Source organism: Capsicum annuum, chromosome 1 (assembly GCF_002878395.1).
Source record: "Capsicum annuum cultivar UCD-10X-F1 chromosome 1, UCD10Xv1.1, whole genome shotgun sequence".
Classification (NCBI taxonomy): Eukaryota; Viridiplantae; Streptophyta; class Magnoliopsida; order Solanales; family Solanaceae; genus Capsicum; species Capsicum annuum.
This window is the reverse complement of record NC_061111.1, coordinates 156,811,894-156,880,026: the sequence shown is the minus strand read 5'-3', so window position 1 is coordinate 156,880,026 and position 68,133 is coordinate 156,811,894. Positions and strand designations below refer to the sequence as shown.

Here is a 68,133-nt window from a genome sequence, read left to right as displayed (position 1 = left end):
TCTTTCATACATCCTGCATATTTCTTATAAATATTTATGATGATGATGTTTATACAACTGTATACACCCCCATATACTCGGTTCCTTTCCATGGTACTGACCCATATCTTCGGATGTGGGCTGTATTTTCTTAGAATGTAGGTTCAGGTGCTCAGTTCCAGGTTCGACAGTGATTCTTCGGGCATGCTGTTCTACATCCTCTGTTGTGATGAGTTCTCATGTTTCGAGGACGTGATGTCTGATGTTGGTTTCACGAAATTATTTACATTTGATAACTGAGTATGAGTCAGTTGGGGCATGTATCAATGGCTCGCTGGTTTTATTGATTTTCTTAGAGGCTTGTCAGACTAGTATAGATGTTGGGAGTTGACTAATAAGTCGTATTTTTATATCTTTCTGAAATTCTTTTTTTCTTGGATGATGATTACTCTGTTGATATTTGAGGGTTATTTATGGAAACCCCATTATTTTTGTTGAACTGAATGAAAATGGATCAGAGGGTTAGCTTGGGCTACTCATAGCCTCAAGCACCGTGTGACGCTCTGGGACCCATTTTCTGGGGCGTTACAGAAATCAAATCCTGCACAATAGCTTAACACAATATTATTATTTGATCATACTTATCCTTGAACTTTTTGCAAAAGTTGAGGTCCATTATCCTATCGATAGTGTCGCAAGCTTTCGGGTACGTTAATTGCCTTTTCCTCATGAGGCAGTGAATTTTGTCAATATGCTATGATATAAGAAGTTAATTTTTAAATACGTTAGTAATTGTAAAGATGGTCCATCTGTAGTATAGGGTTCTCTGAATCAATAATCCAACACAACTTATGCAACAGATGGATAATAAGTTGCAAAAAAACCACTACCAGTTGCACCAGAATACCCAGCTGTTGCAACGGATTTCACATTTATTGCGTAGCTTTTTCTTCATAGGGTAGATTAGAAGGCTAGGTTAGGAAAAGTAAACTTGCCTTGTTCTCGTACCGCATACGCATTTGTCATAATCTGGAAGTCTTTGGAGGGGGGGGAGGAGGCCCGGGGTGAGCTGGTGCACCTGGCTTAGCAGTCTTGCCCTATCGCAGATCCCTCTTCTCGTTGGCTCCAAGTTCTGCATATATGTCCACCTTTTTGAATGGCCCCTGAACTTCAACATCTTTTGGAGAGAGAACAGTTGATATTTTTTTTATTTTCGACCGGAGAGTACGTCGGTTATTGCTTTTTTCTTCCTCCTAACCAACACTGAAGGAGTGTATGGCTCCCTCACCTTCTTGGATGGTATGACACCCCTCTTGGATTTTAATTCCTTGACAGCTTTAGAGATAGCCTCTACTTTTTCAAAGAGTTTATCCTGGTTATCCGTGCACTCTTCGCATTAGTAACGAGAACACGAGGGTGAAGAGGGGTGGGGGTGTTTTAAAATATATTTATTTTTTCTTCAGCATCAATATGCTCATCATCATGAGTGGTAGCAGTAGCAACATGCCTGCCACCAACACCAACAACTCCACCAGAAGAAGCACCCGGATCTGCATTAGTAGGTTGGTCATGCAGGGCCTCAACATTAGGCTATTTCTCTATCCAATTTCTTCTTTATTAACTCCACCGTAGGGTCTACTAAAGTATAAACATGACCTAGAGTAATGTAAAAAGTCATCAACGACTCCTTCTCAATAGGCACGATCTATGGATGCACAACCTAGAAAAAAAAGACAGATACATTTAAATCATATAATATAATAATTTTTACAGTTGGGTTACATTTTAACAGTATCAACTTCTGCAATGGATTAACAATATGTTGCATCAGATTACCCATCTGTTGCTTAGTAGATGGTTAAAATCCGTTTGAGTCGGGTTCAGAGAACTAGAGCAACATATGGATAATCTGATGCAAAATATTAATTATTTGTCACAATAGATTACCAATCTGTTGCATCAGTTGCACAAGATGGGTAATCTGTTGGGTTACATGTTATACAACAGATGATCTATTTGTGTATTAACAATATTACATCAGATTACACATCTGTTGTATAATTTGCAGTAGATGGTTAATCTGTTAGGGGTCAGGTTTAGAGAACTAAAGCAACAGATGGGTAATCTGATGCAAGATATCAATCGCCTGTCGCAACAGATTATTCATCTGTTGCATCGGTAGGTAGAGGACGGGTATTCTGTCATAACAGATGTCCCATATGGTGCATCAGATATAACATCTGTTGCACCAGATATATCATTTGTTCAATATCTTTTATTAAATAAAATTATTTTACTTGAAGAAGACGTACTGCATCATTCGGAGGGTTAAAGAGATCAATCTCCTTAATTTTAATGTTGCTCTTTACAGCCAACCACTTAAACATCCTTGGATGAGAAAACTTATCCGGGTAATCCATTACATACTTCCGGAGGGGAGGAATGACTTCAAATGTCCAAGCCTAAAATATGTAAATAGGAAGCAAGCAAAAAAAAGTCATAATAACTATATTCAATATAAATTAATGGATTAGTTAAAATAGTGATTAATTTTACCATGAAAGCCTAAGGAAAGCCGTATAATGTGGTCTTCCCTGAGGATAGCTTTGTTAAAAAATATTGGACAGTTAAGTAAAAGTTGTCATAGCCCCAAGGATAATTGTTGAATTTATCAAAATCCTCAGCACGCGCCAACAAAACATCTTCTATGACCTTGTTGACGTCTCTTGCCAATATAACCGAATGGGCAAACCAAACTAAGCACAATTGCTCCATGTACTGCTTTGGTATGGTTTTATCTATGAGATCTGTCAACAAATCCAATGCTTTGTAGCCACGTTGAGCAATGTCAAACAACCCATCTATTTTTTTTAGTGTTTTCTTGCCTTGGATCTTTTGCGGGGTGTTCCCTTGGAGATAGATGGTTCTTCTGGATGATGGCATCTCAAGCCTGTCACTATGGCAAACTTTTGTAGGCTAAAACAAATCGGCATTCCACAGTAGTTGATTTAGATTTCATCCATCATATTGCCCCCCTCCTTTGAAGTTACATCTTCCCCTACGTACTTGATCCTGCGCTTGAGATGACCATATACCATCCTCATATGAAAATGGGCAGGGGACTCAGGCAGCTCAAGAAAGTGTCCAAAGCAGCTCTTCTTAAAAAGTCCGTCTATATTTTTATCCTTCATAATTTTCCTAAAATAAATAAATTTACTCCCCAGCTGACATTTAAGTACAATTTCACTAGTTAGTTCTTCTTCTACTTTTTGGTCATTTATCAGCATTGCAACTTGAAACTTGTCAATACTAAATTTTTTGATAGGATTAGGCTTGGATATCAGTATTAATTCACGCCCCATTGGTGATCCATTATCATCATGTTGATGATCTTCCTTTTTCTCTTTCTCGCTCTCTAATTCCTCCTCTTTCTCACTTTTATTTTCTTCATCACCATCTACAGAGCCTTGTCCACTGCCCTCAACGTTGTTTTCATATCTCTCCTCAGCTTCACTTTTCCCTGACTAAGATTGTTCAGGAAACTCCTCTGAATTCCTATGTACTGTAGCTTTTTTTGGATGGTCAGACATTGATCCACTTTTACTTTCTTTTCTTTTGGGAGACATGTTTTACCTATAAATAATAGAAAAAAAAAATATATTACAATTGATGTATGCATAAATTTTAAAAAATATATTACAAACACCACCAATAACTATACACTAACAACCACCACCACCACAATCACCACCAACTAATGCCACAAATACCACGAATATCGACAACCACCATAAACACCACTAACCAAAGCCACCACAAACGCCACCAACCATATGCCACCAATAGCCACCACCAGTGCCATCACGGCAACGACGACGACAACAACAACCACCACCACCACAAACACCATCCAACAATACCACGACAGTCAATGGAACACTATGATAGAAACTAGGGTTTTCTCGAGTTCTTCCTATGATTTTACCATCAAAACTCAAAATTGTAAACCCATTATCAAAGATGATACAACTAAAGGTTTTATTTTTCATCATTAACTTAAAAGCCCTCATTTTTTAGAAAAAAATAACAAATATAGAACTCTTCTTGAACTCTCTGTTACCTACGAAGACAGAGAAAACGACTGATACAAGTAAGAATAAAGTCAAAAAATAATACCTATGTGGTTGGAAATGAGAATAAAATCAATCTAATGTGAAGGGTAGAGAAATTTATTGAGTAGTTGTTGTCTATACTGTATAATTGAGTGAGGAAGAGAAAAGAGCGAGAACTCAAGATTTGAAATGATGAAATATTTTCCTCGCAAATGGATGATTTGTATGGGTTGATCTGTATTTTGGAAAAGAATGATAAGTTTTGAAAATGTTAATTTGGTCTGAATTGATCTTAATTTTTTTTTATAATTATAAAAGATATGCGTAATTTTTAACCCTCTCATCATGCAATTGCCAAAAGACTCAATTGAAGTTGTAGTTGACCCTATGAACTCACCCCTGGTCCTAGATTAATCAATTTAGGTATATGAACTCAATTGAAATTATATGAAAAAAATGTTCAATCTATTGAATCAGATACGCATCTTTGTAAATTATCAAATAGATTAAGGAATTTATTGCGACAGATTATCCATCTATTGTAAATTATCAAATGGATTGTCACATGTCGCAACAGATTTCCCATCTGTTATAAATTATCAAATAGGCACTGCCATCTATTGTAGTTGACCCTATAATAACTCACCCCTAGTCCTATATTAATCAATTAAGGTATTAGTTTAACATATAAGATAGTAAGAATCGGTTCACCTCAGAGTGATCGATCGACGACTCTGGTCGGAGGAACACAATACCGTCTCATTATGCAATTTTCAAAAGACTCAATTGAATTTATAGTTGACCCTATGAGAACTCACCCCTGGTCTTAGATTAATCAATTAAGGTATTAGTCAAATATATGAGGTAATAAGAATCGATTCAGCTGAGAGTGCTCGATCGACGACTCTGGTCGGGAATAACTTTCTCCTCATGCAATTTTTGAAAGACTCAATTGAAGTTATAGTTTACCCTATGATAACTAACACTTGGTCCTAGAATAATCAATTAAAATATTAGTCTAACATGTGAAATCAATTGAAATTGTATAAAAACAAATATTCAACCTGTTGCAACAGATTAACCATCTATTGTAATTTAGCAATCAGATTATGTTATCTGTTGTGATAGATTATCTACCTGTTGTAAATTATCAAATAGATTGAGTCATATGTCACACCAGATTACCCATCTATTGTAAATTATTAAATAGGCACTGTTATCTGTTGTAGTTGACACTATGAGAACTCACCCCTAGTCCTAGATTAATCAGTTAAGGTATTAGTTAAACATATAAGGTAGTAAGAATTGGCTCAGCTCAGAGTGATCGATCGATGACTCTGGTCGGGGAAATGCAATACCTTCTCATCATGCAATTTTTGAAAGACTCAATTAAAGTTGTAGTTGACCCTAAGAGAACTCACCCCTGGTCCTAGATTAATTAATTAAGGTATTAGTCTAATATATGAGGTAATAAGAATCAGTTCAGCTCAGAGTGATCAATCGATGACTCTGGTTGGGAGAAACGCATTACCGTCTCATCATGTAATTTTTGAAAGACTCAATTGAAGTTGTAGTAGAACCTATGAGAACTAACCCCTGGTCCTGTATTAATCAATTAAGGCATTAGTCTAACATGTGAAATCAATTGAAATTGTATAAAAATAAATGTTCAACCTGTTGCAACAGATTAACTATCTGTTGTAAGTTATCGATCAGATTAAGTCATTTGTTGCAACAGATTACTTATCAGTTATAAATAATCAAACATATTATGTCATCTATTGTGAAAGATTACCCAGCTATTGTAAATTATCAAATTGATTAAGTCATATGTCGCAACAGATTACCCATCTATTTTAAATTATCAAATATGTGTTGCCATCATTATAGTTGACACTATGAGAACTCACTCCTAGTCCTAGATTAATAAATTAAGGTATTAGTTGAACATATGATGTAGTAAGAATAGATTCAGTTCAGAGTGATCGATCGATGACTCTGGTCGGGAGAAACGCAATACCATCTCATATGTAATTGCCAAAAAACTCAATTGAAGTTGTAGTTGACCCTATGAGAACTCAACCCTGGTCCTAGATTAATTAATTAAGGTATTATTCTAACATATGTGATAATAAGAATCGGTTCAACTTAAAGTGATCAATCGACCACTCTAGTTGGGAGGAACGCAATACCATATCATTATACAATTTCCAAAAGACTCAATTAAAGTTGCAGTTGACCCTATGAGAACTAACACCTGCTCCTAGATTCATCAATTAAGTTATTAGTATAACATGTGAAATCAATTGAAATTGTATAAAAATAAATGTTTAACCTGTTGCAACAGATTAACCATCTATTATAAGTTATCAATCAGATTAAGTCATTTGTTGCAATAGATTACTCATATGTTGTAAATAATCAAATAGATTATGTCATCCATTGCGACAGATTACCCATCTATTGTAAATTATCAAATGGATTGAATTATATGTCGCAACAAATTACCCATATGTTGTAAATTATCAAATAAGCGTTGCCATCTGTTTTAGTTGACATTATGAGATCTCATCCCTAGTCCTAGATTAATCAATTAAGGTATTAGTTGAACATATGAGGAAGTAAGAATCGGTTGAGTTCAGAGTGATTGATCGATGACTCTGGTCGGGAGGAACGCAATATCATGTCATATGCAATTGCCAAAAGACTTAATTGAAGTTGTATTTGACCCTATGAGAACTCACCCCTAGTCCTAGATTAATCAATTAAGGTATTAGTCGAACATATGAGGTAAAAAGAATCAGTTCATCTTAGAGTAATTGATCGACGACTCTGATCGGGAGGAATGCAATACCGTTTCATCATTCAATTGACAAAAGACTCAATTAAAGTTGTAGTTGACCCTATGAGAACTCACCTCTGATCCTAGATTTATCAATTAAGGTATATGTCTAACATGTGAAATTAATTGAAATTGTATAAACATAAATGTTTAACCTATTGCAATAAATTCACCTTCTGTTGTAATTTATCAATTAGATTAAGTCATTGTTGTAATAGATTACTCATCTGTTGTAAATAATCAAACAAATTATGTCATATGTTCTGATAGATTGCCCATTTGTTGTAAATTAACAAATAAATTGTGTTACATATCACAACAGATTACCCATCTGTTGTAAATTATCAAATAGGAATTGTCATCTGTTGTAGTTGACACTATGAGAACTCACCCTTAGTCCTAGATTAATCTATTAAGGGATGATTTAAACATATGAGGTAATAAAAATTTGTTCAGTTCAAAGTGATCGATCGATGACTCTAGGCGGGAGAAATGCAATACCGTCTCATATGTAATTGCCAAAAGACTCAATTGAAGTTGTAGTTGACCCTATGATAACTTACCCCTGGTCCTAGATTAATAAATTAAGGCATTATTCTAACATATGAGGTAATAAGAATTAGTTCAACTCAGAGTGATCGATCGACGACTCTGGTCGGGAGGAACGCAATACCATCTCATATTTAATTGCTAAAAGACTCAATTAAAGTTGTAGTTGACCCTATGAGAACTCCCCCTTGGTCGTATTTATAAATTAAGGTATTATTCTAACATGTGAAATCAATTAAAATTGTATAAAAACAAATACTCAACCTGTTATAGTAGATTAACCATTTGTTGTAAGTTATCTATCAGGTTAAGTCATTTGTTATAATAGATTACTCATCTGTTGTAAATAATCAAATAAATTATGTCATTTGTTATGACAGATTACCCATCAGTTGTAAATTATCAAATGGGTGCTGCCATCTATTATAGTTGACACTATGAGAACTCACCCCTAGTCCTAGATTAATCAATTAAGGTATTAGCTGAACATATGAAGTTGTAAGAATTAGTTCAGCTCAGAGTGATCAATCGACGACTCTGGTCGGGAGGAACGCAATACCGTCTCATCATGCAATTGCCAAAAGACTCAATTAAAGTTGTAGCTGACCCTATGAGAACTCACCCCTAGTCCTAGATTAATCAATTAAGGTATTAGTCAAATATGTAAAATCAATTAAAATTGTATTAAAATAAACATTCAACCTATTGCAACAGATGTATTTTTTGTTGTATTTAATCAAACAGATTAAGTCATCTGTTGCAACATTTTATGCATTTGTTATAAATTATCAAACTGGTGCTACATCTGTTATGAAGGATGACAGAGCTTTGGAAATTTTCAAATAGAAATTGTTATCTATTGCATTTAAATATTTTAAGACCTTTTTTTTAAAGCAATTTAGGTATTTCCTATCCGAGAAAAAATTAAAATACTAAGGCGGTAAAAAGTATTACTTGGATAGCTCAATAATCTCCTGAGTGAGTAGTCTTATCTGGTTTTTTCAATGTCATCGTTTCCTCGTGATCCTCAAAATTCAAAAGTTGTTAATGAATATTTAAAACTCATATCTAGATGAATACTCTCTCCTTCAGACATAAAGTAAAGTAAGACTCAACTCATCTATCACTCTTCTTTATTCTCAATTCACTTTCTTTCCTTTTTTCCTTTTTTTTCTCTCTTCTTTCGGATGAGGATCCTTTTAGATCTCAACCAATCAATATCTTTTCCCAACTGAACTGGATGTTTTGATCCCTTTACTTTTTTCACATTACAGGTATGGTTCACTATTGCTCTTTCCATCTCGTCTTCTCCTTTGTATGTCATTTAAATTTTATATTTACATCTTTTATTATTAATGATTTACCTATTACCAGTTTTTTATTTATTGAGAAAATTGAAGGAAAGATAACTTTAAAGTCTTTAATGAACGAAGCATTGTTTTTATATCTGTTGCAAAATGCCTCATCGGTTGAACAGATAGGTAATTGTTGCATCAGATTGGTCATCTGTTGATTCACTCAATTTTGTGTTACCCTTTTGTACAGACGGAGAAACTATTTGATGAAATCAAACTATTAGCAAGACTGGTTTGATTTATTCCAATAGATGATCCATCTATTGCAACATGTCATCCATCTGTTGCAACAGATACTTCATTGGTTGACCAGATGGGTAATTTGTTGCATCAGATTGGTCATTTGTTGATTCGCTCAATTTTGTGTTACCCTTTTGTAATGTTCTTTTTATTCTTCTCTTGTTTGAAATCAAATGTATTCTCTTGTTTGTAGATAAAAGGAAGTGAAACTGGATCCATTTTTGCCTGACCAGCATTAAAGGCTAGAGTAGAGATTGGTTCGAAGGAATAAGCTGCTTGCAGATAGAACCACTTTATATGTGGGAGGTATGTCACACTGGTCAACCCATCGTGAAAACACACATCCAGTACAATGATTTTGTGAATATTTGTTCTTTACCTATTAGACATTAATTCTTCAAAAAGATATGACATTTTACAATTAAGATTGTTAGGTTCGAATTGGTAAGGCTGAGGGACCAAGTAGGTGGTATCGATACCCTGTTATAATTTAATGACCATTTATGCTCATATTTTTGTGTCAAGTTTGGGAAGGGTTCAAGTTTTTGGCGATAGTGTAAATATCTAATAGTGATTGGACCGGGCTTAATGGATCAATGGACTTCTTGAAAGGTGTCCGAAGCCTTGCACTATAGCAAATAATGATGGAACAAATAGAAATTCCCCTGGTCCAAATTTATATGGATGGGTTACTGGAGGAGACTATTATACAGCAGTAGGTGCTTGGGAGAATACCTGTGCGGGAAGGGGGAGGTTGAGACAGCCATATATCATCTCAGACCTTGTTTAGGAGAAAACACAGGGTAGGAAGGAAAGTGTAGTGAAATTGGCTGATGATATTAACATGAAAAATGAAAAAACTGGATGAGTTGTGAATGTGAAAGTGTATCCAAAAATTAAAATCCATCAGTCATTAAAGAAAATAAGAATGGTTAAGAGGACTTGAACTGGTTACTTTGCTAGAGACTGCAACTAGCGAGCGTGGCCTCGATGAAGACCCACAAAATACAGGACTAGAACTCTAAAGAAGCAGCTTCGCAAGCACGAAAGGTGGCAAGATTGTCGGTCAGAATTGAAACCTAAACCAACTACTCCTGAATTAAAAATATGGGATCAAGCAAAGGTGGCAATTTCTCAAGTTAAATTTACATCCCATGCCTCCTGTTTATCAAAGGCAATGGAAACAACAAGGCATTATACCTGCAAAACTTCAGACCTTTTTTATTTCTACTGCCATTGACCTAATTATAGCCACAAACAGAAGGCATGGCATGCAAGTTAGACTTCAGAAATTGATGCCTTGGCTTCCCTTACTTTTAATTTAGGATTTGTTAGTTCAGGTTTTAATTCTGACCGACAGCCATATCAATTTCCTATGCATGCAAAACTTCTTCCTTAGAGTTATGGTCCTGCACTTTGTGAGTCTTTATTGAGGCTACGCTCGGTAGTTGCATTCTCGAGCAAAGTGTCCATCTCCAGTCATGTTGACCATTCTTCTTTTTTTTTCAACGATTGATGTATTTTTATATTTGGATACACTTCCACATTTGAAGCTCATCTAGTTTTTCCATTTCTCATGTCAATTTTATTGGCCAGATTTGCTTAAATTTCCTTACTTGCTTCCCTGTGTTTCCTCTTAAACAAGGTCTGAGATGATATATGGCCTTCTCCACCTCCTCCTTCCCACACAGGTATTCTCCCAAGCACCTTCTGCTATATAAAATCTCCTCCAGCAATCCATCTATATAAATTTGGACCAGGGAAATTTCTATTAGTTCCATCATTATTTGCTGCAGTACGAGGCTTTGGAGGCCTTTCAAAAAGTCCATTACGCAATTAAAACTGGTCTAATCACTATTGGATATTTACACTGCCGCCAAAAACTTGAACCTTTCCCCAAATGTGACACAAAAACATGAGCATAGAATGCCATTAAATTGTAACAGGGTATTGACACCACCGTCTTGGAACCCTTCGACCTTATCAATTCGTACCTATCATTCTAGATTGTACAATGTAGGATCTTGTTTGAAGGATTAGTGTCTAATTGATAAAAAACTTCATTCACAAAATCATTACATTTTATGTGTGTCTATCGCAGTAGCCTGATTAATAATACATTACTCCCACGCATGAAAGTGGATCCATTGCATGCATCTTATTCTTTCTACCCCATCAAGATAGTGTTGTTTATTCGTCTGCACTCATGAGATGATTATTAAAAAAAAGGTGTGAAGAGTCATTAATTTTTTATCTTAACATATTTAAAATAGCTGATGAATTAAAATCTCCATCTGTTGCAACTGATGAATCAACTCTATGAAGAAATCTAAATATCTCCTCCAACATATGGTCCATCTATCACAACATATAATCCATATGTCGCTACATATTGTAAATCTATTACGATAGACCAGACATTATTTATTCATCTGCACGCATATGATGACTATTAAAAAAGAGGTGAAGAGTCATGACTTTTTATCTAACATATTCAAAATAACTGATGAACCGAATTCTCCATTTGGTTCAACTGATGGATCAGCTGTTAGAAGAAATCAAAATATCTCCTCCAACATATGGTCCATCTATCTCAATAGATAATCTATATGTTGCAATAGATGGTAAATCTATTGCGATAGACCAGACAGTGTTTATTTATCTACACTAATGTGATGACAATTAAAAAAGAGATAGTGGTGGTGACTTTTTATCTAACACATTCAAAATAGCTGATGAATCGAATTCTCCATCTATTGCAACTGATGAATCAGTTATTAGAAGAAATCCAAACATCTCCAAAATATGGTCCATCTGTCGCAACAGTTAATACATATGTTGCAATAGATGTCTTAGCTATTGCACATACAGATAATCTATTACAACAGCTCAATAATACCAGCTGTTATCAAGTCTCAAAATCATTTTAAAAAAGTGAGAAGGATTAATGTAAAAGAAAAAGTTGCGACTTTTCACAGAAAATAAAATGCCACCAGTTTGAATATAATTAATACAATGGAGCTTAACAGACGTGCCTTTTGTCCTTACACATCCAGATTTAATTCTCTATAAATAGGTTCCTCTTTAATCTTTATTCTGCTAAACTTTATTTATTTCTTGCATTTTTTCTTTACGTGTAACATCTTCAACCACTTCTCTTCAAAGAGAATATTCCTTATCATTGAGGTAAGTTTTTTTTATGTAAATCTAACGGTTTGTAGTATATGTTATATTACATTTGGACTCTTTTCTTTTCATTTGTCAATTCATGCGTATTCTAGATATGGTTGATCCTGTTTGGGACATTGCTATTCTGCGCGACACAATGCGGGAATGTCAGAGGTAGGTTAATGACCTATAGAGGGAGTTTGTCGCCGTGAGAGTGACGATGTTCAGCGAGATGTAGAGGCTAATGAGGGCCCTTCTGCTGTGAGTTGATGGGCCGACTGTCATTAATGATGATGATGATGATAATAATAATAATTAGAATTTATTTTTTCTTTTAGCTTATGCATTTTAATTTTTCTATATCGGATCTATACCTAATGTATTTTATCTTTCGTTTAATGAAAAAATTATTTTTAGTCGACTTTGGCTTTTTAATTCTTATTCAATTTTCATTCTGTCTACTTCTTTTTCTAAACAAACATGTTAACATGTCTATGGTTGGAGGTAAGGAGCAATTTTGAATCCAGTAGCAATAGCAATTTTTTCTTTTGAATTCTTTCAACAGATGGACTATATGTTGGAACAGATTAGTCATCGGTTGGGTTTCTGTCAATAGATTATCCATCTGTTGTGACAGATTTATCATCTGTTAGAAGAAAACATTTCATTTTTATGGAACTATGTTATGTTCTTCCAGCTAATGTCCATCTGTTACCACAGATGGGTAATCTGATGAAAATACTTGTGGTCTGCTGTATTGTTTAGTTTAGTTCATGTTTTGCCTCTTTTTATTGATGCACAACTTATTAAAAAGATATTTTATACATAATAAATGATAACATTACGTTCACAAGAATGATTTAAATATATAAAAGTACACCACAAACAACAACACAAGTTTTTGCAACTACAACGATCATGGTGGATTATGATCCGGGCATGTAATTCTTTTGTGGCCAGCGCGCTTACATACGGAGCGCTTGTTTCTTCTTGATGAAAATGATTCTCCTACTCCACGCCTCCTCTTATATGGATTTCTTTCCGGTTTGATAGTACTTGGGTCAATATATGGAGGAGGTATTAATCTCCCCATAAGCTCTGCAGGAACAACCAAAGATTCTTCGGGAGGCACCGGAGTAATATGCCCACTATATGTCATTTCATATTTTTTCACCGAATAATATTGAGAGGAGTTCTCATAAACTTCAGTTCCATAGTTTTGACTGTATTGATCTCGAAGCGCTGCCATAGCATGCGGACAGGTTATTTTATCCAAGTCAAAAACTCTGCACGTACAAGATTTTGTTTGAAGATCGACCGTGGCAACATCACCATGACTGGTGATACTGAATTTATAATCTGCTATTTTATGAGATAATAACCTATTCCTAAAACTGACGTTCATTGATATTATTTTTTTGATTTTGAGAACAAATCGGATTCTTTTTGGGCCCTTGAACTGCACACGCCTTTCGTTAAAAAATTGGTCATACTTCTTATTTATTACTTCAAACATAGCCTTGATGGAAAATTCTCTTTCATCACCAAACAATGAATTCACGGATTCTGCTATGTTTGAATCACTTAGTGCGACATCATAGTTACTAAACTTGTAACTCAAACAAGACACTAAATTCATAAGAATGTACCTATCTGCCGGACAGAATGTCCGGCTCCATCTCTTGAAACAAACACGTATGAGAAATTCTGGTACCTTAGGATTCAAATCCATTATTTGATTGAAATGGTCTTAAAACTCATCTCTACTGTATGCTTTAGCTGCTCTATTAAAAAGGTTCACGACCCTTTCGTTATGATAGATGGTCTGAATGTTATCTCCAAGATGCCTGATGCAACAACCAAAGTAAGCTGAAGTGAAGAAAATTGAACCCATCTTTGGAATACTTGGATGCCTATCCGAAACAAAACACAACTCTTTGGTATCTTCGATGCAGCTTTGCAGTTGTTCAAAAAACTCCATAAAAGGCATCACATTACTTGTCGACTATATAAAAAGCGACAGGAAAGATGTGATTCTCCACATCCTGCGTCACCGCCGCTAGCAGAACTCCATTATACCTATTTCTCAAGAAGGTATCGTCAACAATTTTGCCTTTTCTCAAATGTAAAAAATAAAAAATCTTGAATCCAAGCACCATAGGATACAAAAAAATACTTGAACCTTTCATTTTCATCACCATGCAATGTCGTCTTACTTTTAGGATTTGTCGACCAATTATGTAATGGTGGGCCTCCAGGACTGCATACCAATGCTCGTGTGTCCCCCTAACCAAGTCCTTGGCAATCCCCATGGCCAAATATATATCTTCTAATAACTGAACAGGACAGCCAATTTCGTAAGAAGTTGATTGGCCATAACCCTTGTTGAAGAGTCTTTGCCTTCGGGGAAACTACTCCTGAAATATTCATTGAGGACCTTTGCCGTGGTGTGAGAATTTTGGCCCGAGATGTGCTCCTAACCACATGTGTGATGCTTCTCATGTTTATGAATGATGAGTCTGTCAAAACTTGCATACTTCACCGCTCTCAACCACCACTTGCAGTTCGGATTAACACATTTAAAGCAAAAGACACTACTTAAATTAATCACCTTCTTTAATCTGAAATTTTTTTTCAAGCAACAAATAAGCAAAGTGGTAGATAGTTTATTCTTGTCCTTCAATGACATTCCAATAAAGAAGCCGGTACCGTCGTCTTGAATATTTCCAGACTATGTCGATTGAGAAGAACTACCCATCGAATTAGTCGCATCAACGGGCGCAGGTGTTTGATCATCATCTGGAATATTCATGTCTAGATCATCCAACCTATCATGAAAGATGCCTTCTTATTGTTCTACTACTACGTTCTGGTTCTCATTCTCTCTCGTCTTTTCAACCACGTAAACCATTCTGAGATAAATAAAGAAGTTGCCACCTAATTAGGTCTATGGTGAATTAGGACACCTATTATAAACTATGTGATTAAAATAAATAAAGACTTCATTTTTAAGGTCTGCAAAAACGTAAATTCTAGGTAAGGATTCTAAATTATCCTAAAGGGAAGGGATTAGGCACCCTAAAGGATCCGCTAACTACGATTAACCGACCAAACTTAGATTAGATAATGAAATCAAATATTAAATTAAGAAGGATATAAATAAGGTATTAAGAAATATATACATCTTATTAAGGCGTGCTAAGATTAGAAGAATTTAGAAAAATTTCATCCACTTGTCGAAAAATATCTAAAACGACTCATAAAAATATTTCAACCTTATTGTTGTCAAAAGAAAGTTATTTAAAATTAATTCCTTACAAAAGCTTTCAACTAATAATTAAAAAAAAATTATATTAAGAACTCATTTTTTAATTCTAAAAATGACATTTTTTGCTTTTTAAAATTAAACTTCATAAAAAATAAGTTAATTATCCTTCTGCTAAGTGAATAGATAAAACAAATTATTTAAATATCTTGTAGCTTTAGAAATTTATTATTTATTACGATACAAATAAATAAAATATATTTTGTTTTGCCATTAGGAAACCTTAGAAGGGACTTGTGAAGTTCCATCTTTTATTTGAAATTAATAAAAATAAAATTTGATTTACCATATCTAAAATTAGTAAGGCTGACTTTCCTAATACCTCAAAATTTATATTTAAGGGCTTTCCAAACTATTACCTAATAATAAACTAACTTGATTTTAAAGATAAGTTACTATTTCATATTAAAGAAGTATTAAGGAATTTTAACAAAACTTAACCATTATTCTAAAGGACATATTTTACCTACAAAATTTTAACTTTTAGGGACATTGAATTAATTACATAAGCCTAGTGATTATGCTAAATTTAAAACCTAAGAGACAAGAAGTGAATAATTGAGTTGCTATCACATTCAAAGATTCATATTCAAAGATTCACATTCAAATAAGACATACCAAATATAAAAAAAATAAAAATATGCGAGATATTAAATGAAAATAATAACAAGTGTCTAAAGAAGAATTAATCTGGAAGAGAGGGAAAGAGAGACTAGACTCGCTAGACGACAATGTATAATGCAATATTTTCGCTTCTCTGATTTGGACAGAGATAGGGTCAAGCCTTGAGACCCCAAATACGCTCCCGGGTGTACATGTAAAGAAAAGGATAAAAATTAGTAGCGATCAAATAGCAGGGTAATGTAAGGACGTGAAACAAAACAAAAAGATATATACTAAACAAACTATTTTTAAGTCAAATCCCAATGAAACATGAGAACTTAGGAATGTTAACAGTAGAGATGGTCAATTTTCAAACATAAATCTCAAACATTAAACAATTGAAAATGATTACTTTAGCTATTCTACTACTCTTAATTCCATTTGCCAAAGTTCTGAGCATAAGTGAAACAACCAGAAAAGCAAGAATGTGCAGAGGAAAGCTAAAAAAGAAAAAAAATTGGAACAAAAATGCTAAAGAAAATGTTAGTAAGCAAGCTGCGATTACTGAAAATGTCCCAAAGAAAGAGCTTCCCTTTTCTGGAAATCATTTTACAGGTCCTTGATGTGTCAGAATTATAAGTCTATTACAAAAAGCAATCTAGTTTAGACTTTTAGCAGGTCCATTAGGTAAATGTTTAGTGACAAGTTTAATTTTTTTTAACATAATTGGAGAGTTTCTAACAAATTATTTTCTTTACTAGTTACTCAAAAAATGAAAGAAGTTAGACAAGCAACGAAAATACATGAATGATTATATTCTATTCTAGCGAAAGAGAGCAGGCAGTAACTATTTTTATCACATATCTAACAACTATCCCAACGAGTTATATTAGACAACCCCATAGCTAGAATTCATCGGAATGCTAACTTTACGATCAATTTCAGCGATTTGATACTCATGCTCATGCCATAAAACACTTTGGACAACTGATAGTTTGAAACTCGCTCATACAACACATTAACAAGTAGTAGCTATGTATTATGAAGCAAAACAGAGAGACAAAAAAGCTCTACATTTAGGTGATTCAAAGACCAAAAAGTTGAGGAAAACGAGCTTCAAAAGTTCGTATAACTGATCACCAAAACAACCGCATATCCATTACAATCACGAATATAATCATAACTAAGTAATAAGGATAGAATTTCACAGTAAACAAATAAATTCATAAACTTGACACCTGAAAGAAATTTATGTACCAAACAAAATTTTCAGAATCAACAACAACGTAAAATTGGAAGGGATTCACATAAAAATCAACTCCCGGAACTTAATTATATTCCTTATCCGTGAAGGCAGTGAAAAGCAACAATAATGAGACTTAGAATGAAATCATATATTTAACACATCAAATCAAAATAAGATGAAGGATAATAAGATGAAAGTAAAATCGGAAGGACCAAATTCATATGTTTAAGCATAAAGCAACTATATGTCGAGACGAAGGACAATCAAGGCAACACATGTTCTTGGACTCAATTTTCCAAGAAACGGATAACAACATCAATTAGTTTAAAGCCAAAATAGGTCACGTATTCACAGAACAAGAACAAAATAGGCTGAAAAGAGAGATAGGAGGATCAATTTTACGTGATAGGTCAACACGTTCTACACTTTTGACCAAACATAAATGCTCCAAGCAATATTATTAACTTTACTCTATATATTATTAAACATTTAAAAATGAAATAGCCCCATGCAGTGACCAACTCGAGTGAATCAAAAAGTGAGAAAAAATAGCTTTTTACTTCACAATTTCATGCTCAAAACCATAGTTCACATCCTAGTTAATTAAATGGTATATAACTAGTTCATATTTGCATTAACAAACAACCGAAATAAAATAGACCACTCAAATATGCACTTCGGATTAAAGATATTCAAGCTAAGTCACCACCTAAAATATTTCATAACACATTACATGATGAAGAAAATCAGATAAACAAACACCATTTTTACCTCATGATTATGTTAATAATCAAGCCAACATTAATAGATAAAATCAAAAGATTAGTGAACCACTAAAAGCTGAACATAATATAATTAAACGGGATTGAATTACCTTGTATGGGACAGCGAACTATAGGCTTTTCGTCGGTGATCCAAGCTCAAAGTCAAACTTCAATTTTGGAAAAGAAATGAGAAAAACAAGAAGGAAACAGTAATGTGAACTGGATGATCTCTCTTTTTTCACTAGTTTTCACTCTTTTCTTTCAATTTTCGACCTTCAAAAAGCTGTCCCCCTCAGAGGGGTGGATGTTCGGCTATTTATATCCAAAAAAAATCAATTTGAATTTTAAATTTAACCCCTTTTCAGATTTGACACAGGCTGAAATGGGATGAGATAAAACATATCCCCTATAATCCGAATTTGATTGATGATTCTGCCATAAGATTGAATTTTGGGCAATAATAAGCCTGATGTTAATAATGAAGGCTTAAGATATCAGATGTGAAGAGATTTTGAAGATTGTATCTCAGCAGATTTGAGGAGATTTTGCAGGGATAAGATCTATCTTTGACTTGGACGACTTATATCGCTATTTGGTGGATTTTTGGGGTAAGGAATCTATTGTTTGTTGAAGTTGTTGCTATTTACGTTGATCTTGTAGAGGTTGTGGATAACAACTAGATAAAGGGAAAAAGATTAAAGGGTCTTGGGCCGGATTGCTCTATTGGGTAAAAACGATTGGTCTGATATGTTGGAGTTGAATTAGAATAAATGAAGATTTTAATTGTTGTTGATCCATCTGGATTAATCAAAATTGAGCCTGGGGTGATGGGTCTTGAAGTTGGGACATTTGGTTGTTTGGATTAGAATTTAACTGAAACAAAAGAAAGGCCCAAAACTGAATTAATTTAATTCAGCCCTAATCGATTTCACTTAGCTAATTTAACGATGCTTTAATTAATTTTCTCAAAAGTATACGCATATATATATACATATAATTGAATTAACAAAAACAGAGTGAATTTTGCAAAAGTATAATAATGTAGTAAGTATTATGTTAATACGCTAACATATATTTATTTTCTCATTTTAGAAAAATAGTGGAATGATGATTTAACATATATTTATTTATTTATTTTAATTAAATTTGTAAGATGTGATATTAATAATAAAAACATAATTTTCATACTGTTAACATCTAAACATATATATATATATATATAAATATTCAGAAATCTTAAGCATCGAAAAATTAATTTTATGAAAGGGAGAGTCAAAAATTGGATGTCAACAGCTTGTCCCTCTTAGACCAAAGAGGATGAAAAGAGTCTTTCAGCGAAGACGTTGACGAAAACCAATTTTGTCTCGACTAGTAAATTTGACAAATTTTGGAAATGTTATACCCCAAAGGGTGGAATGGCAAAGCTTGAATGGTACGATTTGTGATTATGAATTCGACCGAATCCTGGTTTCTGAGACGCCTACATATCTCGGATTTCATGAGAATCAGGTCGATGTAGTTTAAAAGTTATGTCATGCAAAAATTTTGAGAGAATCTCAAAATTTTGTCCCAATTTCAGCTTATGATGTTACTAGAATATGAGAATAGATTTGTGAAAGGGTTTAAACCTATGTGAAATTTTTTTTTTGAAAATTGAGTCGAGTCGAGCTTTGGATCATTGACGTTGCTAGGGATGCTTGACATTCCGCTAGCTTGCCCTAGTATGCTGCTTAGAGATAGTTCCATGTTTGTGCTAAGGTTCCTGCAAAACTTAAACTAGATAAAGCAATTAGTACATAAATAGTAAATTCATTTAGTGAATTGATAAAGATAACGCCTCGGGCGTTATTTTATGCCAATATGGTCTTGCAAAATTTGAAATAAAGCTTATGTAAAATGAAGTTTTAGGCTGATGATTCATGGGAATGATGCCTTTCGGCGATGAAAATAAGGCCTTAAATCAAGTAGATTATGAAGATGAGGCATTTTCAGCCAAATGAAGCAATGAATTTCTACAAAGAATTTGTTTGGTGCATCCATAAGCTTTGTGCGGTTATTGAAAAGCAATTGTGCAGTGCATTTGGGAGCAATTGTTCAGTGCTATAGAAGAAATGTATATTGTAAAAATAGCTTAAAGCGATTGTGCGGTGCTTTAGATGGAAAATGAAAGTCATGCGTAGTGCGAAATAACTTAAAGCGGTTGTGCAGTGCTGCAAAATAACTTAAAGTAATTATATAATGCATTTTCTCCCATGCAAAAACCATTAAATCCATATGCAATCCATTCTAAAAATGTATTAAAGCATTTGCGCAGTGCATGTGTGATGTATTTTAAAGTATTTGTGCAGTGCATATGCGGTGCATTTAGAGCGTATATGCAAAAATGAAGTTTTAGGCCGATGATTCATGAGAATGATGCCTTTTGGCGATGAAAATGAGGCCTTAAACCAAATAGATTATGAAGATGAGGCATTTTTCAGCCAAATAAAGCAATGAATTTCTACAAAGCATTTATTTGGTGAATCCATAAGCTTTGTGCGGTTATTAAAAATCAATTGTGTAGTGCATTTGGGAGAAATTGTGCAGTGCTCCAGAAAAAATATGTAGTGCAAAATTAGTTTAAAGCAATTGTGCGGTGATTAAGATGGAAAATGAAAGCCATGCTAGTGCGAAATAACTTAAAGCGGTTGTGCAATACTTTTTAGAAGAAAATGCAAGCTATGCATAGTGCAAAATAACTTAAAGCAATTGTGCAGTGCATTAAAAGGAAATGAAATCTAGGCATGGTGAAAAATTATGCAGTGCGTTTGTGCTTATGCAGAGCCATTAAAGTCATGTGCAATGCATTCTAAAATATATTAAAGCATTTTACAGTGTATATGTGGTGCATTTTAGACCATATATGCAAAAATGTGCTAAATCATTAACGTAGTGCATCTGTGGTGCATTTTAGAGTATAAATGTGAAGCAATTGAAATTCATATATTGTGCATTTCAAGCATTGGAAAAGTACTTGTGTAGTATTTTAAAGGACCTCTATGTAGACTAGCCAAAAATCATGTGCGGTGCGTTTGCAATCTATAGAAAATCTTCATAGTCCTTTAATCAACATTACAATAAAGGCGCAATTTACTTAAAGAAAATTCAAACCGTTCGAGGTGTAATCCTCTCAAAACCTGCAAATGTTATCAACCTTGAGCTTCTGCTATTCTTCAAAACATGCACTCAAAGAAAATTTGTAAGTTTGGGGGGTGGTTGATTTGTGTTGACATTGAAGGTTTGGCTCTTGAGACTTCGTGCTTCCAGCTTTGTTTGGACTCATAACCCCATCTATTCCAAATTTTGGCCAATAGATAATAGGAAAATATTTGATTGAAAAACTATTTAAAGTAAGATAAATAAGAGTAGCAAATAAAAATGTGCAAAACCATGGTGGTAAGAATAAATATTCTTCCAAATTTTTGAACTGTGACATATTGTGAACAAAGCGAATGTCCTTTTTCCAAAGTGAATGTCCCCTCTTTTCAACTACTTGATTGAACCCATACTTTTCCATATCTCTTTATGTCTTCTTAATCGTTTTCTGAAATTATGCCCTTGAAAACTGTCCCAGTTTTGACTTGATAGAAATGTTGGCATTCAAAGATGACGAGATCGAGCCTTGTGTAAGCTGCCCATGTATTTTATAAATGGTATCAGGAAGAACCTAGTTCATGAAATACTCTTAAAAAGATTAAAAACTAAGGGGTCGAACCCTCCGTGGGTTGCCTACATATCCCACAGGAATCGGGCCGAACGTAGTTCATTACATATGAAAATAGAAAGGGGGAAAATAATTTTTTTAATGTGACCGAGGCCGATGTATCCGCTTACGTATCCGCCAAGGAAGTCAGGTCAACCGTAGTTCGCATTACAAAAAAAGGGGATTTTTGGGAAATTTCTACTTAATAGACCAAACCCGACATGGGTTTCCTACGTATTCCCCCGAGGGAACTAGGTCATTCGGAGTATCATTACATAGAAAAGGGACATTACATAAGAAATAGATAAAGACTTCTAGACATAGTATCTCTTAACAACATCAGCATTTATGGCTTTCGGCCACACTTCGCCATCCATTTCTGCTAGGATCAGTGCTCCGCCGGTGATTACTCGGTGAACAATATAAGGCCCTTGCCAGTTGGGTGCAAATTTTCCTTTAGATTCATTCTGGTGCGGAAATATATGCTTCAACACCAATTGTCCCAGCTTAAATTATCTCAATCGCACCTTCTTGTTGAAGGCTCTGGCCATTCTATTCTGATAAAGTTGCCCATGATAAACTCCGTTCATCCTCTTTTCATCAATTAGCATCAATTGTTCATACCGATTTTGAATCCATTGGGCATCACTCAATTTAGCTTCCTGAATGATTCTCAAAGACGGTATCTCTACTTCTGCGGGTAACACTACTTCTGTTCCATAAACCAACAGATAGGGTGTTGCTCCAGTAGAGGTCCTAATAGTGGTGTGATAGACGAGAAGGGAAAATGGCAAATTCTCATGCCAGTGCTTGTAGTTATCAATCATTTTCCTTAATATCCACTTGATGTTTTTATTGGTGGCCTCAACTACTCCATTTATCTGAGGACGGTAAGGGGTGGAATTATGATGATTAATCTTAAACTTCTCGTATATCTCACGCATTAAGCCGCTATTGAGATTAGCTCCATTATCTGTTATAATTGATTTCGGAACTCCAAATCGACAAATAATGTTATTGCAAACAAAATCTGTCACCACCTTCTTTGTTACAGATCTGTATGAGGAAGCTTCCACCCATTTGGTGAAATAATCGATAGCTACCAAATAAACTAATGTACATTTAATGCAGATGACTCAATAGGGATGATGACATTCATGCCCCAAGCTGCAAACGGCCAAGGAGAACTCGTCACATTGAGTTTATTTGGCGGAACATGAATCAAGTCACCATGAATCTGACATTGGTGGAATTTTTGCACAAAGCGAATGTAATCTGTTTCCATTGTCATCCAAAAATAGCCAGCCCGAAGAATTTTCTTTTCCAAAATAAAACCATTCATATGTGGCCCGCACATGCCCCCATGTATTTCTTCGACTAACCTGGTTGCCTCCTGAGCGTCGACACACCTTAACAATCCTAAATCTAGATTTCTCCTATAAAGGATTTCTCCATTTAGGAAAAAGTGATTTGCCAATCTTCGAAGTGTTTTCTTCTGAATGCTAGCCACACCTTCTGGATAGTCTCCCTTCTTGAGATACCTCTTGATGTCGTAGTACCAAGGTTTTCCATCCAGCTCCTCATCAATGTGAAAACAGTATGTTGGTTGGTCTTGTACATTTACCTTGATAGGATCTATGAAATTCTTGTCTGGATGTTGAATCATAGAGGACAAGGTCGCCAGTGCATCTGGTAACTCATTCTGAATTCTTGGGACATGCTTAAATTCAACCATGATAAACTTCTTGCACAACTCTTTCATGCACTCCAGATATGGAAGTAGCTTCACGTTCTTGACACTCCATTCGCCTTGTTCTTGATGAATTACCAAATCTGAATCTCCAGTGACCAACAGTTCCTGAACATTCATGTCAACATCCATTCTAAGACCAAGAATGCAAGCCTCGTATTTTTCCATATTGTTAGTGCATGGAAATCTGAGCTTTACCGAGATTGGATAATATTGTCCTAATTCTGAAATTAGTGCTGCCCCAATACCAACTCCTTTGAAGTTTGCTGCTCCATCAAAGAACATTCTCCAACCTGGATATTCTTCTGAAATATATTCTCCAACAAATAGAACTTCGTCATTTGGGAAATAAGTTTTAAGAGGCTTGTACTCTTCATCTACAGGATTTTCGGCAAGATGGTCAGCTAAAGCTTGTCGAGTGACATAAACAGTGTCAAATTCACTTAGCGAAATCTGCCACTTCGCTAACTTTTCGATAGGCATGGGCTTCTGAAAGATGTACTTGAGTGGATCCATTCTGGAAATCAGAAAAGTGGTGTATGCACACATGTAATGCCTTAACTTCTGAGCAATCCAAGTCAGGGCACAACATGTACGCTCCAATAATGTATACCGGGCTTTATAAGACGTGAACTTCTTGCTCAAGTAATATATTGCTTGCTCCTTCTTTCCAGTTTCATCATGTTGTCCCAAAATACACCTGAATGCATTTTCTGACACAGACAAATATAACAATAAATGCCTTTCGGGTTCTGGGGGCACCAAAATGGGTGGATTAGACAAATACTCCTTGAATCTGTTGAAAGCTTGTTGGCACTCTTCTATCCACTTGGTAGCATCGTTCTTTCTCAACAGCTTGAATATCGGTTCATAAATCACTGTGGATTATGCAATAAATCGACTGATGTAATTGAGTCAGCCTAGGAAGATCATCACGTCTTTTCGACTTTTTGGAAGAGGCAAGTTTTGGGTAGCCTTTATTTTTGAAGGATCCAATTCTATACCTTTCCTACTCACTATGAAACCCAATAGCTTTCCATCGGGAACGCCAAATGTACACTTTGCAGGATTCAATTTTAAATCGTACCGTCTTAGCCTGTCAAAGAATTTCTTCAAATCTACCCAGTGATCTGAGCTCTTTCACGATTTGATAATGACATCATTAACATAGACTTCAATCTCCTTGTGGATCATTTCATGAAAAATGGTAGTCATGGATCTCATATAGGTTTCCCCTGCATTCTTGAGTCCAAAAGGCATCACCCGATAATAATATACTCCCCAAGGTGTGATGCATGTAGTTTTCTCAGCATCTTCCTCATTCATCAGGATCTGGTGATACCCTGCGAAGCAATCAACAAAAGACTGCAACTCGTGCTTTGCACAATTATCAATGAGTATGTGAATATTTGGGAGAGGGAAATCATCTTTTAGACTAGCCTTGTTGAGATCCTAATAATACATACATAGTATAATTTTTCCATCTTTTTTTGGCACGGGCACAATATTGGCTAACCAAGTGAGATACTTCGTGACTTGAATAACATTGGCATCAAATTTCTTGGACACTTCCTCCTTGACTTTCAGACTCAAATCAGGCTTTATCTTTCTCGGCTTTTGCTTTACAGAAGGACAAGATGGATCAGTTGCCAACCTATGGAAACAATATCTGTGCTTAGGCCTGTCATATCATCATAGGACCATGCAAACACATCTATATATTGCATCAAGAGATCAATCGACTCATTTTTTAGGGATGGAGTCAAATGGACACTAATCCTTGTCTCTCTTATGAGTTCCGAATCCCCCAAATTTATCGTCTCAGTTTCATCCAAATTTGGTTTTGCCTTATTTTCTAAATGTTCAAATTTCTTAGTCAACTCTTCAGATAACCGATCTTCTTCATATTCCGCAAAGTCTTGTTCGCTATTTGGAATCATTTCACTTGTTTCATTACAAGTCACATTCACAGTATTGGCAGATTTATTAGTTTGCTTGCTGAAAAGGGAAAAAGGAGAAAATTCAAAAGTAGAGGCAAAACACATAAATTCAAGCATAACACATAAATTAATAAACACGATTCAAGCCTCAATTCTAAGTCGTGTTGTTTCAACAAAGCTAATACAATCATCTACCAAGATTCCCAAAGAAACGGGGATGGGGTACAAGTCCAATTATTCAAAGCATCTCCAAGCTCAGTACCCCAGATGGTCAGGGTGTCAATGCAATCCTCCAAAATCACGTTGTACTCAGCTTCTTCCTCAGCAATGAATAAGTTTTTGATTCCTTCAACGAGGCCTTCTTCAATGCCTTCTTCTGATACTTGGGCAACAAAATCTTTGGAAAATGACTGACTCAAGAGTGGAATAGGATTTGGCAGGATAATGTCACCCTTCCTTTTGAGACTAGCCGATGAAACTTCTTTAGGGGTGGGATCATACCCGAGACCAAATATGCTCTTCTGTCCGAACAATTCAATTGGCTCTAATATTCCATCTAAGTTCACACCAAGACCGCAACCAGGCACAAAACCATTCTTCAATATTTCCAAGGCCACCATCATAATTACCCATGGTAACTTTAAGTTCTCTACCTGAGCAGTACACATGATCTCCTTTACATGGAAAACTGACCCATCCAGGTGTTCTACACGTTCAATAATAGGGACTAATTTTTCCTGGTAGATAGCACTATTTTTCTCTCCATGAATCACAACCTCATGTTGATCCCAAATAAATTTCAGAGTTTGGTGCAGGGTGGAAGGGGCTGCTCTAGCACTGTGAATCCATGGTCTTCCAGGTAACAAATTATAACTAGCAGATATATCCAAAACTTAAAATTCCACCATAAACTCCACCAGTCCAATTTGAAGTGCCAAATCAATTTCTCCAATGACCCTTCTTTGAGCTCCGTTAAATCCTTTAACCCTCATATTACTTTCACAAACTTTCCCAATGCTCAGAGAGTAATAAAATGGCAAATATTAACAACTGAGCCATTGTCAATGAGAACTTTAGAAAAAAAACTTATCCCTACACCTGACAGTGATGTTCAATGCTCTGTTATGCCCCAGGCCCTTCGGCGGCAACTTATCTTCGTGAAAAGAAACTATATTGGATTCCAAAATTTGTCCCACCAGAGCTGAAAGACCCTCGCTAGTTATCTCAGTTGGCACATGAGCTTCATTCAGCACCTTCACCAGAGCACTCCTATGAGTTGCAGAAGTCATTAATAATGCCAATAAGGAGATTTGGGCAGGAGTTTTCTTTAACTGTTCCACAACAGAATACTCCTTAGTTGGCATTTTCCTCCAGAAATCCTCGACCTCAGCCTCTGTCACAACTTTCTTCTGACTATTCTCTCTATTAGGCATTCCTTGTACAATACCTTCAGGGGCATAACAACACCCAGATCTTGTCATTACTGCAGCGGCGGCTTCTATAACTATGTTTCCTTTTTCTTTATTCCTTTCATCAGTCGAGTAATTCCAAGGAACAGCTTTGGTATCCAACGAAGGTGTATGAGCAACTAAAGCTATGATCGTAGGCTTGTGCACAAGAACTTCAACAATTGGCGCTCGCATCCCGATGGTAACTATAGGCACAACAAAAGATGATATTTCAACCTCTTTCTTAATACTGGCCGATATGATGGTTCCCTCCAAATTACATTCTTCATCAATGGTGATCATGTTCACATGGGCACCCCCATGATTTGGCAAGGGATTGCTATTCACATTGGGAGAGCTCCTTTAAGCTGAATAACTCCTTCTTTGATAAGTTCCTCAATCTTATCCTTGAGATTAAAATAATTCTCATTGTCATGCCCAGCAACCCCAGAGTGATAAACACAATGCTTTGTCCCATCAAACCATCCAGGCATGGGATTGGGAATTCTACCTTAGATCGGCTGGAGTACTCCTATATTTCTCAATATTTCATATATTTAGGATAATGGTTTGGCTAAAGGTGTATAGGTTTTGGTTGTCCTTTTTTCATAATTTGAATGAGGTCGGGATGAATTTGAAGGACGATTTTGTGGTTGGTAGTGGGTTTGAGTAGGATAGGTATGTTAATATTGTGGCGGGTTTTGATAGGCAGGTGCTCGAGGTGGACAATATGCTGGCTGGGTGGCATAAACGGGATGTGGGGCAGGTAGAGGTTGGTAATATGGATGATAAGTTTGGGAATATTGGTTATAGTAGAAAGGCTGGGGTGGTGGATTTTGGTATGTTAAGATTCGGTTTGGTCTCTTTTCCTGAATAGTCATGACAGCAGAAACTCTATCCTTTTTCTTTTTAGTCACTCCCCCGGCTGAATCAGATTACATTGACTTACTTGTCACTTGTAAAGCTGCCAAATTGGTTATTCTCCCTGTCTTGACACCTTCTTCAACGAATTCTCCTATCCTAACAACCTCTGAGAACTTCTGTGAAACTGCACTTATCAACTTGTCATAATACGTTGTATCTTTTTGAGACTGCATAAAAAGAGATGTCATCTCACTTTTCGCCATAGGAGGTTGGACTTTTGCAGTGTCTGCTCTCTACCTCATGGCATATTCTTTGAAGTACTCTGTTGATTTCTTCTCTATCTTCATCAAGTGGAAATGATCCGGGACCACTTCAGTGTTAAACCTGAACCTGTCCATAAATTCTTATGCCAAGATATTCCAACTATGCCATCTACGTGGGTTTTGGCTCGTGTACCAATCTAGAGCCTCCCCCGTCAAACTCCTTATGAACAACTTTATTCTAATGGCCTAGTTCTTCCCCACTCCACTAGCTTGTCACAATATAACCTGAAATGAGCTCGAGATTCCCTTTTCCATCAAACATATCAAATTTTGGTACCTTATACCCTTCTGGCAACTCAACATCTAGATGAATACATAAATCTTCATATTCCAGTCCCTCACATCTTTTCTGTTGTTGGATACTCCTAAACGCCTCCTTCAAACTACAAATCTCCATTGCTACATTTTCATCTACTTTATACCTTGCTTTATTTTCCATTTCTTTATACGAATCAACTTCTTGTGCGGTCACCATTGGGTCAATGAAAGGTTGAGATCCCGCTACATATACTTGGGGCACATATTGCATGTTTATAACAGGTGCTGCAGATATATCGGGTCCGCTTGATAGTTTTGGACAACTGGGGTAGTTTGGACAAATGGGATATTTTGGGTATGTGAAGCTTAGATAAACGGAGTTTGGGTAATGGATCTTGTGGAACGTATGGAGTGGTGTAGGGTACTGGATTTGTTTGTTGGGATTCTACTTGTTGTGGGTTATTTTGTTTGATGGGGGATTTGGTAGAAATTGGGTTGTTTTGGTGGAGTAGGGGATTTGGTGGTAAGTATTGGGAAGAGAGGGAGTAAATCGGTGGACAAGAAGATGAAATAGTAGCATTTATTCCATGCTCAGGAAATGGAGTATTCATGTTAATAGATAGTTTTATGAGGTTCCGAAGTCGATAAATCTTGCTCTGTATGTCGGCCATCTGTTGCATCATAAGAGCTATTTTCTCATTACGAAATGTTACATCCCTCTCCCCCGAAGTCCCAGGTTCATCTCTAGGGACGGTGACAAGACCCAACCCATCTGAGTTAGTCATCTTGTTGCTTGCTCGTGTCTTTGACCTCGTAAAATGTGGGTGATCCGCCAGTTTGTAGTCAACACAAATCAACCTTTTGGGGGAATAAATTAAAAGAAAGAAAACCTTCAAAAGAAATAAGTATATTAGTATCAGGAAATAATTTGCATAATGAAGTAATTCACAATCAAGCAAACAATGTTGGAAATGTAAGAAAAGTATGCGTCATATTGCAAACAGGGCATATACAAGAAAATTTTAATAATCAAGAACGCATCGTACAATGCATGGGACCTTATTTATGCCAAGACGTGGGCCTAAGCGTCAAATAATTGAGATTATGATAAATTGATCCTAGCCATTTATTCGCGACAATCTTTGAGTTTGGAAATAAAAAAGGGCAAATTTTATTGAAATACCGATCAAATACAATGGTAAGATATAAACTTGAAATACATGAAAAGTAAAAGAAAACCCTAAGACTTGGCCTAAACCCTACTTTTGATCACGGAAGTGAAGATGATGCCTGACCATTGCTAGGACCTACTCCCACATTTTCCAAATACTGCATTATATTGGACATTTGAGCCCACATTCCAGGTGTGACCATTGTGACTCCAAGACAAAAATGTCCCATCCAATTAATCGTCCCAACATCCTCAAAACTTTGTTCTCCTTCTGGACAGGATCTTATATTGCCACGACATTCTCGAACCCATAGCTTATATTCTGATGAACACTCAATTGGTCCACGTCTCATATCAATTGTGAGAATGTTGTTCCATTCATGTAAAATTTGTCTAGCCTTAGGAACTCTAAAATCTGGGCCAAAATGGACTTCTGAAGCCTGCATATTTACCTGAAGAGGGATTATCTGCGTCTGGCCAAACTGTCGGAGTACACGTACCAGAGCATATGTTTGTAGACCCCTTAATCCGATGAGCTCAATATAATAAAGCCCTCTGCACCGTATGTAAGCTATTGAACTGGACAATAGTGGGTATCTCCACTGTATTTGTTCACTGGTACGAGAAGCTAAGAACTCAAGCCATCCGTCGGTGCCGACCGGGGAATCAAACCTCTTCAATCTCATATCATGAGTGTGGATCTTATGAAAAGCGCTAAACATTATGCCAGTCATATTGTCGCTCTTATAGAAATGTTCTTTTGGCCACATCTGCAGGAGGATATTACAACCTTCAAAGAACTGTGTTTCACCTCTTTTGCATTTTCCAAGTGCACGAAATATTTCTGCCAAGATCATAGAGACCAAGGTAACTTCTGCGCTATCTACTCCTTTAAAAATTTCTCGGGCCACGGGACATATGAAAGTGCTAATCTTTCCATATTCTCGGGGAAATACCAAAACCCCTAGCAAGGCAACAGTAAATGTAATTGAACGCCTAACCTGCCAATGGTTAGAAGTACAAGTAAATTCCTTCCTGAATAGCTTATAGCCGTCTCGACGACCATACCTCTCGTACAAATAATCCAAGGAAACCCAATCATTTTCAAAGCAACAGAGTTTGCCAATGTTCTTCAATCCCAAATAGCGAAGAAATTTATTCCCTAACTGCCTGCGTGGGATGATCTGCCTATCCCTCGATACTTCAAACTTGGTGAAGTAATGGATCTCTTCTAATGTGGGAGTGAGTTCAAAATCTTTAAACGTAAAGACAACTCGATCTAGGTCACAAAACTGAATCAGCGCTCTAACCACATGCTTGTCAGGAGAGATCTTGAAGAGTGTAGGGAGGTATTCCAATTTCTCATTGATCTCTAATTTTTCATTCGAGTCAAAATTCTCCCACCATATCTTTAACTTATCTGGAACACCTTCGACCATCCAAATCTTACGCACTTTGGCGACTAGATCCATCCTACCAATGTAAGTAAAAATAAAAAATGAGTACATTTTTTCAAACTCATAGCGTCACAATTTAGGCTTGGATCTATTTATCAATATCACATGCACATAATTTGAGGATTGTCGTCGGGTCGTAAACCCATTTGACATAACGGCATTTTTCTAAATTCGTGGAATGATACCATGGGTTAAACCACCTATGGATTATGCATGCATGACCTAAATAAAGGGTGGCAAGGCTCTATCTTAAGTTTTCTAAGATTTGGCTTACTAGACATCAGGTTTCCGAGCGGACAACTCGAGTGAGAAGGCTACGCGGTCACATGGAAAAGGATTCGGTCACCCCGCGCATATTCCAACTCTCCTAAAATTTGGAATTTTGAAAGAAATTTGTCGGTGCACGAAGCACACCTCACGTGTACGTGTGATTGTATCGGTTTTCCCGAATGGAACAAGTATGGGAGGAATGCCAATTTATATAAAGCGATAAACAAATAGGCAATTTATAGAAAATAAACAATTTATTTCAAAATGATAAATCAAAGCAATTATGTAAAGTAATAAACAAATAAGCAACTTATAGCAAATAAACAATTTATTTCAACATGATAAATCCAAAACAAATAACAAAATTAAAACATAATTATTAACCTAAATTTGTTGTGGTTAAGAATCTAATTCCCCAGTGAAGTCGCCAAGCTATTATACCCCATTTGAACACGAGGTCAAAATAGCGTACAACATATTGGAAAACTTCTGAGTTAAATAAAAAATTTGCCACCTAATTAGTTCTACGGTGAATTAGGACACCTATTATAAACTATGAGATTAAAATAAATAAAGACTTCATTTTTAAGGTCTGCAAAAACGTAAATTCTAGGTAAGGATTCTAAATTATCCTAAAGGGAAGGGATTAGGCACCCTAAAGGATCCGCTAACTACAATTAACCGGCCAAACTTATATTAGATAATGAAATCAAATATTAAATTAAGAAGAATATAAATAAGGTATTAAGAAATATATACATCCTATTAAGGCGTGCTAAGATTAGAAGAATTTAGAAAAATTTCATCCACTTGTCGAAAAATATCTAAAACGACTCATAAAAATATTTCAACCTTATTGTTGTCAAAAGAAAGTTATTTAAAATTAATTCCTTACAAAAGCTTTCAAATAATAATTTAAAAAATAATTATATTAAGAACTCATTTTTTAATTCTAAAAATGACATTTTTTGCTTTTTAAAATTAAACTTCATAAAAAATAAGTTAATTATCCTTCTGCTAAGTGAATAGATAAAACAAAATATTTAAATATTTTGTAGCTTGAGAAATTTATTATTTATTACGATACAAATAAATAAAATTTTTGTTTTGCCATTAGGAAACCTTAGAAGGGACTTGTGAAGTTTCATCTTTTATTTGAAATTAATAAAAATAAAATTTGATTTACCGTATCTAAAATTAGTAAGGCCGACTTCCCTAGTACTGCAAAATTTATATTTAAGGGCTTTCCAACCTATTACCTAATAATAAACTAACTTGATTTTAAAGATAAGTTACTATTTCATATTAAAGAAGTATTAAGGAATTTAACAAAACTTGACCATTATTCTAAAGGACATATTTTACCTACCAAATTTTAACTTTTTGGAACATTGAATTAATTACATAAGCCTAGTGATTATGCTAAATTAAAACCTAAGAGACGAGAAGTGAATAATTGAGTTGCTATCACATTCAAAGATTCATATTCAAAGATTCACATTCAAATAAGACATACCAAATATAAAATAAAATAAAATATGTGAGATATAAATGAAAATAATAACGAGTGTCTAAAGAAGAATAAATTCGGAATGAGGGAAAGAGAGACTAGACTCGGTAGACGACAATGTATAATGCAATATTTTCGCTTCTCTGATTTGGAAAGAGATAGGGTCAAGCCTTAAGACCCCAAATGCGCTCCCGCGGGTACATGTAAGGAAAAGGATAAAAATTAGTAGCAATCAAATAGCAGGGTAATGTAAGGACGTGAAACAAAACAAAAAGATATATATTGAATAAACTATTTTTAAGTCAAATCCCAATGAAACATCAGAACTTAAGAATGTTAATAGTAGAGATGGTCAATTTTCAAACTTAAAATCTCAAACATTAAACAATTGAAAATGATTACTTTAGCTATTCTACTACTCTTAATTCCATTTGCCAAAGTTCTGAGCATAAGTGAAACAACCAGACAAGCAAGAATATGCAGAGGAAAGCTAAAAAGGAAAAAAAAAATTGGAACAAAAATGCTAAAGAAAATGTTAGTAAGAAAGCTGCGATTGCTGAAAATGTCCCAAATAAAGAGCCTTCCTTTTCCGGAAATCATTTTAGAGGTCCTTGATGTGTCAGAATTATAAGTCTATTACAAAAAGCAATCTAGTTTAGACTTTTAGCAGGTCCATTAGGTAAATGTTTAGTGACAAGTTTAATTTTTTTTTTAACATAATTGGCGAGTTTCTAACAAATTGTTTTCTTTACTAGTTACTCAAAAAATGAAAGAAGTTAGACGAGCAACGAGAATACATGAACGATTATATTCTATCCTAGCGGAAGAGAGCAAGCAGTAACTATTTTTATCACATATCTAACAACTATCCCAACGAGTTATATTAGACAGCCCCATAGCTAGATTTCATAGGAATGCTAACTTTACGATTAATTTCAGCGATTTGATACTCATGCTCATGCCATAAAACACTATGGACAACTGATAGTTTGAAACTCGCTCATACAACACATTAACAAGCAGTAGCTATGTATCATGAAACAAAATAGAGAGAAAAAAAAGTTCTACATTTAGGTGATTCAAAGACCAAAAAGTTGAGGAAAATGAGCTTCAAAAATTCATATAACTGATCACCAAAACAACCGCATATCCATTACGACCATGAATATAATCATGACTAAGTAATAAGGGTAGAATTTCACAGTAAACCGATAAATTCATAAACTTGACAACTGAAAGAAATTTATGTACCAAATCAAATTTTCGGAATCAACAACAACGTAAAATTAGAAGGGATTCACATAAAACTCAACTCCCAGAACCTAATTATATTCTTTATCTGTGAAGGCAGTGAAAAGAAACAATAATGAGACTTAGAATGAAATCATATATTTAACACACCAAATCAAAATAAGATGAAGGAGAAGAAGATGAAAGTAAAATCTAAAGGACCGAATTCATATGTTTAAGCATAAAGAAACTATATGTCGAGATGAAAGACAAGCAAGGAAACACATGTTCTTGAACTCAATTTGCCATGAAATGGATAACAACATCAATCAAGTTTTAAGCCAAAACAGGTCACTATTCACAGAACAAGGACAAAATAGGCTGAAAAAAGAGATAGGAGGATCAATTTTACGTGATAGGTCAATACGTTCTACACTTTCGATCAAACATAAATGCTTCAAGAAATACTATTAACTTTAATCCATATATTATTAAACATTTGAAAATGAAATAGCCCCACGCAGTGACCAACTCGAGTGAATCAGAAAGTGAGAAAAAATAGCTTTTTACTTCGCAATTTCATGCTCAAAACCACAGTTCACATCCTAGTTAATTAAATGGTATATAACTAGTTCATATTTTCATTCACAAACAACCGAAATAAAACAGACCACTCAAATATGCACTTCAGCTTAAAGATATTCAAGCTAAGTCACCACCTAAAATATTTCATAACACATTACATAATGAAGAGAATCAGATAAACAAACACCATTTTTACCTCATGCTTATGTTAATAATCAAGTCAACATTAATAGATCAAATCAAAAGATTAGTGAACCACTAGAAGCTGAACATAATATAATTAAATGGGATTGAATTACCTTATGTGGGACAGCGAACTAGAGTCTTTTCATCGGCGATCCAAGCTCAAAGTCGAACTTCAATTTTGGAAAAGAAAATGAGAAAAACAAGAAGGAAACAGTAATGTGAACTGGGATGATCTCTCTTTTTTCACTAGTTTTCACTCTTTTCATTCAATTTTTGACCTTCAAAAAGTTGTCCCCCTCAGAGGGATGGAAGTTCGGCTATTTATAGCCAAAAACAATCAATTTGAATTTCAAATTTAACCTTTTTTCAGATTTAACACAGGCTGAAATGAGATGAGATAAAACATATCCGTCATAATTCGGATTTGATTGATGATTCTGCCATAAGATTGAATTTTGGGCAATAATAAGCCTGAAGTCAACAATGAAGGCTTAAGATATCAGATTTGAAGAGATTTTAAAGATTGTATCTCAGCAGATTCGAGGGGATTTCACAGGGATAAGATCTATCTTTGACTTGGACGACTTATATCGTTGTTCGATGGATTTTTGGGGTGAGAAAGCTGTTGTTTGTTGAAGTTGTTGCTGTTTCCATTGATATTACAGAGGTTGTGGATAACAACCAGATAAAGGGAAAAAGATTAAAGGGTCTTGGGTCGGATTGATCTGTTGGGTAAAAAAGATTGGGCTGATATGTTGGAGTTGAATTAGAATAGATGAGGATTTTAATTATTGTTGGGCCATCTGGATTAATCAAAATTGGGCCTGGGGTAAAAGGTCTTGAAGTTGGGTCATTTGGTTGTTTCGATTACAATTTAACTGAAACAAAAGAAAGGCCCAAAAATGAATTAATTTAATTCACACCTAATCGATTTCACTTAACTAATTTAACGATGCTTTAATTAATTTTCTGAAAAGTATACGTATATATATATATATATATATATAAAATTGAATTAACAAAAAATAGAGTGAATTTTGCAAAAGTATAATAATGTAGTAAGTATTATGTTAATACGCTAACATATATTTATTTACTCATTTTAGAAATATAGTGGAATGATGATTTAACATATATTTATTTATTTAATTTTGATTAAATTTGTAAGATGTGATATTAATAAGAAAAACATAATTTTCATACTATTAACATCTAAATATACATATATATATATATATATATATGTATTTAAATGTTCAGAAATCCTAAGCATCGAGAAATTAATTTATGAAAGGGAGATTCAAAAATTGGGTGTCGACAATAGCTATCCTCTCTAGCATTTCTCCCTTATTCCAACGCCATATATATCGATTGCTCTTCTTGATTCATTCACCATGACAATCCACCCCTATTTTTATTGATCCCTCTATTAGCGGTACTTAAATAAAGTCATTTGTTAAAAAAAGTTAATAATGATTTCATAGTGCCGTAAATGAATCCTAACAGATGTGTAATCAGTCGCAACAGATTACTTACCTATTGGAAATCATGTTATGCTCCTAAAGCTAATTTCAACAAAAGAGTCATTTGTTGTAACAGGTGAATCATATGTTGCAACAGACTATATATCTGTTAGGATTGATGTTACAGTACTAAGGCACCTTTGAAACTGATTCCAACAGATAATTAACCTGTTGGGATAAATGACTTACCTGTTGAAACAGACGATGATCTGTTGGAATCGAGGTCAGGTTCTATCGCAACAGATATTTATCGTCTGTTGGAATTGAGTTTAGGTTTTGTTGCAACAGGTTAATAATCCATTGCAACAGATATTTACCCTGTTGCAACAGATAACACGTCTATTGGAATCGAGTTTAGGTTCTATTGCAATAGGTTAATAATCTGTTGTAACAGATATTTATCACGTTGCACCAGATAACTAATCTATTTAAACAGATAAATCATCTGTTGCAATAGATGACCCATCTGTTCAATTCATGTTACGGCCACATGAATCCAACATATCAGTCTTCCATTGAAATAGATGTCTCATCTGTCGCAACAGATGATTTATCTGTTTAAACAGATGACTCTTATGTTGGATTCATGATCGGGTTTTATTAATTATTGGAAAAACAGCACAATAGTCATTACCTAGATGATAAATTCAACTAAAAATCATAATTTGACTTACCAAAGTCTCCTATGAAGTAATGGCAAAGTGAAAAGTGATATACGAAACAAAATTTGACCTAAGAAATTGGTCAAATATTAACTGTAGCGGTATTAAATACAACGAAAATGGTCAACAAGAAGAAGATGAAGAAGATAATGAAGTAGAAGATGATGATAATGAAGTAGAAGATGATGAATAAAGCAGCAATAACAATGAACAACAAAAATTGCTAAGAGAAAGAAAATAACAATGGATGAGAAGAGAGAGAAAGACATCTTTTTCCCCTCCGTTTCCCATTATATTAGGTAAAAATTTAGATCAAAGTGTAAATTTAATAACTTCTGAGTTATTCTCAAACTTACCCAACTTTCTTAATCCATAATAAAGTAATTGTCACCTCTACTCAATAATTAAGACTTGTGTCACCTACACCTCATTTTAAAACTCTTTTGTTACCTGCATCCCAAAAGCCCAACAAAAGAAAGTTATAGGACACCAAATCCAAAAGCAACAACAATATTACTTTCTTTGTTCTTTTTATTTGTCATAATTTCTCATTTTTAGAATAATACGATATGAACTTGACCAACACTATAAAATATATTTTTTCATTTTATTAATATGAAAAAAAAATTGCAGCTTGCAGTACTCTTTATATGATTTTTGAAAAATCAAATTTTAGTTTTAAACTATTGAATTAATCTAATTTAATTTATCTTTAAAATTAATCAAACTGATTTCCAAAAAATAAAAAAATAAAAAATAAAAAGGAACAAATGGAGTGTTGTAGAATATTATAAGGTGAAAAACACAGAGAGTAGCTCAATATTCTCACAAGAAAAAACTTGTAGAAAGTAAAATAATAATAACAATTAATATTTTCATTTAAAGAAAGTTCTTTGCTTACCTCTTTATCTCAAACCTTCTATTTTGTAGCTTCAAAAAATTTGAAGTCTTTTCGAAGTCTGCAAATAAAGTAAAAGTTAAAAATGATAAATATAATAAAGAGATTAAAATTGCAATAGTTTCTACCCAATAAGAAAGACACAAGAAAATAGAAAACGTAGAGTGATAAATGGTGTGACTTAATTTTTTTAACAGAAGCAATATAAAAGAATAAAGTAATAATAACTGAGATATGAAAATATAGAGAAAAAGGTCCAAAAATTCAAAAAACACCAAACTTAAACATGAACAATGACGATATGTGTCGTATTTCTACATTTTATGTATTCTTATTTGATGACATAAATGACCTATCATTAATTGCAAAATTAATAGTGATTTTTGAGTACTCAAAATTGAAAAAAAACTAATGGGTTATTAAGAGAGAACGTAATTAAGAAATGAAGAAATGACTTTTAGATTTTTTAAGAATTAAATGTGACTATTTTTAATATTTTATAAAATTAGGCTGATGAAAGCCATGACCATCTGTTTTTTGAGTGCTCTTATTCGAGGCAGATATGGAGGAAACTGTTGTTATGGCAAGGCATCCAGCGACAAGTCACTATATGGAAAGAGGAGAAACAATGGGCAATTACTTATGCTACTGGCCAGAGTGTACAAGCTGAGATCTATAGGATGTGCTTAGCAGGTCGCGTTTATCATGTTTGGTTGGAACGAAACTCGAGGGTATTCTCGCAATGTCGGAAAGAGGAGGGAGCCTTGGTGCACATCATTATTCAAGATGTTCATGTACAGGAAACCATGAAGACCAATCTTGCTCAGCGACTAGCATCTATGAACTCTTATCCTTAGGGGCTTATTTACTTGTAATATAAGATAGTATGCTGGTTTTTGCTCAGCTAAGTTGTGAGGCTAATGCTCTAACTTCTGGAGATTGTACATACACTGTTACTTGGTAAATAATACTACTTTACTTACTAAAAAAAAATATTCTATAAGAGTTTAAGATGAATTTTCATCTTTTAAAGGAGAAAAAATATAAAAAAAAAAAAAAAAACAGAAAAAATGCTAGTCATTGAAGGGCGTCACACCAGCAGATCCAGAATTCTCAAATTTATTTCGAAAATTCACTTAGACCCCTCAAGTAAGGCTTGTACCTATCAGGCCCCTAACCTACCCAAATTTTGATTCAATCAGGCCTTTTTTGCCTAAATGCACACCGTGTGCAACGTACTCGCGGGAAGCGCAGGAGAAATATTTTTTTAACTAAATCAAGAATAGAAATATGTCAAGTGGCACTGAGGGCCCCAAAATTTTTTAATAAAACAAAAATCTAATTTTCTTGACTAATTCATTGATTTGGATATTAATAAACCAATTACTAATTCTTTTTAATAAAACAAAAAGCACTGAGGGCCCCAACATATTCCCCACATTTGATACCCTTCTTCATCTTCTTCTCCACCCTTCTTCCTCATTTTTTTCTTAAAACTTAATTCTACTGGGTCATCCAAAAAAAGGAATAACCCACCAAAAAAACCTCAAAAATTCACACAAATCCGAATCCATTCACCACCCGAAATGCTAACTCAACTAAATCACCAAAATTGTAAACAACCCAAATCGACCCAAAATCATAAAAATTCAATGAAATTCATAATCAGAAACTCTAGTTCACCAAAAGCATCATCCAAAAATGGGAAAATACAAAAAATAAATCAAAATCGAAACGAAAAAGGGGCATCCAAAATTCACTAGTACCAAGTGCAGTAGTCTTTAAGCAATGTGTTTCAATTGTCCTAATTTGTCTACCAGTAACTTGTATTGATATTTTGGCTTCATTATCTTTCGTGGGTATTTTAGCACCAAACAAGTTTTCTAGCTTGGAGTCTTAATTTAATTTTTTTCGCCATTAGTTTGCCGAAAAAAATGAAATTTTACAGAAAAAAATGAAACTTTGCCGGAAAAATAAAAACTCTGGCGTAACTTCATTTTTTCTGAAAATATTAATTAAAATTAGTTTTTTAAGCAAAATTTCATTCTTCTTCCTCTACAATGACAAATGAGATGGAGAAGGTAACTTAAAATGGGTTGATGAAGACAAAGTAAAATGTTGGTTTATGAAAACAACATTTTAATTTCTGTTTTTGAATCAAAGTTGCTATTTTGTTGATTTGTGATTTAAAAGAAAAAAAAAGAGGTGATGACAGGGTGGATAGTTCCAACGAGACAAATGAGATGGAGAAGGTGACTTTATTTTTTCTTTTTTTACTTTTAATAATAAAAAAATTTACTTTTATTGAAATGTGTTTTTTAAATAAATTTGTGGACCAAAATAACACATGTCATCATTTAATTCATTATTAAGCCATGTCAGTGCGAGTGTGCAACACACACTTTATACTTTTGATTGATTGTCAAAAATGTGTCAAATTGGTATCAATTCGAAGGGGTTAAGGTATTCAATAGGTACAAGGGTGAGTTCAGGGGTCCAAATGAATATATATAAAAATGTTGATGTTCTGATATATATATATATATATATATATATATATATATATATATATGATTTTATATTAAAAGTGGGAAGACCCCAAGTTGAAAGTTGGATTACGAAAACGCACCTATAAATTCATAATATTATGGACAAAAAGATAAATACCAACTAATTATAATGAATACTATCATATTTTTTTCCTGAAAATATTATCATATTCTAATTGAAAAATATTTTATATATCTATTGATAAAATATAAATATATATTAATTATAATAATAGTTGTGAATAAATGGTCTTAGTGATAGAAGTTAAAATGACTCACAATTAGTAGGCGTTTGACCATGAAAACTAAAAAAATTTGAAGTTGGACTTATACCCCCAACTTTTAAAACTATCAAAACTCACCAACTAACTAATTTACCTACTAACATACAATCAAATGTGATTCTTTAAATCTAGTTTAAAGCTTTTAAAGCAATAATAACTTTGAGTTTGTGAAAGATGGAGCCATGTCTTTCCATTAACGGTCACTACCAAAAATTACCCCTATGGCAACAGTTCAAAAATCATTGTGATAGATATAAAAACTGTTGCCATAGAGCTACCGCAACGGTTTTATATGCATTGCATATGTGGGCGTTGAGATAGGCCTATTGCAACGATATTTGCAACGGTTACAAAAAGCATTGCAATAGGTCTATCTATTGCAACGGTTTTTGCAACTCCTATTGAGACGGTTCAAATTATCTATTGCAACTGTTCTTCACCGTTGCAATACAATCTATTGCAATGGTTAGAAACCGTTGTAATAGACTGTATTGCAACAATTGAGAGATATTGCAATAGAATCTATTGCAACGGTTCTATTGCAATGACACAAAAGCATTGCAATAACCCTATTACAACAATTATTAATCTTGTGCAACGATTTTTCACTACCTAAGGCAACGATTTTTGACACCTATTACAACGAATTTTTGAATCTTTTGCAATAATTTTGTCACCTATTATTGCAGCTAGTTTAAATATCAATTGATATATATATAGAGAGAGAATTATATTACAATTATTCCATTTACCTCGAATCTCCCACATGTGCCCTCGGTTTGCTTCAAATGATTATTTCAGATAATTCAAAATATGAACAACACCTTGTCAGAAATTGTCAGCAATTAGTAGGTTAACAAAATGCTAAATCAAGCGAAGTAGAAAAAAATAGAAAGTGGCCAAAGATGAAAGAGCAGATGAACCAGTAGAAACTAAAGATGATGGTTTTACAATCAAAAGTTGAGGGGGGGGGGATTTTACCAATGAGACCACGATCCTCTTCAATGATTCAATAGATTCCTTTCAATCAGACTTTGACAATTCTGCAAAATTGTACTATTTTAGAATAAATTTCTAAATGAAAACGATTAAAATGATATAAACAAGCATGAATATAAGATATGTATGCAAAAGGAAATTAACACTCACAAAAGATGGAAATAATGATGAGCATATATTCAAATGAACTTATTTGTCTAATCATCTACCTTCATCGAATCCCAATCAGTATCATCAAACTCATCTTCCTCTTTCGATGTTTCTACAACTATATCTTATGAACGTTCTTCAGTAGATGAAATATCAGCAACAACAACGACTCCATCTTCTCTTGACCGTCTAAAGTCACCCTCATCTAATCTAGTTGAGGGACCAATGTCATCATTAGGCTCCCTCCAAAATGTTTCTCCGATATTAGGGCAATTCTCTTTCTCTAGATCATACAAATCTACGGGGACTTTATTCCTTGCATAATAAACATCTTTCTCAATTAGATCCACAATATAAAAAACTTGATAAACTTGTGATGCCAACACAAAAGGATCATCTTTACAACATAACGTGTTAAGTATACCTGGGTCAACCCATACTCATCTAATTTATTTTGATACTAATCAAATCTAAATAATACAACATTAAAAAAAAATATAGTAATCAATCTCAAGGATATCTTGAATAACTCCATAATAAACCACATCTCCATCTATGGGATTTTGGTCCCTAGCACTAGCAAAACTATCCGTTGTTGCTGATAAAGTCACTCCAGAATTCTGACTCTATCCCAAGATTTTGTATGAAATTGATATCCATTGATGAAATATGCACTTTATCTCTTTGCCACCACATTGGGCCCCTTAGCTAGCCATTTTAAATTATGAGATACTTCCACATTTTTAACTTTCTGTTTAAACCAACTGCTGAATTCATAACTATGATTCATTGTTCTTTCCCATGTATTGGATCTACTATGATTACTCATTGAATTCTTATGTTCCCTGCAATCAAGAATAGTGCAAATAAAATTACTAGGCGTTTATAAATGGATGTTCATATACCTTATAATAACCAAATACATGAAGTTTAATATGTAAAAATCTTACTCTATGAACTTTTCTACTTCTTCATATCCCGTGTTAAAAAAGGACATATCTATGTGCTTCATAACATAACTTTGAATCCATTAAGAAAGTGTTATTTTTTTCTTCTCAGATCCAATTGGATGACCATTCTTTGGGATTATAGGTGACAAATTCTGAATGCATTCTTCATCTTCAGTTTGGTACCTACTAAATCATGTCTTCACACCATCATGTAGGTATCTTGAACAAAAAATTAGGCACTCTTCAACCAAATAACCCTCTTCTATCGATGCTTCTAGACAAGATCAATTACGAATGAGCACCTTAAGATTGCATAGGCTTCTCTCAATGAAATACATCCAACAAAGATGTATGGGACCCCCAAGCTTAATTTTATTCACCAAATGAACAAGAAAATGTAGCATTATATTAAAAAATATTGGATGAAAAATCATTTCAAGGTTAGATGTAATTTCACCAATTTCAGACTCCAATTTTTCAAGATTTCTCGGCCTAATCACCTTACTATATATGGATATAATGAAATTGCCCAACCTAATCAATGTCAATGAAATATTCTTGGGCAAAACTTTTCTAACAGCAACTTGGAGCAAGTGATGCATTATAAAATGAGCATCATGACTCTTGTACCCTGATATCTTCATCACCTTCATATGCACGCGATCTGATATATTTGAAGCACACCCTTTAGGTAATTTGATATTTTTCATAACACTTCAAAACAATCTTTTTTGTTCTAATTTCATGAAAAAAAGAAGATTGAGCCAAGCTTACATTTCCATTACTATCTTCTACTGGTTGTAGCTCCTTTCGTATTCCCATTTTTTGTAAGTCATATCGAGAATTTACATGATCCTTTGACTTCCTATTTATCTCCAATAAAGTCCCAAGCAAAGCACCATATATATTTTTTTCTATGTGCATTGGATCAAGATTGTGCCTCAACTTATTTCTGGCCAATACGACAATTAAAAAAATAGATCTTTTCTTCCAAGGACCTTTATTATCTCGAGACCTTTTCTTTTTTCCCTTTTCAAAAACATTATTGAATTCACGCAGCTCTTCAAGCACTTATATCCCCTATAAAGGAGTGGGTGCGGGTCTATGTTCCTCCCTACCATCAAAGAATTTCTTATCTTTTCGCAATGGATGATCATGAGGCAAAAATATCTGATGACCTAAATAACACATCTTACGACTGTGTTTGAGATATCGAGTGCATGTGTCATAATTACAAGAAGGGCATGTCAATTTTCCCTTAGTTCTCCATCCTGAAAACATTGCTAATGCTGGAAAATTACTAACTGTCCATATCAAGGTTGCACGCATTTGAAATATTTTTTTGGTTTCAGCATCATATGTTTTTATCCTAGGTTCCCATAGTTTATTTAGTTCATCAGTTAGTGGTTGCAAATACACATCTATATTATTTCCAGGAGATGATGGGCCTGGAATGATCATTGACAACATAAGATACTCAGTTTTCATGCAAATTCATGGTGATAAATTATAGTTCATCAGCATAACGGCCACGTGCTGTGAGAAATGCTCATTGTTTGAAATGGATTGAAACCATCACTTGAGAGATCCAACCTAACATTACGAGGATCTCTAGAGAAGTCTGGATACAAGCGATCAAAATCCTTCCATGCTTGCCCATCAGTGGGATGCCTTAGATTTCCATTATTCAGTCATTTATTAGCATGCCATTTCATTGCAACGGCTGTTTTAGGACACATGAACATCCTATGAAGCCTAGGATTTAAGGGAAAGTATCGCAAAACCTTTCAGGAATTTTAGACCTTGTATTGGTTGAGACACCATCAACACTCTTCCATCTAGAATTCCCACATACAGAGCAGTTCTCAGCTTTCTCATTGTCCTTCTAGAATAACATGCAATCATTAGGGAATGCATGTATTTTTTCATAATCAAGACCCAAATCTCTTATCACATTTTTGGCCTAATCGAAAAACTCTGGTATCTGAGCAAAGAGAAATGTCTCTTTTATCAACACTAACAAATCTTAAAATGCTATATTACTCAACCCATGCAATGATTTAAACAAGAACAACTGAATGGTGAAGCTCAATTTACTAAAATTTTCACACCCCGGATATAATTGTTCCTTTCTATCCTCTAACAATTTAAAAAATCGCTTTGCCTCTTCAGGTAATCCCTCTCCATCCCCTTCTTCATGCCCCTATTCAGCCTCTACATTTCTAAATGTATCATGAAGTAGTCCATCATATCATCCTGTATATTTGAACCTTCATCATCATTGATTGGATGATGTGTCTTTTTTGAGGAAGCATTTTCTCCATGGAAAGTCCATTTGGTGTAACCAGCACGAAACCCTCTAGAAAGGAAGTGATCCTCCACCACATCTGTATAATGCCAATAATGATTCTTGCGGTCTCTACAGGGACATAATATCTTATTTCCTTGAGAAACTCATTCAAATGCCTTCTCAAGAAAGATTTTTACTTCGTGCTAGAACTCGTCAGACCGTATTAAACAATTCATCCAACTTTTATCCTCACTATCTATTATAATCCTACATAACACACCAAAATCATCGAAATTAAAATAAATTATGATCGACAAATATATCATATTCAACTAAAAAAATTAAAACAAATCACGCAATAATACAAGTACAAACAACAGTATAAACCTCTAGCCAACTAATCTGGACTCGCACCGCATAGGGTCTAGTAAAGTGGGAAGCACTCCATACCGGGAGCTCCTCCATTCCAAGGGTTGCACATAAGACGTGTGGTTAAGCATGGAGGAATCCCATCTATCCCACCACACCCCGTTGGTGGCATCTCATATGTGTAGTTTGTTTAACAGATTCTAGATTTAGAAGTTTTTATCCCATGGTTTAATGTTACTATTGGTCAATGACAAATGATTCATATTATTTATTTTGAACACTATCTGGATTGTTCATTAATAGCTAATTATTCATGTATGATGCAATAAATGCATCAAATTATACGTGTATGGATTCCTTGTCCATAGATTAAGCTTCTTTATAGAAGATAGGAAATAGATAATGCTATAAGGAAATAGATATTACTAGATGCTATCTTAATTTCATCACCCAATTATAACGGTTTGCAGATTCATTCTTGGAAAATAGATATTACTAGATAAAGTACGCGTAATACAGAAAAACATGAACCAATTTGTCAACTGTGCAAAAAGTTGCCAAGTAACTAACATGTTGGAACTAGATGATCCAGGTTATTCACATATCAACCTAAATAAGTAGGTGAACTGTGCACTATGAAACAGTACAACATTTCAACAACTATATTTACCAAAATTTCTATCTACTCCAATTCTAGAAACAATATCTTCCTCAAGTCAAATTAGAACTCTGCAAATGGGTGATGGACTGACTTAACAATTGGATTGTGAACCTAAAAAGGATCATAGAACCTAAAAAAAAGACACCAAGTCTTCAATCACGATAGAAAATAAACTAAATTTCTCTAGCAACAAACTGTGAAGCATATTCACATACATCATATAGGACTTAGGAGAACATTAAAATAGCAAAATAAGAGATCACACGTAGTCTGTTCATAAAGAAAGATACAGAAAATGGAAAAACCAAAAATCACAGATAATATTTTGATAGATGCAGCAAATAATTGATTCCATTGCCTTTGTGATGAAGATCTCCTTCATATAATGACTAACTCTTTATAGTTCTTAAGAAATCAAGCATATGTCACTTCTTCAACTATTCTACCCCGTCTTAAATTCTACTCTAATACGGTTCTCTAAAAATATTAATTACTCTTTGAGTCTATGTGCACTTTTCAAATGTCATTATGAATCTAAAATAAAATGTGTGATACGAGAAAACTAATTACCCTATGAAACCTAACAGGATCAGTAAAAGATAAGACACACTCTTCCCCAAGGATAAAAAACAACAAAGGGCATAAATATTGAAAAGTTGTCTACAGAACTGAAACATTAAACCAGGACTAGAGTCAAAAATTCAAATTACCGACTTAGGAACTAAGAATCAAATGTGTTCAAAATTCTAAGTAGATGAACAGCTCCACAGAAGCCACTAAATCGGAGATTATTTTATGCAGCCAGATAAATGAAGAAACAAGCACATGTAATGATATACATCACATGGAAAATTGCTCGTTATACTTCCAATGACAGAACCTGGGCTACAAGTAGATATCTTAACTTTACCTGAAGTTCAACTAATTTCTCACGGATTTGCATATATCTCAAATGAATCTTTCCTCCAAAATGATCAGCTAAGCGACGATCACTATCTAATAGAGGATTGACTAATGTTATTAAGACTTTAAAACTCTGACTACTAAATCTCAATTGAAATATCCTTTTTGTGTAGGATTACTCAAGGAAATTACTTGTACTTTCTTTTGAATATTTCTACGCATGAAGTGTTAGTTTGATATAAATTCCAAGACAATGCTTACTTTAATTGACCATAAGTAAGAAATTGAACTGGAAAGAGGAAAAAAGTGTAAGCAAAACATCTTCAATGAGCATTTCTGCCGAAAAATAGAACCCTAACAATGGTAAGCTATTAGGCATAAATTTATGGGGATTTAATTCTACCTAATAGACAATATAGAATAGTACCACTTACTATTAGGATTCAGCTACTAGATCTGGCTGCTCTACTAATTTTTATCTGCTTGCTATTGTAAATTGGAGCGGCGGTTGGAACGGAGGTCGGAGAGGCCATCAGCACAAACGACGCTCACAGTCCTGGTGTTGCAAACGGCGCAAACTAAGAGTGTGATAGAGTAATGTTGAGAGTGAAATGTTTTGTATATATATTTTTTAAATTTTATTATATATTTTTACAAAAATTGGCGGATTTTGTGAAAAAATAGGGAGGAAAAAATGAAAACGTTGCAATAGATTTTTTCCTCTAAAAAGGTGTTGTCATAGGTGACTTTATGGCAACGATTCAAGAAACCGTTGCTATAATACACCCAATTGCAATGGTTATCCATCAATAGCAACGGTTATAGAACTACTACAACAAATTTTTTTTACAACAGTTGGAACCATTGCAATAGAGCATCTATCGCAATGCTTATGGAACCGTTACCAAAAAATTTATTGCAATAGGGGTAATTTCCAGTAGTGGGTGATAACAAATCATGTAAATAAATTGACATGTTTGATTAGAAATAACATCCTTGTGCCTAAGTTGAAGCCCATAACAGTGACGAGACATGCCAATTATGAATTTGAGCAAAGTAAAAGAGACGGATATTAGTTCTTAAGGGAGGAGAATTAATCATTTAGTAATAGCTTGCTACTAAATTTTCTGCGAATTGTAATAGATAGAATCTATGTTTTCTTATTAGGACACAAAAATAGCAATATATATATAATGTATTTCAAAGTAAAGATATCCCGTATTGTCATTCAACCTTCATAACACTGAATTTGCTAATAGCAGTGTTTATGCTTCCGCATCAAAATTAATAACATGCTTCAGCATACAACCAATCTTAACAATAGAGTACCAAAGAGAAAATCTTTCACTATAACACATGGTCCTTGCAAAAAGAGAAAAGAATGGACTTACAGGAACCAACTCCTTCAACCCAACCACAATTTGGAGAAAAGGAACAATTATTTTGCTTTGCCTAAGTACCAATACTCCAAAACCAAACAACAATGAATTGTTCACTGCACGTGGCAGCTAATTTAACAAGACTAATATCACAAACAGGCACATTTACAGAAAGTTATTCTTATAAGTAGTCACACTGTTTGGTCTTAATAGTTCAATATTAAAATTTTAATTTTGTAAAAAAAATTTAAAAAATTGGGGAGTTTATATCCAAGAAAGAATCTTTTTCATAGCCAAAATCAGAATCAAAATATTTAATTAAGAAAGGAACAGCTCCATTTACTATATCACATTTGTTGATGGTGCATCAAGTGATATGGAATGACTAAGAGAAGATTAAAAAAATCATTACTGTTTGTGGGGAGTTTAAACAATATCCATGCTTGCATTAGTTGGACAATGAGCGACTCATCAGATATTGATAGAATTACATGAATTATATAATTTATACATATAATAAAGGAGAGTAGTTACTCTAAAATCAAGTGACATTTTGATAGACACTAGACATTTTCACAACAAAAAACCTATTATGTAGATTATTAAATAATTTATCTTTATTTCATATATACATATATATATAATTTTTATGTATAATAAAAGAGAATAATTAGGCTAAAGTTAAGCCATGAGAAGTACCCACTAGATATTTTTACAGCAAAAACCTATTATATAAATTTATTATATAAAAGAGAGTATTTAGACTAAAATTAAGCCATGTGACGAGAACTATAGCTAGCCACAAGCTACATAAGCTAAAGAGACATGCAGGCTTACTTGCTCTACTCCAATGCTCTTTCTTTTCAACTTGGAGTTTCCATACCATTATATCCATTCTCCATCTTTCCATTAACATGGCTTTATCCTCAGCTGCAAAATAGTGATGAGAAAATCGCAATAGAGTTTTACCCCTATTAGCTATTTGCTTGTCTCCAAGAAATGATTGGCACCCAGGGGCGGATCTACCGTAGCGGGTGTGGGTTCTCGAGAACCTACAACCGCTACTGCAAGACATATAATTAAATAAAAAATATTATTAAGAGGTATAAATACTTAAAGGTGGGAACCCATAACTAAACTGATGGATAGCTCAGTGGTCAGAGAGAACCCATATGTATTTCCGGCGCTCCAATGTGGGTTTGAATCCCCTTGGATGCATTTTTTTCTTTATTCTTTTTTCAGCTAATTTTTAGAAGGCTTTTCTGCCTATGCTTTTAAATTTTTAGAAGGATTTTCATCCTATGCTTTTAAATAGGTAAAATTTTTCTTTTTTTACTCTTTTTAGCCCTTATTTTTAGATGGTCAGCCTATTTTTTTAAAAAGGTACATTCAAAGCGTTTTATTGAGAATCCACAAGTTTAAAATCCTGATCCGCCTCTGCTGGCACCATATACCACAATGTACCAATTCCGGTTTTTCCATGGTATGGCTATAAAACTCACCTTCTTCTTCCTCTTTTTTCAGTATCCAAACTGAACTTTACTTACCAAAATCACTAGCTAGTACAACTTTACTTACCAAAATCAGTAGCTAAAATATCTGCCTGGGATGGTAATTGTTACTCATACACGGATTTGAAAGGAGACTACGCTCTTCCTCTTCATCCTTCTCTTTCGTCGGTTAATCCACCAATACCAAAACAAGACCCGACGAAAGAGAAGGATGAAGAGGAAGAGCGTAGTATCCTTTCAAACCCATTTCTGAGTGACAATCACCATCCCAGGTAGACATTATAGCTAGTGATTTTCGTAAGTAAAGTTATACTAATTACTATTTTTGGTAAGTAAAGTTGAGTTTGGATACTGAAAAAAAGGAAGAAAAGATGGGTTTTATAGCCATACATGAAAAAAATTCTTTCCATCACTATTTTGCAGCTAATGTGATTATCGAAATTGATACACTATGACATATGGTACCAATCATTATTTCTTGGAGAAAAGCAAATAGCCTATAGAGGTAAAATGTTATCGCTTTTTTGCCATCACTATTAGCTAAGGGTAAAACGACATTAATGGAAAGATGGAGAATGATAATGACGCTATTGATATGGTGTTTTTTCTGACTACTTTGTTTTAAATTTGTACTAAACATCTGCCAAGATAACCGAGCATAAAAATTGACCATCAAATTAAACAACCAAACAGAAGAACAATAAATCAACATCTGAAGAAGCACCAACATCAGTTGATGAACAACTTCATTCATCACAAATAAAACAAGCACAATTACTCACCAAACCTCTAACTTTTTACATATAAAAAGTAAATAAATAAATTGTTGGGTTCATAGAAGTGTGAATGGAAAATGGAGAAAAAAATGGTAGAGAAGAGGCGACACCAATTTGGAAAGTGTACTCCCAAAATTGAAAAGTTCACTAATTCTCCCACATTGGTAGGAGAAAGGAACTTTGGAGTGTTTATAATGATGAACACTTACTGCACATGGTAAGTGAGGCAAGAAATAAGAGATGCCTCACGCTGTCACCGTCATCGCTCGCTTGGCTCATCTTTAGATTTGGATCGATTGATGAGATCTATCTTTTTGGACAAAATTTATTTGAATTTTGAAAATACCAACAGTAACGCAGTAAACATTTTCTACGTTTAATACTCCATTTATATGATTTCAGTTTCATTACGAAAGCATACATGCAGAAGCTATTTCGAACAGATGCTTCAGATAAATTTTCGAACTGATGTAATTTTTCACTAAAATGGTGCACAGTTTTGAAACTGAACTGATGCACTGTTTCAATAAACTAATGCACTGCTTCAGAACTGATGCATTGTTTCAATGAACTAACACTCTTATTCATGAAATGGCATGCCTGTTCAGAACAGTCACAATGTTTGGATTAATAGACATGAATTTTCAAAAAAGGTTACACCTTTTAGATGAACCTTTGCCACTTTTCAGAAGAGGCATCTTGTGGCTATAAAAACCTGGTTTCATCCACAGGTTTGCACACAAAATTTTCAGATTAAAAACTCTCTTTTTGTCTCAAAAATATTCTGTGTGATCACTCAAAATGTTCTGTGAGTTCGAAGATATTCCAACCATTTGAGGTACCACTACTGTTGGTCTGGTTAGCCATTTTATTCTGAGAGGAAAAATTCCAAAACTTCGGGTACAGTGAGGGGATTATTTCCTTAAGGAAAATCCATGAATTCGGACGACTTAGCTATTTTCTGTTTCATCTTAATTTCTACAAAATAAAATACACCTCTTGGAAAGGTCATTTTGATCTTGTGTTGAGGGTATTTGATATAATTCACTGTGTTCTTCTTTATACTTGAACTAAAGTTGAAGTTGGTGTTGTAATATACAGATTCTGTGTACCCGAAGTACAAACTAATTAACAATCTTAAGGAAATAAGTTACTATTACAGAATCTGTATTGCTTATTTTTGGAGATTAAAGTTTTAACTTTCTACTCCGCCTGAACTTAACTAGTGATTTGAAGTCATAAAAACTTCGTCACAAGTTAAAGATCATTCGGTTGACAATTGGAAGTCATAAAAACTTCATTGCTAACTAGAAACAAAAAGAAAAAAAATTAAAGTTGCTTAAATTTAATAAGTAGTATTTTGAAAATACTAAGTACTTTTTGTCTTGTGGTGATAGAAAAATGGCAACTAAAAGTCAAATGATGGATGCGACAACGTCTGTGGGGGCAACTAATATTGCCACATCAAGTTGCACAAATGCTCTGCCAACAATGGCACCGGTAGAGAAGCCCAAAAAATTTTCGGGCATTGACTTCAAGCGGTGGCAACAAAAAATGTTCTTTTACTTCACCACTTTATGTCTACAACGGTTCACTAGAGAAGACGCTCCTGAGGTGCCCGAGGGAACCTCGAACAAAGACCGCTTCGTTATTGTAGAAGCTTGGAAACATTCGGACTTCCTTTATAGGAATTATATTTTGAGTGGTCTCCAAGACGACTTCTACAATATTTATAGTGGAACAAAGACGTCAAAGGAACTATGGGGGGCACTTGAACGAAAATATAAGGTGGAGGATGCGGGAATTAAGAAATTCCTTATTGCGCTGTTCCTAGACTTCAAAATGATAGATAGCAAATCTGTTGTCTCTCAAGTGCAGGAATTGCAAGTCATCATACATGATCTCCTAGCAGAAGGTATATATTTAAAAAATACCTTAATTGAATAAACTAAAAATGTTCTTAATACTCACATAAATTATTTTGAAGGTTTAATTGTGAATGATGCTTTCCAAGTAGCAGCGATAGTTGAGAAGCTACCACTTTTGTGGAAAGACTTCAAAAACTACTTAAAGCATAAACGCAAGGAGATAACTGTTGAAGATCTTATTGTCCGACTTCGTATTAAAGAGGATAATAAAGCTATCGAAAGAAGGTCAAAGGGAAATTCTGCAATTAATGGAGCACATATTGTAGAAGATGGCCAAAACAATTCTAAGAAAATGAAAAAAACTGAACAAGGAAGCAATCAACCCAAGAAAAAGTTCAAGGAAAAATGCTTCAACTGTGGCAAGATTGGCCACAAGTCCACAGATTATCATGCTCCAAAGAAAGGAAAGAAGAAGGATCAAGCAAATATGATTGAATCCAACAAAGAATCTAATGATTTGTATGCTATTTTCTCAGAATGCAACTTGACAGGAAATCCTCGGAAATGGTGGATGGATTTTGGTGCCACCCGCCATGTTTGTGCCAACAGAGAGTTGTTTTCGTCATTTTCTCCAGGTCAAGTAGAAGAAATGATCTACATGGCTAACTCCGCTACTGCTAAGGTGGAAGAAACAGGGAAAATATGCTTGAAAATGACTTCGGGCAAGGTCTTGACACTTAACAATGTCTTGTATGTTCCCGAATTATGTAGGAACTTAATCTCTGTTTCACTTCTAGACAAGAACGGATTCAAATATGTAACCATTTATGAAAAAATTGTAATTAGCAAAGGAGAAATGTATGTAGGAAAAGATTATCTGACTGAAGGCCTTTATAAGATGAATGTAATGACTATTGAAATAAATAAAAGTTTGAATTCTTCTAATTTGCTTGAGTATTAAGATTTATGGCATGAACGTTTAGGCCATGTTAATTACAAAACATTACGAAAACTGATTAACTTAGAAGTTTTTCCAAACATTGAGTGCAATAAATCAAAGTGTTAAACATGTGTGTAATCGAAGTATACAAAGCATTTTTATAAGTCCGTTGAAAGGAATTCCAATCCCTTAGACTTAATACACACTGACATTTGTGATATGAAGTCAACACCATCAAGTGGTGGGAAAAAGAATTTCATAACTTTTATTGATGATTGAATAAGATATTGTTATGTCTACTTGCTAAATAGTAAGAATGAAGCAATAGATGCGTTTAGGAAATATAAAACTAAAGTTGAAAATTAGTTAGACAAAAAGATCTAAATAATAAGTGATAAGGGTGGAGAATATGAATCTCCCTTTGTGCAAATATGTGTAGAGAATGGAATAATACATCAAACTATGGCCCCATATTCACCTCAATCTAATGGAATTGCGGAAAGCAAAAACCGAACTTTGAAGGAAACAATGAATTTCTTACTTATAAGTTTTGGTTTACCGCAAAACTTATGGGGGGAGTCTATCCTTACGGCCAATCGTATACTCAACAAAGTTCCCCATAGTAAGACACAATCAATTTCTTACAAAAAATGGCAAGGAAGGAAACCCAACTTGAAATATTTCAAAGTGTGGGGGTGTTTAGCGAAGGTCAAGTTCTTATACCTAAAAGGGTTAAGATAGGACCTAAATTAGTGGACTGTGTGTTCCAAGGAAATGCTAAAAGTAGTAAACCATGTCGATTTTTGGTTTATATATCCGAACATCCATATATTAATGAAAATATGGTAATTGAATCAGACAATGCTAAATTCTTTGAAAACATTTACCCGTATAAAATTAGAGATGAACATTCTAGTGGAAGATCTAAACAACCTCAAGATGAACCTAGTGAGAATGTACATAATGAATAAAATCCAAGACATAGTACACGTCAAAGAACGTCAACTTCATTTGGGTCGGATTTTGTAACATTTCTCTTAGAAAATGAGCCTCAAACGTTTAGAGAAGCGATGTTGTCGTCAGACTCATCCTTTTGGAAAGAGGAAGTCAATAGTGAGATATATTCAATCTTAAGCAACCATACATGGGAATTGGTTGGCCTTCCTCCCAAAAATAAATCGTTAGGTTCTAAATGGATTTTCAAAAGGAAAATGAAGGCGGATGGTACTATTCACAAATACAAGGCAAGACTTGTAGTAAAAGGCTTCAAACAAAAGGAAGGACTTGATTACTTTGATACATACTCGCCAGTAACAAGGATAACCTCGATTCAAATGTTAATTGCCTTGGCGTCAGTAGATGATCTTCAAATCCATCAAATGGATGGGAAACCTGCATTCCTAAATGGAAATTTGGAGGAAGAAATATACATGATACAACCTGAGGATTTTGTAGTTCCAGGAAAAGAAAATAAGGTGTGTAAACTTGTTAAGTCACTTTATGGACTAAAGCAAACACCTAAACAATGGCATGCGAAGTTTGACCAAAGCATGTTGGCAAATGAATTCAAAATAAATAAATGTGATAAATATGTTTATATTAAAGACACTCCAAATCACCAAGTCATTGTTTGTTTATATGTGGATGATATGTTGATCATTAGTAGAGACATTTCTGACATAAATGCAACAAAATGAATGCTCGAGAGCAAGTTTGATATGAAAGACCTTAGAGTTGCAGATGTGATCTTAGGTATAAGAATCCATCGAAATCCACAAGGGTTAGCACTATCACAGTCTCATTATATCTAAAAAGTACTTGACAAGTTCAAGTATATGGAATTTGGTATTGCCATGACTCCATTAGATGTGAACTTTGCAATTCGAAAGAATGAAGGTGAAAGTGACTCGCAATTGGAGTACCCAAGAGTATTGGGATGTTTAATGTATATAATGAACTGTAGATGACCAGACATAGCATACGCTATCAATAAATTAAGTCGGTACACGAGTAATCCCAACAAAACTTATTGGATGGCATTGAAAATAGTATTGGGGTATCTTAAATACACTCAAGATTATGCTTTGCATTATAATAAATATCCTGTGGTACTTCAAAGATTTAGTGATGCAAACTAGATCACCAGATCAAACGAAGTAAAATTCACAACAGGATATGTATATACTATCGGTGGAGGAGCAGTTTCTTGGAAATTATCCAAACAGACTTGTATCGCTCGCTCTGCAATGGAATCTGAATTTATCGCATTAGATAAAGCCGGTGAAGAAACAGAATGGCTCTGGAATTTCTTGGAAGATATTCTGTATTGACCCAAGCCAGTGGCACCAGTATGTATACACTGTGATAGCCAAACGGCAATAGGTAGGATAGGGAGCAAGATATACAACGGTAAATCTTGTCACATACGATGAAGACATAATACCATTAGAGAACTCCTCTTTAGTGGAATTATCACTATAAGCTATGTAAATTCAAAGGATAATGTATCGGATCCACATACAAAAGGCCTATTTAGAGGAGTAGAAAGGACATCCAAGAGAATGGGTTTAAGGCCTAGGACAAGTCAACATGGCTATAACTCTACCTAGCAGACTGGAGATCCCAAGAGCTAGGTTCAAGGAGATCAAACAAATTTGTGTCTGGCAGGTTCAACATTGTCAATTACCCAACCCATTCTCATAATGTAGACAATGTACAGTAAACTAGGCTAAGACTTAAGGTAAAAAGTCTTTTAATGATTATCTAAATTTGGTAGATTTGATCAAATAGTTTAATCTATAGGATTGAACGTTTAGAATTCACCTATGCGAGGGTGAAGTGAAAACCGTTTCAAGGAGAATGTTAGTAAAGGCTTATTCTCTAAGCTCTCATGAAACTGGGATGTGTTCATGGCTAAAAATAACAAAACCATGAGAACTATAAATGTTAAAAGTCTAGTTATATGACCTATATTGTCTAGGTGTATAATAAAGCTCGACGGTTATATCAAATCTACCAATTGACCTAATGCATCCGATGCATGTTCACTACGGAAAGTTCAAAGAAAAACCCACTTATCCAGATGCAATCAGTCTTTGCTTGATGATCACATACTTGTTCGTAAAACTTTTATGCAAAATGGTCATTCCCCATTCATGTGGGGGATTGTTGGGTTCATAGAAATGTGAATGGAAAATGGAGAAAACAATGGTAGAGAAGAGGAGACACCAATTTGGAAAGTGTACTCCCAAAATTGAAAAGTTCACTAATTCTGCCACATTGGTGGGAGAAAGGAACTTTGGAGTGTTTATAATGATGAACACTTCCTCCACATGGTAAGTGAGGCAAGAAATAAGAGATACCTCGTGCCTTCATCGTCGTTGCTCGCTCGTCTCGACTTCAAATTTGGATTTGGATTTGGATTTGTCAAATGATCGATCGATGAGATCTATCTTTTTGGACAAAATTTATTTGAATTCCAAAAATACCAACAGTAATGCAGTAAATATTTTCTGTGTTTAATACTCCATTTATATAATTTCAATCTCATTACGAAAGCAACGAAAGCATGCATGCAAAAGCTATTTCGAACAGATGCTCCAAATAAATTTTTGAACTGATGCAATTTTTCACTGAAATGGTGCTCAGTTTCAAAACTGAACTGATGCACTATTTCAGTAAATTGATGCACTACTTCAGAGCTGATGCATTGTTTCAATGAACTGACACACTTATTCACCAAATGTCATGCCTTTTCAGAACAGCCACAATGTTTGGACGAATAGACATGAATTTTTAGAAAAGGTTACACCTTTTAGATGAACCTTTCTCACTTTTCAGAAGAGGCATCTTATGGCTATAAAAACATGGTTTCATCCACAGGTTTGCATACAAAATTTTCAGATTAAAAACTCTCTTCTTGTCCCAAAAATATTTTGTGTGATCACTCAAAATGTTCTGTGAGTTTGAAGATATTCCAACCGTTTGAGGTACCGCTACTGTTGGTCTGGTTAGCTATTTTATCCTGGGAGCAAAAATTTCACAACTTTGGGTATAGTGAGGGGGATTATTTTCTAAAGGAAAATCCGCCAATTCGGACGACTTGGCTATTTTCTATTTCATCTAAATTTCTGCAAAATAAAATACACCTCCTGAAAATGTCATTTTGATCTTGTGTTGAGGGTATTTGATATACTTCATTGTGTTCTTTCTTATACTTGAACTCAAGTTAAAGTTGGTGTTGTAATATACAGATTATGTGTACCCAAAGTACAAACTAATTAACAATCTTAGGAAATAAGTTACTATTACAGAATCTGTATTGGTTGTTTTTGGAGATTAAAGTTTTTGAAGTCATAAAAACTTCATCACAAGTTAAAGATCATTCGGTTGATAATTGAAAGTCAGAAACAAGAAGAAGAAAAAATTAAAGTTGCTTAATTTTTATAAGTAGTATTCTGAAAATACTAAGTATTTTTTGTCTTGTGGTGACAGAAAAATAGCAACAGAAAGTCAAATGATGGATGCGACAACGTATGTGGGGGTAACTAATATTGCCACATCAAGTCGTACAAATGCTCCGCCAATAATGACACCAGCGGAGAAGCCCAAAATATTTTCGGGCATTGACTTCAAGCGGTGGTAGTAAAAGATGTTCATTTACCTTACCACTTTATGTCTGCAACGGTTCACTAGCAAAGACGCTCCTGAGGTGCCCGAGGGAACCTCGAACAAAGACCGCTTTGTTATTGTAAAAGCTTGAAAACATTCGGACTTCCTTTGCAGGAATTATATTTTGAGTGGTCTCCAAGACGACCTCTACAATATTTATAGTGGAACAAAGACATCAAAAGAAATGTGGGGGGAACTTGAACAAAAATATAAGACGAAGGATGCAGGAATTAAGAAATTCCTTGTTGCACGGTTTCTAGACTTCAAAATGATAGATAGTAAATCTGTTGTCTCTCAAGTGCAGGAGTTGCAAGTCATCATACATGATCTCCTAGCAGAAGGTATATCTTTGAAAAATACCTTAGTTAAACAAATTAAAAATGTTCTTAATACTCATATAAATTGTTTTGAAGGTTTAATTGTGAATGATGCTTTCCAAGTAGCAGCGATAGTGAGAAGCTACCACCTTTGTGGAAAGACTTCAAAAACTACTTAAAGCATAAACGCAAGGAGATAACTGTTGAAGATCTTATTATCCGACTTCGTATTAAAGAGGATAATAAAACTATCGAAAGAAGGTCAAAGGGAAATTCTGCAATTAATGGAGCACATATTGTAGAAGATGGCCAAAACAATTCTAAGAAAATGAAAAAAACTGAACAAGGAAGCAATCAACCCAAAAAAAAGTTCAAGGAAAAATGCTTCAACTGTGGCAAGATTGGCCACAAGTCCACAGATTATCATGCCCCAAAGAAAGGAAAGAAGAAGGATCAAGTAAATATGATTGAATCCAACAAAGAATCTAATGATTTGTATGCTATTTTATCAGAATGCAACTTGACAGGAAATCCTCGGGAATGGTGGATGGATTTTGGTGCCACCCATCATGTTTGTGCCAACAGATGGTTGTATTCATCATTCGCTCCAGCTCAAGTAGAAGAAAGGATCTACATGGCTAACTATGCTACTGCTAAGGTGGAAGGAACTGGGAAAATATACTTGAAAATGACTTCGGGCAAAGTCTTGACACATAACAATGTCTTGTATATTCTCGAATTACGTAGAAACTTAATCTCTGTTTCACTTCTAGACAAGAACGGATTCAAATGTGCAATCGTTTCTGTAAATTGTAATTAGCAAAGGAGAAATATAAGTAGGAAAAGGCTAACTGACCAAAGGCCTTTATAAGATGAATGTAATGACTGTTCAAATAAATAAAAGTTTGAATTCTTCTTATTTTCTTGAGTCTTATGATTTATGGTATGAACGTTTATGCCATGTTAGTTTGAAAACATCACAAAAACTGATTAAATTAGAAGTTTTGCCAAACTTTAAGTGCAATAAATTAAAGTGTCAAACGTGTGTGGAATCAAAGTATGCAAAGCATCCTTATAAGTCCGTTGAAAGGAATTCCAATCCCTTAGACTTAATACACACTGGCATTTGTGATATGAAGTCAACACCATCACGTGGTAGGAAAAAGTATTTTGAAACTTTTATTGACGATTACACAAGATATTGTTATGTCTACATGCTAAATAGTAAGGATGAAGCAATAGATGCATTTAGGTAATATAAAACTAAAGTTGAAAATCAGTTGGACAAAAAGATCAAAATGATAAGAAGTGATAAGGGCGGAGAATATGAATCTCCCTTTGTGCAAATATGTGTAGAGGATAGAATAATCCATCAGAGTACGGCCCCATATTTACCTCAATCTAATGGAATTGCTAAAACAAAAAACCAAACTTTGAATGAAATAATGAATGCCTTACTTATAAGTTCTGGTTTACCAAAAAACTTATGGGGGAAGGATATCCTTACGGCCAATCGTATACTCAACAGAGTTCCCCATAGTATGACACAATCAATTTCTTACGAAAAATGGAAAGGAAGGAAACACAACTTGAAATATTTCAAAGTGTGGGGGTATCTAGCGAAGGTTCAAGTTTCTATACCTAAAAGGGTTAAGATAAGACCTAAAACGGTGGACTGCGTGTTCATAGGATATGCTAAAAGTAGTAAAGCATGTCAATTTTTGGTTCATATATCCGAACATTTGGATATTAATAAAAATACGGTAAGTGAATCAAACAATGCTGAATTCTTTGAAAACACTTACCCATATAAAATTAGACATGAACAGTCTAGTGGAGGATATAAACGACCTTGAGATGAACCAAGTGAGAATGTACATAATGAAGAAAATCCAAGACGTAGTACATGTCAAAGAATGTCAACTTTGTTTGGGTCGGATTTTGTAACATTTCTCTTAGAAAATAAGCCTCAAACATTTAGAAAAGTGAAGTCGTCGTCAGACTCATCCTTTTGGAAAGAGGCAGTCAATAGTGAGATAGATTTAATCTTAAGCAACCATACATGGGAATTTGTTGACCTTCCTCTCAAAAATAAACCGTTAGGTTCTAAATGGATCTTCAAAAGAAAAATGAAGGCGGATGGTACTATTGACAAATACAAGGCAAGACTTGTAGTAAAATGCTTCAAACAGAAGAAAGGCCTTGATTACTTTGATAGATACTCGCCAGTAACAAGGATAACCTTGATTCAAATGTTAATTGACTTGGCGTCAGTATATGATCTTCAAATCCATCAAATGGATATGAAAACCGCATTCCTAAATGGAGATTTAGAGGAAGAAATATACATAGAATAACCTGAGGGTTTTGTGTTTCCAGAAAAAGAAAATAAGGTGTGTAAACTTGTTAAGTCACTTTATAGACTAAAGCAAGCACCTAAAGAATGGCATACGAAGTTTGACCAAACCATGTTGGCAAACGGATTCAAAATAAATGAATGTGATAAATGTGTTTATATTAAAGACACTCCAAATCACTAAGTCATTATTTGTTTATATGTGGATGATATGTGTATCATCAGTAGAGACATTTCTGACATAAATCCAACAAAATGAATGCTCGAGAGCAAGTTTGATTTAAAAGACCTTGGAGTTGTAGATGTGATCTTAGGTATAAGAATCCATCAAAATCCATAAAGGTTAGCATTGTCACAGTCTCATTATATCAAAAAAGTACTCGACAAGTTCAAGTATATGGAATTCGAAATTGCCAAAACTCCATTGGATGTAAACTTTGCAATTCGAAAGAATGAAGGTGAAAGTGACTTGCAATTAGAGTACGCAAGTGTATTGGGATGTTTTACGTATATAATGAACTGTTGATGACCAGACATAGCATGTGCTATCAGTAAATTGAGTCGGTACACGAGTAATTCCAACAAAACTCATTGGATGGCATTGAAAAGAGTTTTAGGGTATCTTAAATACACTCAAGATTATGCTTTGCATTATAATAAATATCCTGCGGCACTTGAAGGATATAGTAATGCAAATTGGATCATCGGATCGAACAAAGTAAAATTCACAAGTGGATATGTATTTACTATCGGTGGAGGAGCAGTTTTTTAGAAATCATCCGAACAGACTTGTATCGCTCACTCTACAATGGAATCAGAATTTATTGCATTAGATAAAGCCGGTGAAGAAGTAGAATGGCTCCAAAATTTCTTGAAAGATATTCCGTATTAGCCTAAGCCAATGGTACCACTATGTATAAGCTGTGATAGCCAAGCGGCAATAGGTAGGGCAGGGAGCATGATGTACAATGGTAAGTCTCATCACATAAGACGAAGACATAATACCGTTAAAGAACTCCCCTTTAGTGGAATTATCACTATACAGTATGTAAAGTCAAAGAATAATGTGTCGGATCCACTTACGAAAGGCCTATCTAGAGAAGAAGTAGAAAGGACATCCAAGGGAATGGGTTTAAGGCCTAGGACAAGTCAGCATGGCGGTAACTCTACCTAGCAGTCTGGAGATCCCAAGAGCTAGGTTCAAGGAGATCAAACAAAGTTGTGTCTAGCAGGTTCAACATTGTTAATTACCCAACCCATTCTCATGATTTAGATAATGTACAGTCAACTAGGATAAGACTTAAGGTAAAAAGTGTTTTAATGATTATCTAAATTTAGTAAATTTGACCAAATAGTTTAATCTACAGGATTGAACGTTTAGAACCCACCTATGCGAGGGTGAAGTGGAAGCCGCTTCAAGGAGAATATTAGTAAAGGCCTATTCTCTAAGCTCTCATGAAATCGAGACGTCTTCATGGTTGTAAACAACAAAACCATGAGAACCATAAACATTAAAAGGCTGGTTGTGTGATGTAACGCCCTAAAAAATGGGTCCCGGAGCGTCACACGGTGCTTGAGGCTACGATTAGCCCCAAGCTAACCCTTTGAGCCATTTTCATTCAGTTCAACACAAATCAATGGGGTTTCCATAAATAACCCTCAAATATCAACAGAGTAATCATCATCCAAGAATAAAAGAATTTCAGAAAGATAACAAAATACGACTTATTAGTCAATTCCCAACATCTATACTAGTCTGACAAGCCTCTAAGAAAATCAATAAAACCAGCGAGCCATTGAGACATGCCCCAACTGACTCATACTCAGTTATCAAATGTAAACAATTTCGTAAAACCAACATCAGACATCACGTCCTCAGAACATGAGGACTCACCATAACAGAGGATGTAGAATAGCATGCCCGAAGAATCACTATCGAACCTGGAATTGAGAACCTGGACCTACATTTCGAGAAAATGCAGCCCACATCCGAAGATGTAGGTCAGTACCATGGAAAGAAATCAAGTATATAAGGGTTTATGCAGTTGTATAAACATCATCATCATAAATATTTATAAGAAATATGCAGGACGTATGAAAGACTCAGCCCGAAGAAAATCATCATAATCATGAGAGGATGAAATAAGTACAATAACATATGTGTGTCATCATATAATTTGTCAATCACTTTCAGTTCATCAAGAATATCAATTCTCATAATGTAAATATCATTTAAATCTTTCAAAAGAATAACTTTCACAATTCCACTTTCAAATCACTTCACAATTCAACATAGACACAAGAAAACACACACACACTGGGAGATCCTATAATCGACATAAACCATGTGAGCTATATGGAGTCCAACGTACAACCCACGTTGGGGAGATCCATCCTATCCTTGCCATCGGAGTAGGACTATTGATATCAAATCCACACAAACTAGTGATTACTATATAAATCATCCTCAGGCTCACTCCTATGGGGCCATATAGTTCTAGGGAAGTAAGGTCGCTTTATACCTCCCACTCGGTGCTAAAGATTTCTTCCGAACTTAGCTCAGATCATTTCAAAGATAATCCACAACAAAACAATTTCAGTAATATATAAATATACATCGGGAGCCATCATGCTTCTCATCTATCAAAATCAACCACGTTGTGGATTTCTTTCACGCTCGAGTTCAAAACAACTCCATTCAGACCAAAAGGTCAAATCATTCAAAATATCTCAAATATTCAACATCAACGTGCTTATAACACATACTTTCTCAAAAAAACACAATTTTCAATGGGGATTCACGACCCAAATATCAAAATCATGATAAATATCATACAAGATTCATGTTTTATATCTCCACACATGTAAATTCATCTTTCAAAATTATAAACATCAAGATTTCATAATAATCATCATAAGATATGGGTTCATGCTTCAAATTTATAAAAATTAAATAAAAAGCATGCCTTTGTAAAGAAAATTACTTTTGGGCACAAGAACGAAAGAGAGTTCTTGTTGAAAAATCCCACATACCTTGAATGATGAACTTTAGATTGATACTCATTTTTAAGATGTTAATCGTGCCTTTGAATGATGGTTCTTGGAGTTCTTGAACTAGGAACTTGGAATCTTGAATAAATTTGCAGAATTAATGGTGAACTTTGGAGGTTCTTGAAGTTGGATGTGGGAGCTTAGAGTTTTCTTTTTGAGGGAATTTGATGAAACATAACATATAATGCTTCTAATAGGATTTAATATAGGGTTTAGATGGATTTTGGGTGAGGGAGAATGACCAAAACGCCCATAAAAATTAAATAATTCACGAATCTGTCCTTTGGTGGACTATTTTGATAGTCTGAAGTAGATCAACCATAATGTTTTGCTCCGATATCCAAATTGGATGAAACTAATTTCATTATAAAGAAGACTCTCATATATTTCCATTGATATATAGTATCTCACCCAGATCATTGTTTACGAAGAGTTATGATCGTTTGAAATTGATCCAAAAATTCACTTTTGATAGGCTGAAGTAGATTGACCATAACTTTTTGTTTCGATAGGCAAATTGGATGAAACTAATTTCATTGGAAAGAGGACTCACAGAGCTTTCTTTTAATATATAGTAAATCACCCAGATCATTATGTACAAGTAGTTATGATCATTTAAAGTTGGAGAAAAAATACGTCAGGCCTCAGTACTTTTTCCTGCACATTTTACTGTTCACTACTATTCACGGTTCGATCGGAATGTTCATAAATCGTCGCTCGGGTGTCCTTTTTGGATGATCCACATATAGTTGGAAAGCTTATTCGATACTCTACGTAATGGTGGCTCATAATCTAAGACATTCCGCACGAAAAATTTATAATTCATTCTAGAAGATAGAACCCAACACGTTTGTGCACAAAATTTCAACAAAAAATTTCCCGGGGTATTACATGTGACATGTATTGTATAGGTGTACAATAAAACTCAAAGTTTCAAAGATATCAAATCTACTGATTGACCGAGTGCATCCGATGCATGTTCACTACAGAAAGTTCAAAGGGAAACCCACTTATCCAGATGCAATCAGTCTTTGCTTGATGATCACATACTTGCCCGTAAAAATTTTATGAAAAATAGACATTCCCCATTCATGTGGGGGATTTTTGGGTTCATAGAAATGTGAATGGAAAATGGAGAAAAAAAATTATGGAGAAGAGGAGATGCCATTTTGGAAAGTGTACTCCCAAAATTGGAAAGCTCACTAATTCTCCCATATTGTTGAGAGAAAGGAACTTTGGAGTGTTTATAATGATGAACACTTACTCCACATGGTAAGTGAGGCAATAAATAATAGATGCCTCACGCCGTCGTCGTCATCGCTTGCTCATCTCGGCTTTGGATTTGAATTTTGATTTGGATTTGTCAAATGATCGATCGATGAGATCTATCTTTTTGGACAAAATTTATTTGAATTTCAAAAACACCAACAGTAACGCAGTAAATATTTTTTGTGTTTAATACTCCATTTATATGATTTCAGTTTTATTACGAAAGCAACGAAAGTGTGCATGTAGAATCTATTTTGAACAGATGCTTCAGGTAAATTTTTGAAGTAATGTAATTTTTCACTGAAATGGTGCACAGTTTTGAAACTGAACTGATGCACTGTTTCAGTAAACTGATGCATTGCTTCAGAACTAATGCATTGTTCTAATGAACTGACACACTTATTCACGAAATGGCATGCCTGTTCAAAACAGTTATAACAATTGGACGAATAGACATGAATTTTCAGAAAAGGTTACACCTTTTAGATGAACCTTTACCACTTTTCAGAAGAGGCATCTTGTGGCTATAAAAAACTGGTTTCATCAATTGGTTTGCATACGAAATTTTCATATTAAAAACTCTCTTCTTGTCTTAAAAATATTCTGTGTGATCACTCAAAACATTTTGTGAGTTCGAAGATATTCCAACCGTTTGAGGTACCGCTACTGTTGGTCTGGTTAGCCATTTTATTCTGGGAGGAAAAATTTTACAACCTCGGGTACAATGGGGGGGATTATTTCCTTAAGGAAAATTTGTGAATTCGGATGACTTGGCTATTTTCTGTTTCATCTTAATTTCTGCAAAATAAAATACACCTCTTGACAAGGTCATTTTGATCTTGTGTTGAGGGTATTTGATATACTTCATTGTGTTCTTCTTTATACTTGAACCCAAGTTAAAGTTGTTGTTGTAATATACAGATTCTGTGTACCCGAAGTACAAACTAATTAACAATCTTAAGGAAATAAGTTACTATTACAGAATATGTGTTTCTTGTTTTTGGAGATTAAAGTTTTAACTTTCTACTCCGCCTGAACTTAAATAGTGATTTGAAGTCATAAAAACTTTGTCACAAGTTAAAGATCATTCGTTTGACAATTGAAAGTCATAAAAACTTCACTGTTAACTAGAAACAAGAAAAAAAATTAAAGTTTCTTAATTTTTATAAGTAGTATTCTGAAAATACTAAGTATTTTTTATCTTGTGGTGACAGAAAAATGGCAATTGTAAGTCAAATGATGGATACGACAACATCTGTGGGGGCAACTAATATTGCCACATCAAGTCACACAAATGCTCCGCCAACAATTGCATCGGCTGAGAAGCCCAAAAAAATTTTGGGCATTGACTTCAACCGGTGGCAGTAAAAGATGTTCTTTTACCTCACCACTTTATGTCTACAACGGTTCACTAGTGAAGATGCTCCTAAGGTACCTGAGGGAACCTCAGACAAAGACCGCTTCGTTATTATAGAAGCTTGAAAACATTTGGACTTTTTTTCTAGGAATTATATTCTGAGTGGTCTCCAAGACGACCTTAACAATGTTTATAGTGGAACAAAGACATCAAAGGAACTGTGGGGGGCACTTGAACAAAAATATAAGACGGAGGATATGGGAATTAAAAAATTCCTTGTTGTACGATTCCTGGACATCAAAATGATAGATAGCAAATCTATTGTCTCTCAAGTACAAGAGTTGCAAGTCATCATACATGATCTCCTAGCAGAAGGTATATCTTTGAACAATACCTTAGTTGAACAAATTAAAAATGTTCTTAATACTCGCATAAATTGTTTTGAAGATTTTAATTGTGAATGATGCTTTCCAAGTAGCAGCGATAGTTGAGAAGCTACCACCTTTGTGGAAAGACTTCTAAAACTACTTTAAGCATAAACGCAAGGAGATGACAGTTGAAGATCTTATTGTCCGACTTCGTATTGAAGAGGATAATAAAGCTACCAAAAGAAGGTCAAAGGGGAAATCTGCAATTAATGGAGCACATATTGTAGAAGATGACCAAAACAATTCCAAGAAAAGAAAGAAAGCTGAACAAGGAAGCAATCAACCCAAGAAAAAGTTCAAGGGAAAATGCTTCAACTGTGACAAGATTGGCCACAAGTCCACACATTGTTGTGCCCTAAAGAAAGGCAAGAAGAAGGATCAAGCAAATATGATTGAATCCAATAAAGAATGCAATGATCTCTGTGCTATGTTCTCAGAATGCAACTTGACGGGGAATCCTCGTGAATGGTGGATGGATTCTGGTGCCACCCGCCATGTTTGTGTCAACAGAGAGTTGTTTTCATCATTTGCTCTGACTCAAGTAGAAGAAATGATCTACATGGCTAACTCCGCTTTTGCTAAGGTGGAAAAAATAGGGAAAATATGTTTAAAAATGACTTCAGGCAAGGTCTTGACACTTAACAATGTCTTGTATGTTCCCGAATTACGTAGGAACTTAATCGTTGTTTCACTTCTAGACAAGGACGGATTCAAATGTGTAATCGTTTATGGAAAAATTGTAATTAGCAAAGGAGAAATATATATAGGAAAAGGCTATCTGACCGAAGGCCTTTATAAGATGAATGTAATGACTGTTGAAAAAAATAAAAGTTCGAATTCTTTTTATTTGCTTGAGTCTTATGATTTATGGTATGACGTTTATGCCATGTTAATTACAAAACATTACGAAAACTGATTAACTTAGAAGTTTTGCCAAACTTTAAGTGCAATAAATCAAAGTGTCAAACGTATGTGGAATCGAAATATGCAAAGCATCCTTATAAGTCCATTGAAAGGAATTCCAATCCCTTAGACTTAATACACACTGACATTTG

At 34.5% G+C, this 68,133-nt stretch overlaps 1 protein-coding gene across 1 annotated transcript; it reads right to left on the bottom strand.

The window, feature by feature from the left end:
* Positions 1-22,239: 22,239 nt before the first annotated feature.
* On the bottom strand, positions 22,240-27,366 carry LOC124898258. The gene is given in 8 exon segments (XM_047412041.1): positions 22,240-23,033; positions 23,036-24,553; positions 24,680-24,812; positions 24,954-25,018; positions 25,142-25,329; positions 25,569-25,673; positions 25,811-26,488; positions 26,714-27,366. Coding segments are annotated over 8 exon segments (4,134 nt in total).
* Between the last annotated feature and the right edge of the window lie 40,767 nt (positions 27,367-68,133).